Here is a 70,743-nt window from a genome sequence, read left to right as displayed (position 1 = left end):
CTGTGTCCTCAGGGTCCTCCCCTCCCAACATACCAAGCTCTCCAGCAGTCTTAGGAAGCCCTTCTCCCCAGGCAAAAGGCAGAGGCATGGCTTTGTGGGACTCTCATTATCATTCTCTCCTTAGAAATGTTCTGCCCAGAGGCACCTGTGTGGCTCAGTTGGCTAAGCATCCAGCTTCAGTTCAGGTCATGATCTCACTTTTCGTGAATTCAAGCCCCTCGACAGGCTCTCTGCTGTCAGGGAGGAGCTGGCTTTGGATCCTCTGGCTTGGCTTCCTTGTTCTCTGCCTCTCTCCCGGCCTCTCAAAATCAAATAAACATTAAAAAGAAAGAAAGAAAGAAAAGAAAAAGATAAATGTTCTGCCCAGTTAGCAAGCCAGAGTGGGGGGTGGGCGCAAATTTCAGGACCGGTTTGGAGCCTCCTCCTTTGCCAGTCCTTTGTTTTGGGGTGTGTGCCCAGTGGGCACAACCCCTCCCTCTTCTCAGAGCCCCAAGGGGTGCTAATGGGTCTCCCTGGGAGCTAACCTCAGGTGATTGGAGGCAGGAGGACCCAGACCCCCCTCAATGACCTCACTTTACCTCTCTGACTTCTTTTTCTCTCAGCTTGTTGGATCTTTATCTACACTTGGATGACAGGTGGGGGAGAGGGAAGAGGGGAGAAAAAAACCTCATTGGGTTTACTTACTGCTCAGGCCTTGCAGGTTCCCCTGTGGGCATCCCAGGCAGCTGGTTCTCTAGCTGAGGAAGGTGCTAGAACAATGGGTCTAACTTGAGGCCCACTCTTTGCACCCCCTGGCTGGGCTGGGAGTTCAGGGAGCATGTGAGGAGGAATGTTCTGGTGCTCCAGGCTCCTGGGAAAGGAGGGCACCAAGCTGCATCCGGGACACAAAAGGAAGTCTGCACAGCCTCACTTCAGGGAGGATGGTCAGAGCTCCGGATGCCGCCGTGCGTGTCCGTGGTGGCAATGCAGCCCGGGGGGATGGCCGCAAGAGAGGGGACCCCGGGGTCCCAGACGTGGGTTTGGAGACCACAGCCGCTATTTATTGGCCGTGTGATTGCTCTGGTTATCTGTTGGCTGCGTAATAAACACTGCAAAACCCGTGGCTGAAAATAGCAAGCATTTGCTCAAGGTTTTACAGTCTGGGCAGGGTTCAGTGGGGACGGCTTGGTTTTGCCCTGTCATCAGCTGAGTTGTCTTTGTGGAGGCAGGAAGACCTACCGCTAGGAGAGCCTCACATCAGTTCAGAGTTCAGCCGGGCTGGTCAGCCGGGAGCCTCAATTTTTTTCCAGATGGGCCTCTCCGCTTGACTGCTTGGGGTTCCCCACATCGCTGGGGCTGGGTTCCAAGAGGGAGGAAGCAGCAGCGGCCAGGCCTTCTAACTGCCTGGGCCTGGAGGCCCCGGCACACCACTTCTGGTATGTTCTATTGGTCAAAGCAGTTCTGGGCCCAACCCAGATCAGAAAGGGGTGACGTGAAGCCCCTCCCCACCGGTTCCCACTACCCGGGGGTGATTTATTGTAAAACTATAGCTAACCTCCTGGGGGCTTCCAGAGTCTTCCCTTGGTGGTAAAATTAGCTCTGTCGGGAAAGGGTGAAGCGGGAGAAGAGAAAGAAGTAGTCAAACCTGGCTTTGAAGAGAAGACACCAGCCCCTACCTCCCCCTCTGCCTGGGCAGCTGTGCGAAGGCCACAGGCCCCGCCACAGGCCCGGGGTTCCAGGGTGCAGGGCCCCAGGCTGTGGGCTTTCTGTGGGAAGCAGGGGACGCGGTGACCCAACCCCGGGGGATCCTCAGGCCTCTGTGGATTGAGGGCTTTGGAAGCAGTGGGCGGCAAGGTGACAGAAATTAGGAAATTGCAGTTTGGGAAGGGGGGCAGCCCTAACCAGTCTGGGGAGCAAAAGTCCCTTCTTCCCAATTCACGAGAGATAGAGAAACCTGATTCTCAGAGCGTTCAGAAATGTCCAGTCTGTAGCGGGGGCAGGGCGGGCCTGGGCCGTGGAGGCTGGGGGTCTTGTGGTGCGGGGTTTCAGGAGTGCCCCCTTCTCTCAGGCATCGAAGGGCATCCTAGCCCCTGGCCACCCAGGTGCACCCTCCTTCCAGGCCTGCGATGTGGATGGAGTCCCAGCGCCCACCCAGGTCGTTTCTGCCGCTTGTGAATCCCCCCGCAGCAGAGCTGGCTCCAGAGACCCCCCCCCAGCAGGGCCTGAGCTCCCCATTCTGGCCCGCTGTTACCCAGGAGACCGCTGTCACCGAGGATCCCCCGGCCAGGCTTTGCTGAGCAGAGACTGTGCCTCCGAGACCAGGAAAGTTTCCAGCTGGATGTTCTCCGACCCTGTCTTTGTGCTGTGGCCTGCTGTTGCTGCTGGTAATAAAACTTGCATTTACCAGAACTGGGGCAAACACGAGGTGGAAAGAACAGTATTTTGGTGACTTGTACCGAGTCCCGGGGCTTCAGCGGCCACCCTCGGGCGGCTTGGAGCCCAGGGAACTAGATGCTGGCTTAGGAGTGCCGTCTTCCACCGGTTTTGTAGGGCAGCCACGTGGCCCAGCCCTCCTCGGGGGAGGCGAGTGCACCTCGGGGTGAAAACTCTCCGCGCTGGCTGTGCTCCCATCCTTGGGAGGCTGGAGCCGTGAGGAAACCCACTCCTATCTCTGCATGGAGGGGGGCGTCACAGTTTTCCTAGTTAAGAGAAGTTTCTTCGCACATCATCCAGCTGGCCCTGGCCACAGACTGAGGTGGAACCAAGAAGGAAATGTGTGAGGAGGCGATGTCAGTCGTTCATTCCACGAATGGTTTGGAGTCCTACTGTGTGCTGGGCCCTGTCCAGGGAATGGGGACAGACGAGCAGGACACCAGCCCTGCCCTCCAGGAGCTCCCAGACCTGACAGCCAGACTCCGGGCAGGGGGCACACCCGGTACCTGGGCTGAGATACAGACACGGGCCCCTGAGCTCACCTGGGAGCCCGCAGCGGGGCGGGTCCTGGGCGTGGAGGGGTGAACAAGAAACGGGCCTGGCCCTCCCAGAGCTCACATCTAGTGGCACAGAACAAACGGGACGTGATGGGACACTGTGCCGTGTTGTGAGGGGCAAGCCCAGGATACCGTGGGGGAGCTGTGTGTTGGGTTCATGTTAAATCTCATCCTGCGCCATCAAGGCTCAATGTCTCACCGTGTTATGACTCCCCCGTGCCACTCTTGTCACCTCTCTTTGACCTGGGCCAACTTCCCAGCAGACCACAGAAGCCCTGACCATCCCGCACAGGCAGATGGTGACCGCACCCCGCCACCAGCCACCAAGGGCCACTCTCTCCTCACCCGACCTTGAGGCCAAGGGGTGGGACCCCCAGCTTCTTGAGCTCCGTGACCTCCTGGCTCCTACCCTGGAGAAAGGCTGGGGTCTGAGCATGATACAGTGAGATGAGCAAACGCACGGTGAGAACAACTCCCCCCGTCCTCCCTTCAGCGGTGGGCCAGGCCTGGGCAGATCCCAGTTCCTTCCAGATCTACCACCCATCTGCTTTCCAACCCTCCACATCCTTTGGCAAGATTTCGAACCTAGCCGTTTATCTTTGGATTCCCACCGCCACACCCAAGTGCTCTGTTTTAGAATTTCTCTACTACAGGCAAGAAAGCGTTCGGGAGTTTATGCGTTCTTTCAGCTTCATTTCACATTTGCGGAGCAGCATTAAGACCACTCTGGCTTCCACAGGGAGAAGCTCACTCTGCCTTTTCTTTTGGGGGTGGGCTAAGGACTTGGTCCTCACTAGAGACAGAGAACCTTCCCTCAACCCGCTGACTACTCCAGCCCCGGTTATCTCTTTGTGCAAAAGGCGGTCAGCTTCAGTTAGAGGCGGAGCCCAGCTGGTCTGGAGAAGGACACGGATGCTCTAGCTGTATCCCAGCCCGCCCTCTCAAGTTCCTCTGTATCAGACGCCTCTGTGTGCTACTTTGGGCCCCTCTCACTTGTCTTTGGGCCATTGGCCACGAGCCCCAGCCACTACTGAGACCACCCCCCGTGTGTGGACTCGGACCAGTTTCACCCACGCACAACGCAGCAGCCTCTCGTCCCGGAGGTGCCCCTCTTGCCTTTGGGGTTTCCCTGGAGATCGGGGAATGAGACTCTGCGTCCACCCAAGCTCGGCCAGGAAGTCCAGACAATTAACATGCTAGGAGTGAACCTGCGACAGAGCCGGTGGACACATTCTTCTCCTTTTCTCTTCTGAAGGACCGTGCCGAGAAACAGTCCCTTGCACAGCCTCTCAGAGGACGGCCCCCACGACTGAGCAACCGGTTTGTGGCCAAGCTCCATAACACCCTTTGGAACTGGCCTGTACTTCTTCCCAGCAGCGTGCTCCTTTCCCTCCCTCCTGCTCCGGGGGGTCACCCCCGCCCCAACAAAGGAGTGTCGCTGGACCCTTCGCTTCCTGCTCTGCTTTCCAAGGAACCCAAACCAAGTCATCTTCGTTTCCTTTCCAGAGTCCCTCTTCTAGCCCACAGGATGCTCTTGGTGCCACAGTCGGTGCCCCACCTGCCCCCTCCGAGATGGGCGCGTGCCCTAGGCTGGCTGGCCACACCCCATCCCGCTGGTCACAGAAATTGGCTCAGGACCTGGTATTGACACTGGGACACTAGGGGCCTCCTATACCAATAAGGTCACTGCCTTCCTTCTTCTCTGCCAGCGATGGACTCCTCCTCTTTCGGTCAAGACCAGCTGGACGCCAGCTCCCGGGAAGTCTTTCTTCATCCTCTGTGCCTGAATAGACCCCAGCTGCTTCATTCAGTGACATCCAGAGTCTCTACCGCAACGGCCTCTCCAGCCCCCGGGCTACCGTCATCGGGCACTGCCTCGCTCTTTTGCCCGGTTGTTTGAATCCATTGCCGTTATGTAGGCGCTTATGTGTGTGACTGTTTCTGTCAGGCAGGCAGTTCTAGACAGCAACCCGTAGTGGATTGATTGGCCAAATGCAGCGGGCGGTGCTTCTGCTTAGAAAAAGGCCAGGCTGCTCAACATAAGGTGAACAAATCGTTCAGCTTTGCCCAAGGCTTTCCCAGCTTTTGCACCGATTGTCCCATGTCCTGGGAACCCCACCGTCCTGGGCAAAGTGACGCAGTCGCTCACCCTGTCCAATGGGCGGGAGAGTGAAAACGTTGCTCATTCTAAAGTGAGGGGTGCGGAGGGTTCAGAGCCAGCCCAGAGCCATTCATTCATTCATTTACCACCATTTATCGAGTTCCTACTCCATGCCGGCACTCTGCTAAGTTTGGGGAGTCCAGGCATGAACGAGACTAAGCTTCTGCTCTCAAGAGCTTACAGTTCCGAGTAGAGGTCAGGAAATGTTTTCTGCGGGGAGCCCTATTGGAAATATCTGTGGCTTTGCAGACCCTACGGCCTCTGTCGTAACTACCTGACTCTGCGGTTGTAGCTCGAGAGCAGACACAGAAGGTACAAACGGGAGCGACCGTGTTCCAGTGAGACAGCAGGGAGTGGCCCCAGGCTTAGGGGCAGGGACCGACACGTGGAGCCTCAGAACGCCTGTCTGGCGGCACCTCCAAAGGTGGACATGTCACGCCCTGCGTGGCCCCGTGGCACCCCTGCCGCGGTTGACTGGACCGACAGTGAGTGCCTGACCCACAAGCAGCCCATCTTCAGGATGCCAGCGATCAACGTAGGCAGGCTGGCCGGCGAAGATGGTGGCCGTTAGGAGGGGCAGCGGAGGCAGGAGACAGAGCTGAAAGGCTAGAAGGGGAGATCAGCATCAGCAAACTTTCTGGAAACTTCTAGTCCTTCCGAGCACTGAGCCACGTTCCAGGCCCCGTGAGGCCCACCCAGGGAGGTCTTGTGGTGGTCTGGCCAGGGCTCTAGGTGGCCTTGCAGTGGAGCTAAGCGTCCTGTTGGCTCTATTTCCATATACGTCCTGGCCATGAAGCAGCTGGCTTTCCCTCCCTCCCACCCTCCACCCTCCTTCCTTGTTCGACAACGCGATAAGTTTTAGTAAATTTATAAAATCGTGTAGTCAGCATCATCATCTGCTTTTCTTGAAGGAATCTGAGGGAGTTTCCTGCAACCAAAAGACCCTCACACACCTCAGCTCCATGTGAGAAGCCGGAATACGATGGGGACGCATAGGAAGGGCTTCACTGGGGCTTGGGGGTCAGGGACGGCTTCCCGGAGAGATGTGTGTCTGAGACCAGAGGACAGTGAGAACCCCCCGGAGATGTGGGGCAGGTGAGTTTACTGTCGCCTCTTTGACCTTCAGGCCGCAGCTGCCAGGTGCTAAAATCCAGACCAGGTACCCAGACTGTAGACACAACTCTCCATCCAGTGCTGCTCACAGCACCCAGAGAACTCAGAGCAGCTTCCTGTTCCTACACATCCTCCTGTGGAGACCACCCTGGTCTCCGTGGACATGGCTTTTGGAGGTCATGTCAGGCCTCTGCCCCCTTGGCCCCAGGAAAGGGAAGAATCCGTGCCTCTCCCCCCAGGGGCCATCTATGACCACCGTCCTGCCTCCACCACCCCAGAATGCTTTCATCCAAGAAAAGGCCCTCATTTAGTGTTTCCCAAAGGATGAAGGTGAGATTATCCAAAAGGGCTTACTTGTAGCTCAGAGGCTTATGGGAAGGGTCTGTCCATATGACACCCCCTTGTCAGCCCCCATCGAAGAGGGAATCTTCTAGTCCCGCTTGCACCCTGGAGCCCCTGATCCCCTCTCCCCACAGCCAGCCTTTCTCCTTCTGGAACGGGAAGCATCATTTCCCTAACAGGAGGGTTCTTGCTTGCCTGCAGGAGAAACCAGTTTGAGTTACCCCAAGTAACCAGGAGAAGCACCAGGTAAAGATGAGTTGCTGAGGGCACCCCAGCAGGTGAATGCAACCTCCTGGGGCCTCCCAGGGCTTCCCTCCAGGAGAGAGAGCTGATGTCGGTGTGATGCTGGGGTCCCCAGCCCCGGGCCCTTGGGTCACCCAGGTGTGGCAGGGAAGCAGACAAGAGCCCAGACACTGCCTCTGGGGCGATGCCACCCCTCTCTCCTTCCATGTCCCAGAAGAATCCGGATTGGCTCCACCTACACAGACCTGCGTTCCTCCAGGAACCATGGGCACACGCCATCTCTGCCCAGACCTAAGGCAACCTTGAATATGAGGCATCTTCCACCTGGCCACAAAGAAGACGCACACACAAAAGAAATCATCTTTCCAAATGAGAAGATTCAACTCGAACGTACAGACCATGAGGCTGAGCCTGCAATTGTTTAAATGTCTCTCACGGTAGTAGTTCCCAGGCGCCCATTTTCAAACACCTATTTGAATTCCACAGCAGGTAAATAATACATTAATTTGGAAACGTTGCTTGTTTCTACTTTCATGTGTCACGGAACATTTTTATCTCAACTTTTCACCAGGGGCTTGGGTGTCTGTGTCCTCATCGTCCCCTGGGCCTCAGGGTAAGCCACCAGGGACTTCCAGAGCGTGTGACCTCCCCTCAAGTCTCAGTTACTTCAATTCAGCGCTGTTCGAATCCCTGTGTGACACTATCACCGGAGACGTTATCCCAAGCCACAGGTGGCCTTTCCCATCACACTGAGTTGTTGCGTGAACTTTAAGACAAATGTGGCCTTACTTGTAAGTGGTGACGGGAGACACCCCAGTTATTCCTGCATTACCGTCACCTCTACCAGGATGGCCGAGGCTCCCTCACCCAGCTGGGGATGACGGGCTCGGGGGCAGGACTCCTGCTCTCTGTTATCTCCAGCAGGTGCTAGGGGACCCTGGCTCCAGGGGGAGCCAAGCCTCCAATTGCCCCCTTGTTCGAAGAGAGGTGTGGGGCAAGGGTGAGGCCTGCAGTTGTCGATCACCAGGCATTTACGGGCTCTGCTGTGCGCCCAGCCTGCGCCAGGCACACGGGAGTGGAAAGAAGATGTGAGCCCTCGCTGAGAGCGACGGTTAGGAGGGATCGTTTCTAGTTAGAACTCCTCGCCCGGTGCAGGGCGCCTGGAGGGCCAAATGAGGCAGAACAGGCAAGCAGAGAATATGTCTGTTCTCCGCCAGGTGCTGATCGGGTGGAGGCTGGCACTCGGGCTTGCGCTAACCTCTGCTGGGGAGCAGGTGGGTCACCCTGTGATGGCACAGGGTCTGTGAAGAGCCCGAGAGGGTCTTGGAGTGGGGAGGGAGGACACAGAGACCCAGAGTGCTGTCGCGGAAAGAGCACTCACCTGCGAATCAAAATATTGGTGCCATTCCTACCTCGGGTCCATATGTTTCCGCATCTGTAAAGCAGTTCCCTTCATTTTGGGTTTTTTTTTTTTTTCAACTTTTTTAATGTTTATTTACTTTTGAGAGACAGAGCGTGAGCAGGGAAGGGGCAGAGAGAGAGGGAGAGAAACGCAGAATCCGAAGCAGGCTCCAGGCTCCGAGCTGTCAGCACAGAGCCCGACGCGGGGCTCGAACTCACCAACTGTGTGAGGTCATGACCTGAGCTGAAGTTGGATGCTTAACGGACTGAGCCACCCAGGCAGCCCTTGTTTTTAGTTTTTCAAGTAGGTTCCAACGTGGGGTTTGAACTCACGACCCAGAGACCAAGAGTCACATACTCCACTGACTGAGCCAGCCAGACGCCCTGGTAAAGCAGTTCCCTTTGAAGGCAGGTCCTGGCCACACCCATCAGTAGCCCCAGGGCCTCAGCTTTATGGGCTCACCCTCCCTTTCCTCTTCAAACGGAAGAGCTTGTGATTTCACCCGCCGGGACCTGGCTGCCCCCACAACAGTCCTGGAAGTCTCGGGAGAAACTGCGCCCTTCTCCATCTTAGCCACGAGTCTGTGGGTCTGACCCCACCTGGGAAATGTTCCCACCTCCTTTCTCCCATAAAGGGCAACTGACCCAAGGCGACTGAGTGTGGGGGCTTTGTGGAAAGCCAGGGGTAATGGAGACGGATTATGATGCACAGAAATTTAACACGCACCCGAGCCCCGTCCTCTGCCCAGGTGCCTCGCTTGCTTCGTGCGGGCCCCCCCCTTCCAGGTTTGCTGGTTCCAGATGCTCCTCGGGGGGCGGGGTGTGGGGTGGGGGGTGGGGGTGGATATTTCTAAAAGTGTCTCCCTTTTGCTCTCTTGATTCTTTGTTTGAATGACAGTTTCTCCCGGTTCCATTGTAAATATCCCAAGACGGAAAAACCATATGGCCGAGCACTCATACCAGGAGTAATGACTCCTAAGAGCAGATGATGAAGAGCAGAGAAAGGACACGGCCTGGGTGGGGTGGGGAGCAGTGAGCGGGGGAAGGGGGTACTGGAGGAGGGGGCGGAGGGTAGGGGAACAAGTCACAATCGTGCCAAAGACCGGATCTGCTGGCGTGATTGGCCCTTGGAGATGCTTTACGGCATGACGGTGATGTCCCCCCAGGACCTTTACATAAGGTTAGGCGAGGTCATCCTCTGAGGGTGGAACTCATTACATCAACACATTGGAGGAACAGTACTGATAATAAAATATCACATACGATATGATGACGATGATGTTACTGGCACAATCCACTTTACCGAAATATGTTCACATTTCTTTTCTTGTTCTAATTCATTGGACAGGGGGCGGCAGGGGAGGGAGGGTAGTTGCCTCAGTTTCCCCAAATGCAAGGGTCCTCCTTAGAGCAAAGAAGAGGTCAGCTTGGCTTCCTAACCCCAGGAGGAGAAGCAGGGTCCCCACAGCCCACGGCTACTGTTGCTCCCTGCTGTCACAAGGTGTCACTGTTGAAGCTTGCTTGCACAGAGGATGCTGCTGCCCCAAGGCTGGGATGCCCTTGTCCAGGTTCAGGTTTATGGCTCCTTGTAGTCCACTTTTCCACACGCAGGTGTCATTTCCCAAAGCACTGCCCCTGGGGCAGGGTGGCTGGGTGGGAAGGGACATCAAGCGCCAGCCACCTTCCACGCGGGCCTCAGCCCTCCAGCTTTGAAATGAGAACAGCATGTCAGCCTCCCGCCTTTACTCAAGGTCATTTACTTTGAGGGCCTCGCTGTTTTTCTCTGCCGTTGCTCCTTGGACCACCCGTAGCACTCCTGCTCAGGCACGCCTGACCCTGCATCTCAGAGATCAGGGGTGGGGACATGGGTGTCTTTGCTTTCCGAACGCCCCAGAGAGCCTCCCCCTATATATCAACGGACCAGCATCTGCTAAGCCCCACTGCCCACAACCCCACGAGGAAAAGGGCACACTGGTGCCCACATTTGCATAACCAAGAGGGCGCACACACGATCCTTCCTCAGAGGAAGAGCATCTATTTCTAGGTGCCCTTACGTCTGCCTAAACCAGAGGTTCGTAACCTGGAGGTCAGGCGTGAAATTCAGGGCAGTCATGAACTGGCTGGGGAAAAAAACATTACACGCTTGTTTTCATGAATCGCTAATTGAAACTAGCATTTCCTTCCACGGTGTGAGCGGGCCTCGCACCAGAGGAGAGCAGATGGTCCCTGGGACCCGGCCTCCAGTAGAAGCCCAGCTATTTTCGCATCACACCATAGTCGCTGCAGAAATTTCAAAGCATTGGTTCAGCTCAGCTCATCGCTAATTCAAAAGTATGATAATTATTAACCATGGTCCCAGACCTTCTTATGCCAGGCCTGAGTAATGAAGCATGTACGTGGCTCTATCACAATTTTTAAATTTTGGTAACTGCATTTTAATATATCAGCTTTCCTTTGTAATCCTATGCATTTTACTGTATGCACTTAAAACCGCTGTCCTGGGGGCGCCTGGGTAACTCAGTCAGTTGAGCATCTGACTCTTGATTTTGGCTCAGCTTGTGATCCCAGAGTCACGGGATCGAGCCCTGCTTGGGGCTCGGTGCTGAGCATGGAGCTTGCTTACGATTCCCTCTCTCTCTCTTCCTCTGCCTCTCCCACCTCGCTCTCTCTCTAAAAAAATTAAAAAAAAATAAATAAATAAGACTGCTATCCTGGGGAAAGCCCACAAGGGTCTCCAGACTGCAGGAGGAATCCATGCACAAAACTGATTTGAGACCCATGACCTACCCAGAGAGCAATAGGCCACTACTTCGTCTTCTTTTTTGTTTGTTAGTTTTATTTTGTTTTATTATTTTCTTAAATTTTTTAATGTTTATCTACTATTGAGAGAGACAGAATGCGAGTGGGTTAGGGGCAGAGAGAGAGGGAGACACAGAATCCAAAACAGGCTCCGGGCTCCCAGCCATCAGCACAGAGCCCGACACGGGGCTCGAACTCACAGACTGCGAGATCATGACCTGAGCCGAAGTCGGACGCTTAACCGACTGAGCCACCGGGCGCCCCCTTTTTTTGTTTGTTTTAAAAAGGAACTCACCACAATCCTAACTCAATTATTCTACGTGATTGCAATTCTAGTTCTGAATAAATTATCGAGTGCTTGCCGCGTGCCAGACATCTTCTATGTGTTGCTGCATCGTGGGCAGAGCTGAAGTAAGGACACCGCATGGGGTACCTTGGCCGTGAGCACACATGGTCAGGGGTGGAGACAGGAGTCAGCCTTGACCTTCTGACCCAGCGCCCGAGCTTTCCCCATTTGCCTCCAAGGCCTCGGGAGCCCACCTTGAATGTAGCTCAGGACCATGGCCAACTCTGGCCACAGGAGGGAGGTAGTCTTGGGGAGTCCAGCATTCAGCCCACGGGAGTGGCCGTGGCCTGCTCTGGTCCCACAGTTACCAAGCAACCTTCAGTCCCCCAGGGTCACCCTGGCTTCCTGCCTGGAAGGCTTGGATAAGCCTCACTGAGACCCCAGTGTCACAGCCTTGAGGGGGAACAGAGCCCGGCCCGTGACAGCCACACATCCCATGGGTGACGCCCTTCGGCATCTCTTTCCCTGATGCTGCCTCAAGCTGCCGGCTGCCAAGCCTCCCTTCCCTGTTTCCACATCCGCCCGTGCTGGGCACTGCACAACTTTCCATCATTTACTAGAGATTTCCCAGATCACACTTGCCCTCTGCCATCCTTTTCGTCCTTTCCAGCTCCCTGACTCTCTCTGGTCTCCCCTCCTTCTCCTCCCAATGTATTTCGGGGCCTCCTGCCCCAGGACATGCTGCCAGGTTCCCCACGTGCCTCCCAGCTTTGCCTTCGTGCCCCGCTCCGCTCTGAGCCACACGCTGGATTCCCGTCAGTGAGAGCTGAGCCCCAGCTGCCGCTTTAAGGTCACACCTGAGACTTAGGAAAACCTGCAGAAAAGCACAGCAGGGAGGCTTGTATCTGCCACTGGAGGTGGCCACACCCAGAGCCCAGAGCCCAGCACACCTTGGGGAGGGAGACATCTCCCCACCCATCTGGTGCCAGTCCGTAAGGCCTCTCTGCCCTTCGGGGAAACCCCCACCCCTCCACGGCCAGAGCTGTGGTTGGCCCTGGACCTCACCCGCGACCGCTGGCTTACTGGACACAGTATGTGCCCCAAGTCAGAGCCATTCCGTCTTAAACGCACCATCCATGAGAATCAGCTTTGGACCCTTGGATCTCTGATTCTTTGGACCCTTGGGCCACCTGCATCTGGCCCCGTCAAGTCCGATTCCTGCGGATCTCTCCTCAGTTCTGTGCGCCCCCCACCCCCCACCCCCGGCAGTCCTCTGCGAGTCCTGGCTTCACCGAGAAGCACACACACACACACAGCTGCATGCCCTCACCTGCACGGAGGTACCCCCCGAGCTGTCCTTAGAGACGAGGGCTCTCTCAGGGGGACACACTCTGCAGAGACGCTTGTGTGACTGTGGGCGTCCCCCGGAACCCCGTCCCAACAGCCTCCCCTCACAGGGAGTATCTTGGTTACACCTGCTCCACGATGGCCCCCAGAACGAAGGTGAACTCGGGGCCCCTCCACCGAGCAGAACTGACCTCGGGCTTTGATGTGACAGCGCTTCGAATCTTCCCTCCCAGACTTCAAGGTGCAGAGGGCCATAAGTAGGTTGTAGCTCACGATCAAGGCGCCATGCTGTCCTTCCTGTAGTGGCTTTGTGAGGAGGACACGTTCTGCGGGCCCTTGGCTGGGGTGGGGAGGGGGGCGGGCAGAGGAGGCTCAGGCCCGAATTGGGCAGAGGGGCATCTGCTTGGCCTTCGGCTTCAAGCTCGGGGCGTCCACCCTGCCCAGCCACCACCCTCCCTTCAAAGCCCGTTCACGGCTCTCTGTCCTGGGCTCCCTAGCGAAGCCGGCTGTGGGTGGACAAAAGCAGGAGGGGGCCGTGACGGTAGCTGCAGGGGGTGCTGCTTCCACAAAGCGCTCTTCTTACGGATCCTGAGCCCCCTGCCCCCTCGGCAGCGGGGTTCTCGCGGTGACCCCAGCTGCCTCCTTTCCTTGGCCCTGGGAGGTCACTGTCCACGGCACCGGGATCGGCGGAGGGCGGGTCGGTGTGGGAATCTCCACCACCATTTCCACGCGGTTCCTGAGAGCGGATGCCGGTGTCTCCACCCCGAGACAGCTCCGCGATACCGGGCTCTCCTCGTGATCTCTTAACAAAATCCCTTTTACCTCTGCCGGTCTCCACAGTCACCTGCCAGGCCTCAGCCCTTTCAAGCATCTTTGCAATTAGCGTCTACTTGTGGCAACTTGCCATAAGGCGGGGATCTTTCTAGTGCAAAGGTCATCAGGATCCCGTAGCAGCTAGGTAGCATAAATATCATGACTTTCGGCTTCACAGGGTCCCCGGAGAGAGAGTCAAGAGGACTGTGCAGCCCATGGACCAGCACTGTGCCTGCCAAATGCTCCACGGGGGCCGATATCCCCAAGGAAGGTCAGCCCTTGTCCCCCGAAGGGACGTGGCCCAGATGTGAGGTGGCCGCTGGGTCAGCAGGAAATGGCTGTTGTATCGGTCTTCCTGGGCTGCCTTAACATCACACCATCGACTCTGACAACAGGAATTTATTTCTCACTGTTCTGGAGCCGGGAAGTCCAGGGTCGAGGTGCCAGCGGGGTTGATGTCTGCTGAGGGCTCTCTGCTTGGGTTGCAAATGGCTGCCTTCTTTCTCCCTGTGTCCTCACATGGCCTTTCCTCGGGGCATGCAGGTGGAGCGGGAGAAAGCACTCTGGAGGCTCTTCACGTCAGGGCACTAATCCCATTATGAGGGCGCCAACCTCAGGAAGCCATCTAAAACTAAGTATCTCCCAGGGCACCCAGGTGGCTCAGTCAGTTGAGCGTCCGACTTGGGCTCAGGTCATGATCTCACAGTTCGTGAGTTCAAGCCCCACATCGGGCTCACTGCTGTCAGCACAGATCCTACTTCGGATCCTCTGTCACCCTCTTTCTCTCCGCCCCTCCCCCACTCACTCGCGCGCATGCTCTCGCTCTCTCAAAAACAAACATTTAAATAAATAAATACAACTGAGTATCTCCCAAAGGCCCCATCCAAATACCATCATACTGGGGGTTAGGGCTTCAACATATGGATTTGCAGCGGGGGGTGGGGGGCACATATAGCAATCGTCAAGGAGCAAGGATGTCCCCAGCTAGCCCTCGGTACCCAGGCCAGAACTGGGCTGTAGTTGAGACTGTGGGGAATTTAGGAGAAAGAGGTGGCCCCGGGGCCAGCACCCAGGAGTTCACATTCTCCAGGAGCTCTGGATAGGTGAGCAGGGTCCACATGTGAGGAGCCATAAAGGAAAACTCAGATTTAACCCGGGAGAGTTAGACTCACTCCGCAGGCAGTTCGTGAAGGGACGGGTCACAGCAAAGGACCTCTGGAGTACTGGCCCTGGGTCTTCGGCCCCTTGGTGGTCAGCAGGTCTCCTCTGCTGGGCCTCGCGATGTCTGTAAAAGGAGCCAGGGCCTTGGGAAGCAGCTCCAGTATCATGGTGGTGGTCGGACAAGATGGAGGGAGAGGGTGCAGCTGCTATCGCGGAGAACCGAGTCCCCGAGCAGATGCGGGGACCTGCACTGAGCCAGACCCTGCAGGGTCCGGCTCCTGGCCACTCGGGCAGGCCCCGGCTCCGCTCCTGTGTCTGCTCACACTCGGCGTCCATGTGGCTGCTTCCGCCTGGGGCCTTCTTGGTCCCTCCGGCCAAGATTGTTGGGTCACCAGGCAAGGGACCACCAGGGACCGGCTCTACACTGGAGCCGGTAAACGCCACCCAAGACCAGATCACACAGCATCCCAGGAATCGATTTATTTGGCAAATCCGATTAAACAAGTCATTTTCCACTTAATTGGGCTAGCTTCATACATGCACATATGACAAGTATGTCTCGGGTTTTTCCAGACCGGGAGGAAAAATAGGTCACATTTATGGCCAAATAACGTCCCCCAGCCTCCTTTGATGGCAGGAATTTCAGTGATTTCCACAACTAAGCTCAGCGTTCCCCAACTCGATACCGCTCGCTGCGGGCGTGGGCCCTCGAGTGCTTCAGCACCTGAACCCTGACCCTGACCCTGACCTCTGTCCCTCCTGTGCCTGCTGGGCCTGACTGGCCTCCAGTGTGGACCCTCCTGCAGAGCGGCCTGGTCTGAAGCGCTGGACCTGAGCCCACCCCTACAGGCCCTGCTGAGTCCTCTGTGACTCGTAGACCAGGATGGGTCCCCGTGGAGAGACAGGAGAGGCTCGTGGGCTCCTCCAGCCTGTTGGGATCAGTGGCGGGCGGGCGGGGGGGTCTCCAAGGCTCACCCACAAGTCCACGGTTGCCATATCAACCTGAGCTCACAGGTCTAGCTTCCCCTCTCGCCTTCTCCATCACCCGGCTCGGGCAGGGTCATGCTGCCCCCAGGACAACATTTTATGTTTATGAACATCCACAGGGGGTGATGGGTTGTCAGGGCCCTGCCATCAATCTTCTCTCAGGAAACCTGTCTGGCCCTATGTAAGTGGTCGATATAAGTGCCACATGTTGGACTCCCAGCTCCCAGTGCAAAGAGAGAAACTGAGGGAGAGGCGATGACTGCACGCCCATGGGCTCTGACCGCTCCCCCCCCCCGCCCCCTGCCCCGCCACCAACCCCCGGCACCAATGTCCTGCTGGATGTAACAGCCTGGCTTTCTTAGAGCCTCTGTCCAGGATGGCCGCGAAACGGTGCAGGGTGTAGGCACCTCAGGGCAGCTTGGACAGCAGAGCCCCTGCCCCAGGCTACCGGTTCCTGGATGCCCAGTGTGGGAGGGGCGGGAGCCTCTGGTCCTGGTCGCGATCATTCCTCCACAGCTATTTCCACCCTTTCGTTGACGCCGTGTTCTCACCCTTCCCTCCACCTGACTACTGGGTTGGCCGGGGCGGAAGCAGGAGGCAGAGGGGCTCCTGCCCTTGGATGCTCTCAGCCGAGCTGACGATTCTCAAGCAGGAAGCAGCTCTGCCCTCCACGCTTCCTCTCCACCACCCCCCACCGCTACCCCACCCCTTCACAGAGCCCTGTGGCTTCGGGCCTCACCTCGGTAATCACCCAGCCTCCGCCCCCGCCTCCTGGCAGGGTTATCGAAATCGCCCTCTTCTTCGGCCACAAGCCACCTACCTTCCATCCGCCCTTTGGCAGTGGAAGCCCCTTTCCCTCCAAGTGGAAAGTGGTTCTTTTCTTCCTAAAGACCTCCCCCTTTCTCACATTAGGTCTCATCCCTTACATCTCGTCCCACTCACTCCGTCTCGCAAAACCACCCCACAACCCATCCTTCTAGTCATTTTGCTCTCTGGAGCGGCGGCTATGTCCTCGCAAGGCTCACAGCCGCCACCGTTCCTCCTCCTCAGGGCCACTGGAGAGAGAAGCCCGGTCCAAACCGGGAGGCAGTTGTTTGGTCTTCGAGTAGGAACTGCCAGGGGGCTCCATGCCATCGAGATGATTCCTCCCATTCCTGGCTGGCTCATTTGCCTCCTCCCAGCCACTGGAGAGGGACAGTTCTGTGGACAGTGGCTCCGAGCCAGCTGTCCTGGCAGGATTCAGGTGGGCAAGACAAACACATGTTCCTTATTCTCCTCTGGCTGAACCAAATCAAGCCTGATTCTTTCTCATCCTTCCCATGAAATGGTCTAATTAACAATTAGACTGGTCTCGTCTGGTCAAGAGAGCCAGCTAGTCACGTTCAGGAATTTCCCCCTCTTCTAGGCTTGTCCCCACTGCCTCTCTTCCTGCTGCACCAGTGCTAACACTCCATGTAAAGGACATCATGATGGCAACGGGGGGTCCTTGGCCTGTCACCGTCCTTCCCCAGGTGTATCCAATTCCCTTGTGGCTCTCAGGTGTCACCAGTGCCCTTCCACTCTGTCCCCAATTCTTCCACAAAGCGTCCATAGCTTCACCATGGCCTGGTTCACACCGGCTCCCCTCATCCTTCTGCAGCCTTGGGGAGGACACTGGAAGCTTTGGCTGGCTTCCCAGGCCCTTCTTCCCCATAGGAAACTTGGGGCTCTCTGTAGGTTCTTTCTCTGCCCCTCTCACCCCCACTTGCTATCATCTCTGTGAGGTTATTGGCCAACAGAGCCCCAGAAAGGATGGGGAAGTACAAGTCTGTTCTACCCTGGGATCCCCAAACTAGAAAGGAGCTTGCTACATCCCTCCTGCTCCGTCTGTTCCCAGAGCATCTTCCACCATGACCAACCCTCTCGGGTCTCTCTCCTAACTCGTCTCTCTTCCTTTCTAGAACCTTCTAGTCTAACAGAAGGATGGGGAAGAGCTGGGAAACAGCCTGGCCCCGATGGTCTCCTTCTCTTTCTCAATTCTTCTGCCTCATGTTTTTGAGCTTAGAAATAAAGAATTCACCCGTTTCTCGGGTCCTTCAGAGATTCCCAAATACCGGGTGATTCATGTCCAGTTGTCTGCATACTGGGGAAAGCTCTTTGGAGCATAATGAGCAAAGACAGTGTTCAATGAGCATCACAAGGGAAAGCACACCAGCAAATGTGCCACATCCGTCCACCACATCAGAAACGTCGGACCGCGATATCTGCTACTGGGATTTGGGGCCGGGGGTTCCTTCTTCTGCGTAGGTCTTTCCCTCCTTAGATCCTGCTGGTCATGGTATCCTGGCGGACGAGCTGGACCCTGGAAGGCTGGTGGGCCATGATGTCCGTGCGGAATTCTTTGATGACAAAATAGTAGCAGAAGACATCTAGGCAGCAGTTGATGTTGGAGAAACACATGGACAATTGCAAGAACAAGCTGATGTTCTGCTTAGCTCTGCACTCCACAATAAAGCCATTCCGTACCAGGAACTGCAAGAAGAAGCCCAAATGGACCGGAAGAAAGGAGACCACGAAGACAGCCAGGCTGGCTGCAATTGTCCAGATGCAGGCCTTCTGCTGGACACAGTCCTCGGTGAGGCCCCGACGGCGGACCAGGATGTGAATGCTCCTGGAGGAACAGAAACCCATGACACCCAGGGGAAGAAGGAAGCCGAACACCTCAAGGGGGAAGAAGACCTGGGGACTCCAGGTGCCATCGGACATGTTGTGGAAGCACGTGTACTTTTCCACCTTCCCGTGGAAGCTGTAGATGGGAGTACTCCCCGCCCACACGAGGACCCAGATGGTGCAACAGATCCCAAAGATCTTCCTGGGGGACCGGAGGTGGCTGACCAGGAACGGGTACCGGATGACCAAGAATCTATCCAGACTAATGAAGCAGATAGTGAAGACACTCCCGTACATGCTAACGAAGTAGACGCACTCCACGAAGGTACAGACGGAAGGATGGGGAGCCCAAACGTTGGACATCGCCATCTTGAACGGAAGGGACAGCACCAGCAGCAGGTCAAAGACTGCCAGGTTGATCATGTAGATGGAAGTGGCAGCATAATTTGGCCACCTCTTCTTCAGGAAGGTGCTGAAGCCTCGGATGGCCAGCACGTTGAGGAGGAGGCCCAGGAGGAAGGTGGGGATGTGGACGGCCAGCTGCACCGTCCCCATCAGCTCATCCACATCGCTGAAGGAGCAGCTCCAGCTTCTGTTTAGCTGCTGACTCATGTTCTTTCCTACAACACCAACAGCAGATTAGACGAAGTTCCTCTCGCTCTCTCCAAGTGATGGACCCAAGTGACTCTGTCCCACCGCCATTCGTGCCCATTAAATAACAATTCGAAAATGCAAGAAAACATTGCCTCTAATCCAGCTGCCCAAGTATAACCACTATTACCTTTTTCTGTGTACCATTCCAGACTCTCTCACACTCGCACACACACGTGCACACGTGTGTGTCCCTTTTTTCTTTTACAAAAATGGAATTGTGTGTGAACATCTGTCCTTTTCTTCAGTCGGAACTCTTTCTGTTGAAAGTAGTAACAATCACCAGGATGCCTGGGTGGCCCAGTTGGATGAGTGTCCAACTTCAGCTCGGATCGTGATCTCACGGTTTGTGAGTTCAAGCCCCATGTCAGGCTCTCTGCTATCAGTGCGGAGCCGGCTTTGGATCCTCTGCACCCCACCCCTCCCCCGGCCCCGCTGTCTGCACCTCCCCTGCTCACTCTCTCTCTTTCAAAAATCAAGAAACATTTAAAAAGAAGAAGAAGAAAATAGTAACAATGACATAAACCTGACCCAAACTGGCTTAAGCAAAGCGAGAATTTCACACAGCTGAGAACATGAGAACTAGGGCAGGGCTGATGAGCTACAGCTTGACCAGGAACTCAAATGCTGTTTCGGGGACCCAGACCCTCTTTGCACGCTGTCTGTCTGCTCCCTGCCACCCGCATCCAAGAAGGCTAGACAGAGTTGACCCCACCCCTGCCCGAAGGGCTGGTCACAGACACGGTGACTAGTTGTTCATTGGTTCAGGGATAGACATTTGACCCACTCAGGACAAAAAGCAACAGTAACTCTTACTTGGGTTTCTAGGAAGGGGGTTGGGGCTCTCTCTCAGTGGACTTGACGTTGGAAAGACATAAAGTCTAGAGGTGCTGCAGCCCCTTGTACATCAAGGAGAAAACCAGACAGAAAATGGAGAGACATGGAAGAAAGGACATTCCCAGAGGGAATGTGATGGCTTGAGTTCTCCACAGGGCAAAGAAAGGCTTTTACACAGGTGGACAATTAGAGCTGGTCTCAAGGACAAGAGGACCAGGCTGCAGTGTGGCTGCACGGGGAAGCTGGTTGCCAACAGACAGAAGATCCCAAGTCAGGGCTTCCGATCAGGCCAAAGATGAGGGTCCAAGGCAGGACCTGGCCAGGTCTCACTTAAGAGCTGGCCAAATTGGGGAGAGGGGGGCGGGTGCACGCCCTTGTGGACTTCTGTATCGTGGTAGGCGACTGCCTTGGTTCAGTGGGCTGTGTAGCTTATAAACAGCAGAAATCTGTATCTCACAGCTCTGGGGGCTGGAAGTCCGAGATCAGGGTGCCAGCACAGTTGGGTGAGGGCCCTCTTCCAGGGTGCAGACTGCCAACTCCTCTCTGTGTCCTCACGTGGTGGAAAGAGGACAAGAGGGCTCTTCGGGGTCTCTTTTCTAAGACCACTGATCCCATCCACAAGGGCTCCGGCCTCAGGATTTAATCACCTCCCCCAAAGCCCCACCTCCTAATGCCACCACCTTGGGGGTTAGATTTCTGCATTTGAATTTGGGAAAGGGAGGTTGGGACACAAAGGTCCGTAACGGTGGTCCTGGAGCAGATCAAAGCCAGGGCGTGTGCAGCCCAGTGGACAGAGAATTCAAATATGAGCCTGATTCCACCCAAGCTCCTTTCTCCCGCCCCCAACAGATGAGCGGGTGTGGCTGGTCTGAGGCGCTGGGCGTGCCAGGTCCTAGAGCACACAAGGTCGCTGCATGTGGGAGGTCAGTCGCTCTGGGCCACAAACTACTCATTAGGACTCTCCTGCCCTCAGTGACTTCCTGGCAGCAGGGGCTGAGGTCCAAAATGTCGATGTGGCAGGGAGAAGGTGCCAACATAGTCTGTGACCAAGAACCCTGTACTAGCGACCAATGCAGCTATCAGCTGAGCTCGTGTTGTTCTACTAGGTTTTTTTAAGTATATGTATTTATTTTGAGAGCGAGAAAGTGTGCGCACATGCACACGAGCCAGTCAGGGAGGAGCAGAGGGAGGGAGAGACAGAGAATCCCAAGCAGGATCCCCACTGTCAGCACAGAGCCCAGAGCCCAATGCGGGGCTTGAACCCATGAACCGTGAGATCATGACCTGAGCCCAAGTCAAGAGTCAGACACTTAACTGACTGAGCCACCCAGGCGACCCTAGTTTTTTTTTTTAATTGAAAAAGTATTCCATGCATTCCATAAGATATTCAGACAATACAAAAAAGAAAGAAAAGAAAGGAAAAAGAAAGAAAGAAACAGAAGCCCCTATTGTACCCCAGGGCCTCAGTTGTCTTTTCCAGAGGCAACCACGGTTAACAGTTCTGTGCATACTTTTTTCAGAAATTTTCCAAAGATAGGCATACACACACACACACACACACACACGCATACACACACATATACATACATACATATATACATATGATGCTTCTTTAAATTTGGAAAATATTACACCCACAGCTCTTTGCTTTGTCACTTTGCAATGTTTCTTGGAAATTGTTCCACGTCAACATCGATGAATTGACTTTTTCTTCTTAATACGCACTGTTGTTTCTTGTTGTGAGGAGATACCACAACTCATTTAGCTAATAGCCTACTCACGAACATTTAGGTTTTCTAGGGGTTTTAGGGAACAAAAACTTCCACAAACAAACATCTGTGTGACTTATTTCTTTGCTCCACAGATATGGGTAAGAGAATTCCCATTCTGCTATTGTCTCTTAGTATAATTCCCTTGTAAGCCTTTGGGAAGGAAGGATTTGGGTATTTTTGAGACCCTATATAGAATGCCATTCCCAGGGCGCCTGGTGGCTCAGTCAGTTAAGCATCTGACTCTTGATTGAGGCCCAGGTCATGATCTCACGGTTCATGAATTCGAGCCCCATGTCAGACTCCACACTGACAGCAGGGAGCCTGCTTGGGATTCTCTCTCTCTCTCTCTCTCTCTCTCTCTCTCTGCCCCTCCCCCAATCTCTCTCTGTCTCTCTCAAAATAAATTAACATTAAAAAATATATAAAAGAATGCCATTCCCAAACCCTCTCTAACCGCTAGCAAAAAAGAATATATTTTTGTATCATCCATGGAGAACTATGTGTTAAACATTTAACATACATTGCTTGATTTGGCGGTTTCCTATGTGTTAACTATGCTTAGGGGTTTATATCACAAAGGATGTAGGAAAATGTATTTCCTCACATTTAAAGCTTCGTGCTCCCGAGGTGTCTGCGAAGAGCGCCTCCTGGAGTTGTGCAGTGGGGAGCCCCAGGCGCACCTGCTCCCACTGGAGGACACCTGTCAGAAACACAAGCTGGCAGGCTGCTTCCTCCCGGCTAAAAATGCCAAAATATCCCCAGGCCTATCTCAGAAAATAGCTAGAATAACTTAGAACCAGCAAGAGAAATTTCAAAAATGATGACAAAGGCAGGCCAGAAAAAAAAAACAAAAACAAAAAACAAAAAACAAATCCCGGTCTCACCGGAAAGTGTTGCAACACCAAACAGGAAGACTCGATTGGCTCAGAGAAGTCACCTTCAATAGCAGAAGCAGCAGTAAGCCAAGAGCCACAAGAATAAGAGCAAATATAGGTTTGTTTTTAAAGAAATTCAACGAGGCTGCAAAAAAGAGGAACTCAGGCGTCCGTTTTTTAGCTGGGTCATGCTCAGGCGTCCTCCATGGAAGAATCTACTGCATCACCAGTGGTTCAATGACTACAACTAAAGCGGCCAAGAAAAAAAGTCAGTGATGCTCAAAGGTAAAACCCAACCCAGCCCCAGCATGGGGCTGAGTCAAACAAACCAAAGAAAAACAAAGGGAGAAAAATGGTCTGACGGAGGCTGGGGCTTGTCTGACTCGATGGCACCGGGTGTATGTGTGGGAAAGAGACACAATTCAGCTATCAGTGTTCTCCGGGAGGACCATCCTAAAGGGCACATTTGAATTACTGACAGACTTCAAATGGCAACTTTTCAAATGGACATCTTTGAAGTCAGAGAAAGCACTCTATGGACTGTCAAAAAGAAATTAGGTTGAAAAAAAAAAAAAAAACCTTCCAGCTAACGGCAGAGTAAGCAGAGCATCTGAAAAATTAATCCTCTGAATTCCCTCGGAAAGTTCAAGGAAACCATCTTTCTAAAACAAACCTTCTTTAAAAAAAAGATCAGGAACATCTCTGGAAGAAGATAAAAAGGCTCCAGCCTGCAGCAAGAGATAAAGCAGTCATTTTTCTCGAAGATCAGCTGCCAACAACGGCCAGTCCACTTGTGCTAGGAGCCAGCAAGCTCCCCACACTTGACCTGTTGCCAGGGGCCCTCGATAGTTCCTGTTCCCGCCAACCCGGGGATCCGCACCAACCCACCTGTCCACCTGTTGCATTGAGGTGGGGGGTGGCGGGGTTGGGACGCTGAGAAGCAGACGCTGAGACAGGAGTAGACATTTGAGAGATTTCTTGGGACAAATGTCGGTGCGGGATAAAGAGGAGAGGCAGGTCGGACACCTGTGGAAGGAGAGAGGGAAGGAAGCCTTCTGTGGGAGGAGAGTCAGCGCACGGCGAGGCTCTGAAAACCTGCTGGCCGGACCACTGGGGAGCCCCTAAGCTTGGGTGGCCTGGTGGAGGGGTCCCAGGTCAAGCGGGAGTCACCCAGGACTAGTGCCTCTGCCGGGCTCGGTGATTGGCTGGAAGCAGCACAAGGACAGTGTGGCCCCAGGACCACCATCACTGTGGAGCTGAAGGGGCAGAGCTGGGCTGTAAGTCACCAGTGCTCCCACGGGGCAGCGGGGTCTCCTGAAGGGGGACGCTGGAGCAGCCACCTGATGGCCACCCCTGAGGCTGTCGTAATGCTTCTATTTACGTCACAAGCTGGGTAGCGTGTGACGTGCAGTAGTGGGGACGTTCCCGATTCCCATTCCCATCAGGACCATCCAAATGTGTTCTCTTTCTTCAGCAGGGATGGTGGGTCTGATCGCCTCACAAGAAGCATTTGAACGGGCCCTGGTTCCAGCCTCGGACCAGGAAGGAAATAGAATTGAGTGGGAAGAGGTCGCGGGTCAAGCAAATCAGGTGTGTGAAGAGACCTGAAGGGCCCAGGATGACCTTGGTTAGTCACCGACAGGCAGCGGGGGGCCTGAGAGATGGGGCTGAATCGGAAACAAAGAAGATGAGAACTTGGATCAGAGAAGCCATGTTTCGTGCCAAATTTATGGAAAGAGAGCCCCTCCCACATGTTCCGCTCCCATCTTTAGATGGCATTAATATCGAGGCCTACAAACGTCTGTGAATAAACAAAGCAAATTCCTTGGAAACTTCTCTGAAAAAGTAATTCACGACGGAAGAGGTCGGAGGGAGAAAATGTGGGCACGAGTCTTTCCTACCCATCGGGGTTGCTGTGACGGTGTGAAGAGCACAGAAAACTACCCTCAGAAATGTGTGGCTTCCAGAAAGAAATGGACTCCAAGACGCAAAAATTTAGACCTCCGTGAGGTAATGCCAACGAAGAATGAAAATATCAAGGTGGAAAGCTTAGGGCAGAGCATCAAAAGCAGGGAACCACGAAGAGACGTCAGTTATGATGACTATGGTTACAAATGTAAACTTAAAAGAAAAGTGCTGTAAAAGAGGTCACTTAAAAAAGACAAGAGGTAGGGGCGTCTGGGTGGCTCCGTCGGTTAAGCATCCGACTCTTCATTTCGGCTCAGGTCATGATCTCGCGGTTTGTGAGTTCGAGCCCCACCCTGGGCACAGAGACTGCTTGGGATTCTCTCTTTCTTTTTGTCCCTCCCTCAAAATAAATAAATTAACTTAAAAAAAAATAGTAACAGGGGCGCCTAGGTGGTGCAGTCGGTTAAGTGACCGACTTCGGCTCAGGTCATGATCTCGCGGTCCGTGAGTTCGAGCCCCGCGTCGGGCTCTGTGCTGACAGCTCGGAGCCTGGAACCTGCTTCGGATTCTGTGTCTCCCTCTCTCTCTGCCTGTCCCCAACTTGTGCTCTCGCTCTCTCTCTCAATAATAAATAAACATTAATCGCTTCTCGGCCTTTTGGCTAAGATCAAGTGTAATAATAAATAAACATTAAAAATTTTTTTTTAATTAAGGTAAAAAAAATAATAACAAATTTTTTTAAAAGACAAGTGGTAATCCCTTAGATCAATTAATGAAGAAGGAAGAATGCCCTTGGAGTGGTGGGGGCAGGGATGGTGGTGAGTAATAGGACACGGGCAAAGCAGATATTCCATAAAAGGAAATTAAAGTTATTGTTCCGGGGTTTTTTTCACTTTGATAATTACAGAGAATGTAAGAGGTTTTTTTTTAAACCTTGAAGTAACTAACCACGGACTATTAAAAACAGGATGCATATCTTCAAATCACCAAAGAAGATAGAAACAAACAAACAAATCAGACCATATAGCAAAGGAGTAAATAAACTGGAAAAAGAAACTGAGCAGAGAAATTACAATAAACATAAAAAAGTCATGCTTTCCTTATTAACTAACGCTTTTAGGTCAGCTATGAAATACAACTCTTTGTTGCTTATAAAGGACACACTTAATGACAGAGAAATGTTCAACGTAAAAGTCCTATGATGGTATAGCAGACAAATCTGGATAAAAAGAAAGTCAGTGGTAATATTCATATCAAGCATTATAGAGTTTAATAAAGCCACGCATCAGAACCAAGGTTATTTAACATTAACAAAAGAAAAATTATGAAGGCCGATAGAGTTATCTTATGCACTGAATAATAGTCTATAAAAGTACAAGAAGTCTAATCGCTAGAATCTGAAGGGCCATTGGCAAAGACACGGTATAGCATCAGACTCCAATGTACTATAAACTTGAACAGATCAAGTAAGCAAGATATAAGTTGGGATGTAGAGTTATATAAACAATAGAATGAATATAATTTGATTAAAAGCTCTTGAATTTGGTTTGAAACAGAAATGTAATCTACTCTTTTCTCAAGTATCCAAAAAAAAAAAAAAAAAAAAAATTGCCAGAATGAATTATCTGCCTACCAAGAACAAAATCTTCTATTAAAAAAAAAAAGCAGAAATTATGTTGGCTATATTCTGACCACAATATATAGAAACCTAGGAGATTTTCTTTCTGTTAAAAAAGGTTAACATCAAGAAATATACTAGGGAAGGAAAATACACAAATAATGTCAGACAAATGATGTTCTTTCTTTATGAAGAGTATAAAAAACATATACATTATCAAGACCCTCAACAGACAAACAGGCAGAGGACACAAACAGTTCCCAGAGGAGGATTTACAAAGACATAAATTTTTGCTCATCATCTCAATAAAGAAGCTGGTAAGGGTTCTGTGAAACAGTCATTGACATGCTGGTAAGTACACACAGCTTCTTGACTTGATCATTCACAGTACAAGTCAAAGAAATGTTATTAATCTCTCATCCGGTGATTAGAAATTTACCTCAAGTCAATTATGAAAAAGAAAGAAAAGTTGTGTACAGAAACGTGTTTACTTTAGCATTTTTTTCTGATGGCAAAAAACGCACAAACTTTTAAATAGAAACAGGAGCTTAATTTCAGGATGGTAAATCTACTCAATGGAAATTTTTTCTGTCTGATTATGTTATGTTTATGCTGACTATGCTAAGTAAAAAACCCACAAACTACAGAACTATACATTCAGAATGACTTCAACTATGATTTTAAAAGCCCACACACAGGGAAAAAAAACCTAGAAAAAACTTTCCATATGCCAAACATTGGTCGCGTTCTAACAGGTAGTGGGTGCATAGTCAATCTTTTATCTCCTTCTCTTTTTCTCTCTGTATATATTTTTCCAAGTAATTAGCGGTGACACAAAAACAATTTTAATTTTTGTAAGGTGTAGCAAATGCTAGGAGAAAAGTAAGAAGAGGCTTTGACTTTCCCTTAAAAGAAGAAAAGTCTGGGTGTGTGTTTGAGGCACGGCAGGGGTGGGAGTGAGGCTCATACAAAATTTAAAGAAATGTGGGGCGCCTGGGTGGCGCAGTCGGTTAAGCGTCCGACTTCAGCCAGGTCACGATCTCGCGGTCCGTGAGTTCGAGCCCCGCGTCAGGCTCTGGGCTGATGGCTCGGAGCCTGGAGCCTGTTTCCGATTCTGTGTCTCCCTCTCTCTCTGCCCCTCCCCCGTTCATGCTATGTCTCTCTCTGTCCCAAAAATAAATAAAAAAAAAAAAAAAAAAAAAAAAAAATTTAAAGAAATGCTTTGAACTAACCAGTGCTCAGCTGATGAAGCATAGATCTTGCCAGGTCAAAGATGAACATCTCAACACGCAACGTCTGAGAAACTTGGGAACAAAGCACGAAGTGACAGAGAGGATTGGAAGTCACAGGTGAGAGAGCAGATGCCACCTAAGAGAGGAGAAATGGCCACAGAAACCTGATGTGTGATTTAAAAAGGAAAAGTTTCGGGGCGCCTGGGTGGCTCAGTCAGTTGGGAGTCTGACTTCGGCTCGGGTCATGATCTCACAGTCCGTGGGTTTGAGCCCCTGCTGACAGCTCAGAGCCTAGAGCCCCTTTCGGATTCTGTGTCTCCCTCTCTCCCTCTCTCCCTGCCCCTCCCCTGCTCATGCTCTGTCTCTCTCTCTCTCTCCTTCAAAAATAAATAAACATTAAAAAAAAAACAGTTTCCTCTGTCCACAGGTCAGCCATTAGGAGTAAAGAGCGATACAAAAAAACATTCAAAATGCTGATCAGCAATGGAGAGAGGGGCAAGGGAAGGGAAGATATTTAAATAAATCCTCCCAAAGTCTGGACAGCTGTTAATAGAAACAAATGTGGGAATTCAAACTTAAATAGTTTCTAAATTCGATATTCAGGTTAAATTATCTTGTCTATCGTAAAGAAACACAAGGAAGAGAAAATTCACAATAGAAACTAAACATGAAAAAACTGCCATGTCTCTACGTAGACAGTAACCCCGTGGAGGTTTACAGAAATGTAACATTTATAATAAAATTATAATACTCCTTAAAAATGATAATACTCATATAAAAAGGAGCACTCATTAAAAAAAAAAAAAAAAAAGCCCAAACCCAATCCTCTTTTGCCAGTAAGAAACACAGAGAAAACAAAGAGACACAGACAGAGTAAAACGATGGGGTAATCTCTGGTTTATCAGGCACACAGAACTCTAGAAAAAAAGGGAGTATGACAAAGTCATTTTTTTTTTTTTAGTAAAAATAGAGAGAGTAACATATAGACTTTCCAAAGGTCAAAGTTACAATAAATAATTAAAACATAAAACAATTTATGTTCCAACGTGCACAGTAAAGAAACACGTAATGGGAACGCACCAGAAATGCACAAAACAGTAGAAACGGAAATATAATTGTAGGTAGAGACCTTAATGCTCCCCTCTCAGAGTATCATCGATCAAGTGGACAGAGAACTTTCAAGCTCTGAATAGCCCAATTAAAAAGGCAGATCGGTGAGGACTGCATCATAAATCAGGGGAATAGACTTTTCTTGCAAGAAGACAAGGATCTTTTGCCACATTTATCCCAGGAATGGGCCCCGCCGAGTATGCCCCGGCGGTGCCACCCTTTCTGTTCTCAGACCACAAAGAAGACAGCACTGTTTGCTGAGCACCATGATATTAATAATATATAATAGGTACTTCTATGCATTCTCTTAAGTAGTCTCTTAAATAACGTGTGAGTCAGAGATAAAATCAGAACTATGTCACTGAAATATTGGGAAAGAACCAATGTTTATACACAAAACACAGAGGCGGCCACAGCGTAAGGGGAACAGGGGACTCGTAAGTATTCTTGCAAACACGAAAGCCAGAGAGGAATGATGGCAACCAGGCCTACATTTAGAGAATCTGGAAGAGGAACACGGGGAGACAGAGGTCTTTGTGCTGTTTTGGTAACCTGGGCACTCGCGGCTGGGGCTGCACGTGGACAGGCAAGGAAGCCACAACCCAGGGAGATCATGGAAAGGACTGGAGTTGCCCATGGTCTATATAAGAATAGCCATTTTAGCACCCTCAACGCTCAAGGCACGCTCCCCTGTATGACTCTGCAGAATGGGCTCCAGGTGCCGTAGAAAGAGACCTGGCTCGTTACTGGAGCACCTGACAGCAGACAGAGTGGCCTTGCTCTGTACTGAGCTCTCCGTCACCAGGCGTATGTAAGGACAGGCAGGAGATCCATTTATCCAGAATGTTGTCAAGGGAATTCACGCTTAATAAAGGTTTTTGGGGTTTTTTGTTTTTGTTTTTGTTTTTTTTAACCCTGAACTGGAATCTTCTGTCAATATATTAATGTTTCCTAATGTTTAGTAAAGAGGAGAGAAAATTGTGTGTGAAGAGGGACTGGCCTAGGAGTCCAAAGGCTCCTAGCTGCTCTGGCTGTGTGGCCTCCGTCTGGGTTCTCTCATCCGAACGGCACCTCCTAGCTCTGCGAGCCAGGAGCCCGTGGCCTCACCTTGCCGGCTCTCTTACTAAAGCAGGCTGGCTCTGGGCTGTGATTCCTGTGGCCGCCTAGGCCGGAGTCGCACTTGGGGCAGACCCCAGGCCTAGTATGCACAGCTGTGGCATCCAGACCGAGCTGTGTGGCTCAGACCAAGCCAGCCCTCCTCCCACCAACAGAAGAACTTTCCAGAAACACCAGCAACAGTGAGAATGGAACTTTGGGAGGTTTGCGGGCTGAGACGGTCCACCCTCCCCCCTTTTGCTGCCAAACTCCTCATCCTCACGGAGCACTGTGGTGTGAGCCACCTACAAGATGGGAGGGCCAGCCATGGCTGAGAAGAGTTGGTACAGCCTGAGAAATGTCGTTTGAGGAGGAACACGCCCCTGGACCAGTGTCATCAGGTTCCTCGCCTGAAATTCCTGTCTCCTCTGGGAGTGCAGTGTTGAATCCCACAGGCAGAATATAAATATTTATTTGGATGCCATTATCTGCCACTAACACCATAGCATAAATAAATTCATCTGTCTACACCTGAGCTGGGCTTCTGGGGGACACGATGTGAAAAGGAACAGGACACAGGCGGGACAGAGCACATAGAATCTCCCTGGCTCCAAAGTTTTGCCGAAGCTGCACCCCGAGCCTGGCAGGTTGGAGTGGGGTTCAGGGAGTCAGAGAGGGGTCAGTTCAGGGACTTGAGATGTGGCTGTTCCTGTGCTAAGTGCTCTCTGGTGGGAACTCGGTACATTCCTGGACCGTTGTTATAATGATGCCCATTTGACAGGTGAGGACAGTGAGGCTCACAGAAGCTAGAGTCTACCCGAGGTCAAACAGATGGTGAGGGGCCTCACTGGCCCTCACGTTGAGTCTCTCCTTTATCTTCCCTCCCTCAACAGCATCACCAGTATCACCGGCAAGAGCCTCCAATATATCCAGGAGCCCCCAGCTCCCCCTTCCTCACTTTTTGGGGTGCCTGATTCCACTTACCGCCTCCTATTTCCCCTCAGACTCTCGCCTCCCTTCTTAAAAACCTCATCCCTTCCTTCAAGTGTCCACCGTCCTGATCCACCTGTATCACCTGACGTGATTTCCCTGCTGTGGCCAAGTGGGGCCAATCATCCGCGTGCACCGTAGGGGTACATATAGGGACTAATCCAGTTATGATATATAACAGCAGGCACAGCTTCCCAGTTGCTGACTGCATGGCCGAGCTCTTCCATCACTTACTGCTCTTAAGAGCCCCAGGAAGAAAAAACCATTATTGTTTCCATTCTCCAGAGGGGTCCACTGAGGCTGGGGAAGTTACTCACGGCCCTGGCCTGCCTGGAGCACCTTGCCCAGGGGCTAGAGGGTGATTCCTGACAGCGTGTGGTCTTGGGCTCTTGGTGCTTTCCAGGCCCAGGTTCCGGGAGGCAGGCAGTAGGGTCGGCAGGAGGTAGTGACACGCAAGCCAAGCCCCCCTGGGGAAGGCTCCCGGGCTGCCTACGGTGAGGTTTCCCCACCCCAGCAAGATGCTACAACCCTGAGTCAAATCAGGAGGAAGTTGAGGGTTCGTAGGAAATGTCACCGATAGTCAAGAACAAACCAGCCCTCCGCCTGCTACTGCTATTGTCGTGGAGGCTGCTGGGGGCTGCGGCCACCCCTTCCAACTGGGACGCCGAGTCTGGGCAGGTGTGGACGGAGCCCAGACCACAAAGCACCAGCAGGCCTCAGGAAGTCACCCGGCATCCAGGAAAACGAGGTCAGTCCGTGGCCTCTGTGTCTCGATTTTTCTAAGTGGCCCGGGGGGCTGTTACCTGTTGGGGGTCCGGTGCAGCTGAGTGAGCCGTGAGATGTCACTTGTCGTCCCAGCTCGGTCACCAGCCTGCCCTGGAGAGAACCACTTTCCTCTCTGGGGTTCGGCTTCCTTATCAGTGAAATGAGGGGGTGGGACCAAGATGCTTTTCAAATGGCTCTAGCCCCAGCCTTGTCTGGCGGGGGGGGGGGGGGGGGGGGAGTTAAGGGTGGGCTCTTTCCCTTGGCTCTGGAGAGGGGCTGCGTGGGCGTCCCTCCCCACCAAGCGAACGAGAATGGGGCATGAGAAACATGTTTCTAGGGGGACGGTCTCACTCTTAGGCCCTCTGATGTTCACTCAGCTTCCGAAAAAAAACAGGGAGAAGTGGGGGGGCAAGAACCACGGCACGCGCAGAGGTGAGACACAACTGCAGAAAGGCTGGGGGTCACACAGGGACAGCCAGCGTCTGAAGAAGGCTGTCCCGACTTCCAGCCCTTCTGGGGTTCAGGATTCAGAACTGCCGTCCACACAAGGAGTGCGATGGTGCACGCCTTCAAGTTGAGGGGACTGGCGGGCCAGGAAGGCCCCAGCCCGGGGGACGCGTCAGCCCCTGTACATGCATCTTCAAGGGCCGGGCAGCAGGGCGGGTGTGGGTAGCCGTGCCGGGCCCTGGCTTCCCACGCCAGGGCCTCCACCGCAACATGGTTCGGCCTTGGGCCACACAGTCCCCGAGGGCCCTTCAGGCAGAGATTTTCCCCGCGCCTCCCACATGCAGGGCTGGGAGAGCTGAGACTCACTCATGGACCCTGGGTGGCTCTCAGCAGGGACCCCCTCAGAGATGGCAGCTGCTCAAGAGAGTCTGGGCCGAAACACCCTGACGGATTCAGCTTCGGTGCTGGGGAGGGACCAGGAGATCCCGTTAGAGACCAAAGCACGGGCTATTTTTATAGGCCGGGCACGCTGTGACTTTCGGGTGTCTACAGGAATAGAAACTCCCCATTCTGGGTAATTCATCCCAGCATAGGGCCATCTCTGTAGAAACAACAGCTGTGTGTGACCGTGGGGAGGTCGCCTGGCCCTCCAGAGCATGGGGTCCCCATCCCTGGGAGAAGAGGTTCACAGAGCCATATGACTCTGATCCTGCCCGTGCTTGTGCTATGGGCAGAACCAAGTTCACTCCCTGACCCGGGCCGCAAGCTGGCCTGGGAGTGAAGACAGCAAGGCCCCCGTAGGCCCCTGGCCCGATGTAAGCCCCCATGAGTCGGCCAGGCCTGGGCGTCGTGGGCGCAGCTTTGGATGCTGGAAGCGTCCGGAAGGACAGGGAGGAGCCATGCAGGTGTCCAGGGCCTGTGGCGTCGGGAGCCCTGGGAAGGGGTCAGCACGCAGGGGCCCACGGCCGGTGACTCTCCACTCAGCCCCTCCTCAAAGGGAGCCTCGCCCCCTGGCTATCCTCTCTTTTGTAATTACTATTTCTGTTTTATTGCTGTTGCTTTTGATTTAGAATTTTGAGTACGTGCACATGATCCAAATACACACGTAAACACATACGGTAAGATGTCTCTGCCCAACCACTGGGCCCCCAAATCCAGTGCTCGCCCACCCTTCAGGGCACCCCTGTTGACAGCTTCTTCCAGAGCTTCTATACCAACATATGTACATATATGTTCTCGTTTTCTCCCTCTTTTAACACAAAAAACTGTGTATGACGTAAGCTGTGCTGCATACAAATCATCTCCCACCCTTACTTTTCTTTTTAATTTTTTAATGTGTGTTTATTTTTGTAAATTTTTTTAATGTTTTATTTATTCTTGAGAGAGAGAGAGAGAGAGAGAGAGACAGAGCAAGGGAGGGGCAGAGAGAGAGGAAGACCCAGAATCCGAAGCAGGCTTCAGGCTCCGAGCTGTCAGCACAGAGCATGACACGGGGCTCGAACTCACAAGCGGTGAGATCATGACCTGAGCCAAAGTCCGACGCTCAGCTGACTGAGCCACCCAGGCACCCCAATGTGTGTTTATTTTTGAGAGAGGGAGAGAGAACGAGAGGGGTAGGGGCAGAGAGAGAGGGAAACACAGAATCTGAAGGAGGCTCCAGGCTCTGAGCTGTCAGCACAGAGCCCGACGCGGGGCTCGTGGGGCTCGAGGGGCTTGAACTCACGAACCCTGAGATCACAAGCTGAGCTGAAGTCATCATGAGCCAAAGATGGACGCTTAACTGACTGAGCCACCGAGGCGCCCCGTCTCCCACCCTTTTTTGAAGAGTTTTGCTAATGACCTTCATCAGGAGCGTGATGGGGGACCCCGCCCGAGGCAGGAGCCTGTTTGGGCCAGAGAGACTCTCCTCAGGGGGAAGCCAGGCAGGGACTTGCCCAAGGCCCCACCCATGACTCTGGTCCCTCCATCTAGGTCCTCTCCTCCCCCTGCCCCCACCCCAGGCCTGGGTAGTCACAAATATGAAGACTTTTTTCTCAGAAGATTCCTTAAACCTCCCAGAAGCAGCCACCCTGCCCACCCTCTCACCTTCCCGAACAAATCAGAAGCTTTGGGAGCCTGGTGTGGGGGCAGAGGTGGGAGGTCCTGACTGCCCACCAGCTGGGAAGCCCAGAGTAGGGGGCTCAGACCTCCAACCTTTCCAGTGTCCTGCGGTAGCATCTGAGCTCCAGAGTCACTTGCTTGTAGGGTGAGGAAAGAGCCACTCTGGGTTTGGCAAAGGGCGGCTCCTCAGCACCTAGGGACTCACCACACCCTCTCCTGATGCTGCTTAAATTTCCTCCTTCAGCGACTGAAGTTCTCCCTGTACTCATGGAGCATCTCTTCCAGAGACGAAGACTTGCCCACTGGGGGCATCACAGGGTGTAAGAGCTGGGCCAGAACCATCAGGATGCCCCCCAATCCCGCCTGGGGGAGTTGCTCAGGGACCAGGGACAGGGGACAAAGTAGGGACAGAAGATGCCAGAAGCACAGAGAATAGCCTAAGTGCAGACAAAAGGAGGAAGGAAATTGACATCTTGGGTGAGGCCAGGAGTCTCTGTGCAGCTGAAGCCTGGGGACATGGGGGGCTAGCCAGAGCCGAGACTGGGGGGGTGCTGGCCAGACAGGATAAAGGCAGGGGTGCTCAGAGGAACCGGGGAACAAATTCGGTGGACAGGAAACCATCCCATCAGGCTTTATAGTATAGTGCCTTTCTTCCAACAGCCACCCAAATCCAGCTACGGTGCGATGGGCAGTTCAGGGACTGGACACAGGACAGACCCACTCGGGTGGCAGGGCCAGGGTGGGGTGAGGGCAACAGCAGTAACAGGAAAGGAGTCGGGAGGGGAAGGGGGTCGCCGTCATCTGAGGCAGCCTGGTTCCAGTGAGAGCCTCAGGCAGCCCCAGGTTCAAGTAGCCACAACCTCACGTAGCTACTACGTCAGCTTGGCTCTTGGCCTAACTTCTGGAAATTGCACTCATACATTCATCTAGCCAACAAGGATCCGTTGATCACGACTCTGCACCGGGCACTGGTGATCAAGACAGACAGTAGCACCTCTCTCAAAAACTGTTTTCAGGAGCTGGCGTGACAAGAGGGGTGCGGGGCTTGAGGCTGCTGAGACCCACCCCCAGCCCCCACTGCCATTGTGTCAGCCTCAATGGTCTCCGGGGAAAAGAACAACATAAAACACTGAAGGTGGGCGGGGTGGGGGGAGGGGTCCCAGAAATGAGGGTGCCTCAGCAAAGAAGGGAGGGCAGGAGAAACTGAGGACCAAAAGGCAGGAAGAGGGAGATGGGTCCAGCCCCTCTGTGCCCTCCCACTCTCTGATCCAAAATTTCAGGCTCTGCCACAGTTCTGTCCCCAAGCTCGTCCTATGCATTTAGCCTGTACGACTCCACTGGAGCAGAAATGAGGCCCTTTCCTGGGGTCTGAACCGAGTCCCCAAGGGCCGCCCCCACGCTGCCCCACCCCCCTAGTTGCTTGAAAAGACAGCTGGACCGTCATAGCCACCCATACAGACGGAAAATGTTCGGCCTCCTTGGAAGTGGGCACCGGGTGGCTGGCAGCTTCAAGGTCACAACTCACAATGTCGAGGCAGGGTGGAGTAAAACACACAAGGGGGCAGCAACCCTTTAGAACTCACCCCTTCCCCTCCCACACGCCCCCTCCGGTTCTCACTGGAAATGTAGCATTGAGGTTGCAGGCCTGAAGTTCTGGACAACTGGGTGTGGGCTTTCCTTCCGTTTCTGCCACGGCTCTCGTAATTCTTTCAGAGCTCCCTGCTCCCTGCATCGTCCTGCCTGTAGCCATTTATGGCCCGAATTGGGGGGGCCCCAAGTCCCCCTGACCAAAGGCTGTCTTCAAACCAGAGGCCGAAATTCCACATCAGGCAGAGAGGGCCCTTCACTGGGAAGGTTGTAAAGACCATGGAAAGACGGACACCCAAAGCCTCCCCTCTGGTTGCACTCAGGGGAGGAGAGGTTCTGTGGTTTATACACGAGAGGCCAGCACTTCTAGGGAGCCTCGGAACATCTCAGGACTCGAAGTGGATGCCCCCAGGTTAACACAAGAGCTTCTAGTTCAGGCTCCCCGATGCCCTGTGGGGGTGCAGGACTTTCCAGGCCTTTCCTCTGCTCCCACCTGGCAATCGGGGCGCCCTGCCACTCCTGCCTGGGCCCTGGGGGCTTCTGGCCTATAGCCTCCCCCCGGCTTCTCTGTACCTGTCACCTGCCAGAAGCCGCAGCTATTGGGTTGCATTTGTATGTTTCCTAGGGACACGTGGGGGGTTGGAAAGGGTGGATCCTTTTGAAATCATTTTCTTTTCATGTTTCCTTTTTTTTTTTTAATTTTTAAAAATGTTTTATTATTTATTTTTGAGAGAGAGAGAGTGCACGCAGAGGAGGGGCAGAGAGAGACAGACAGACAATCCAAAGCAGGTTCCAGGCTCTGAGCTGTCAGCCCAGAGCTCCATGCAGGGCACTGACTCACGGACTGCGGGATCATGACCCGAGTCGAAGTCGGACGCTCAACCGACTGAGCCACCCAGGTGCCCCTCTTCATGTTTCCTTTTGCATAAAGTATACTTAAGTCCTTAGCCCACGTGTCAATCGGAGTTTAATATTTCCTTTCACACTTCAGCTATTAAATGTCTGTCTTATTTTTTGTGACGTGTTTTCTCCCCACACCACCCCTCCCGACCCCTCCCTATGGGCACACATTTTTATATTTGTTTTGCTGCATGGAAATTGTCGATTTGGGTGTTAACAGTACTTTCTTTTGTTCCCGTAAACTGTCTTGGGCACTTCGATAATGTGTGTATCTTCACTCCTCCACAGTTAGAGTAAGTATGGTATTCATTTCCTTCCTGGAAGTCTCTGAATTTTTTTTTTTTTTTTTTTTTTTAGCGTAGGTTGGAGGATTAAAAACTTCTCCATTACCTAATGCCCGGCAGGTCAGAGTTACGGGGGTCCCAGCACTCCCCACCTCCCTGGGGTGAAGGAAACACTCTCACTCTCAGGCGAAAGCCCTTTGTCCCGAGCGCCTCTTGCCCCCCACATGGAGTCTTCCACTTCTGCTTACTCATTGTCATCAAATACCTGCCCGTCCCACCACCGCTATCACCCCAGCCCTGCAAGGAGACTTCATTAATGACAGAGACACAACCCTCCACCATTTATATCGGGAGTCCCAAGGGTCAGTGAGCGATGCACTTTATAAATAAACTCAGTACGTTCTCCAAACCACCCATGAGGTATAGACTATCACTAGCCTCATTTACAGGTGGGGAAACTGAGGTGCAGCAAGGCCGAGTCACGAGTCTACACGTGCCCCAAGAGCACAGAGCAGAGCTGAGGCTGGAAATGGCGGTCTTAGGGCTCCAGCAACCCTTCTTGGCCGAAGGTCAGCCCTTGTGCCAAGCTCCCCCAGCTCCCCACATCCACGACACCTTTGCCTCCAGCTTCACAGAGAAAATCTGGCGAGTCAGGCATGAACCTCAGGCTCTTTGTCCTCAAACCAGTGCTGTCTGCACCCAACCAACAACCTCAAGGTGCTTCTGCAGCTGAGAGGAACTCACCCCCACCTGCAGCCCATCCCACCTGTCTCCTCAGGGGACTCTACTCCCTCAAGCTGTCACTGCGGTTTCTGAGAGGTGGCCGCAGGGCACAGAAAAGGTCAGCAGATGTCACAAGAACAAAAATTCATCCTCTCCTTGTTGATTTTGAAGGTAGAAAATTCTCCATGAACTGGGTGGATCCTCATTCTAAGGTGACCAGAAGTCTTAATTTATGCATTAAATAATTTTAAAACCATGGAGAATTCTGTGAAAGCACGTTAAACTCCATCATAGAAGCCATGTAATGTTACATGAAGAGAAAGCTATTATGGAAGAGGAAAGTTTTCAGGATTCGTTACAATAATTGGACCCACACGTCTTCTACGAGAAGAGGACGTGATGAATGAGTGTGAATGAACACGAGTATGATGAGGTCCCGAGGCCTCACCTAAACCACTCCCTCAGAGCCCAACTTAAGAAGATGGTAAGACGAGGACAGTCTCCCCGGGCGGCCGAAGGTCTAGCATCTTCCAGCTGCCCGGATGTGTCTGCAGCCTGGCTCTCTTACTGAGTCCGGCCCTCCAGCCTGATCCAGGATTGTTCACTCCATTCCCAGACCCCACCTCTTTCTGGGTCCTTGACAAAAACACACCTATTTCCAGCCCAAGCGCTGCCTCTGAAGGCCTCCGTCAGGGCCTCGGTTTCCTCATCTCTGCAATGGGCACAGCTGTGCTGCAGGCAATTCTCTCTCAAGAATTGTCCGCCTCTGAGGTCACAAGGACAAATCCTAAAGCAACACAGGCCGATGGACCTTAGATTCCAGAACCCTGGGGTCAGGTTCTCACCTGCTCCCTGGCAGCAATGAAGAAAAAGCAGCCCTACTATTACCCTACCCCCCGGCACTCCCCCTTCCCCTGCCCCTTCCCTTGCCCCTTCCCCCCTACCTGCTGCCCTCCAGCCCTGCCTCCTGCAGGCCCCCACTCTGAGCCCTTGGCCCCACCCTCCTCCTGCTGGCCCACCTTGCCTGGCCAAGCTCCTGCCTCTCACCAGCCGACCCCCTCCTCACCTGGATGCCCACAAGGCCCACTGTCTCCACATGCTCCCTGGAGTCCCCTGCTGCCCCTGCTGCCCCTGCCCTGCCAGCCCCCCTTCCCCACCCTACCACCCCTTTTTCTGCCTGGCCTCCCTCTCTGCTCTTCACTCTTCCTTTGCCCTGGACCCCCCTTCTGGCCCTTGTCTGGCCTCCAGCCACCTGGGCAGACTGCTCAGCCGCCCCTACTCCCCTCCCACCCAGTCACCTCCTCCCACCATCTCCCCACCCTCGGGCCACCCTGCAAACCTTCCCAGGGACCTGGCCCTCCTGCCAGTGGGCACCTGGACCTCTTGGCTCCGTGAGTGGGGCACCTGCTGGGCACAGGGAGCAGCACAGGCCTGGCAGGTGTGGGGCAGCCTCGAGGGCCCTCCGGAGCTCTAGGAAGCCCCCATCTCCAGAGTGAGCTCTCAGCCACGTGGGGGTCTGGCCTGGGTCACCGGGTAGGTGCCCCTCCTCGGGATCGGTCCGCAGGCCAAGGAAGAGGTGACAAACAGCTTCGTGTCCACACTCGAGCCCCTCCAGGCTCTCAGAGTTACCACTGGGAGGGGGTGGCTGGGCTCAGAGGACTCAGGGGATCTTTCCCTGCAGGGCCATTCCCTGCCCTGGGGCCAAGCGGGCTGGCCTCCCTCATTCAGAAGGGGCAACGGTGCCCTGTGCCTGGTACACACCCCGTTCTCCAAGCCAGCCTCCCCAGGAGACAGCGACCAGGGCTCCCTATGGCAGAGGGAGGCTGTGGCAGCGAGGGGAGGGGGGAGGCCTTGCTGCATGACATTAGGGCATGGATGCTTACAGGGAGGAGTCAGGAAGGGATGTCTGGGTACTTCGACCAAGGATTGCCAGGCCTTCCCTAGCCAAGCTTGGCCTCAGAAGTCCCTGGCTTTCGTTTCTGAGGTCATGTCTACAGCCACCTTAAAGCCTCCCGCCATACCAGAGGGGACTCTGGTCACCCCATCCTGCCCCCACCCCCTTGCCTGACCAGATTGCCACCTGGGGTCAGACGCTTTCCTCACCCACCTGATAAACTCCCTTTCACCGCTAACAGCTCATTTGCCTTCACGGGGCACAGGCCTGGGCACTTGTGCTGTCTGTCTGGGGGGACCCTTCACTGCCCTGGCTGTTTCTCCTCTGAACCTTTTTACCCAAAAGGCTGATTGATGGCCTTCCTCCTCAGATGACAGAACTTGGTGGCTTCTACCCCAGCCCTGGCTCTAGAATCACAAAACCTCAGTCTGCAAAAGGGGCAGGACCTCTCACACTTCTCTCACCAAAGGAAGTGCAACAATGTCAAAATCAATGCTTGGGTTCCGAACCCCTCTCTCAGCAGCAACCCCCTCCCCGCCCCAGCTCCATTGACTTTTTCTGCCCCAGGACCTTGGGGAGGTAGGTGTGGAAACGAAACTGAGGCGACTGACAGCTGTTACCAGCCTGAATCTCCCACTGAAAGCCCCAACCCCAAGTTCCTGGTGCCAGGGAAGCTGGACACAGGCCAGAAGCAGCAGGGAAACCCAGACTTGACCAATCTGAGCATGGTGAGCAAAATCCCCAGACGTGCCCCAACCCTTGGGCCCCACACAATGCACTCAGTGAGGATACTTCCTGGGCAAGAGGCAGCTTCCTCTCGGGAGACCCCAGTGCTACCTGGGATGGGGTTGGCGTGACCAACTATCCCGGGTGCCCGAGGCTGTGGGGACCCCTGGGATACTGGATCTCCAGGACAGCCCCTGACAAACACGGATGAGCTGGCCACCACGGGTCAGCGAGGAAGCTTTGGGGACCGGCCCTCTTTTCATTCTGTGAGTTTCTCGCCCTACCTCACCCCCAGGGAAGGACATTGTCCTGTTGGGGTTTTGGCCCCGGGGTCTCTGCTTCTAGCTGACTGTGCCCAGCATGCCCTGACCCTCTTTGGCTTCCAGAATGCACACGGGCCCCTCCTTTTCTCCACGCAGACAAGTGAGCACACACAGCAGCCTTCACTGCAGCGTCTCCGGGGTCTGAGAGCACACACTTGGGGGTGGAGCGAGTACTTTTCCCCTTGCCCTCGCAGAGGGCTGGCAGGCACCCCGGCTTCAACACCGCAGTGAAACACATTTCCAAGAAAAGTCTCCCCGCACCACAGCGAGACAAAGGGGCTGTGAGTCACCTGGGCTGCATTTGGCTGTCAGCATGTGGGAAGGTCTGGAACCTATCAGAGAAGGGGCTTCAGGTTACACGAGGCAGCCCTGTGGAAAGGAGGGTGTGTGGTCCCCGGGCGGCGGCCTCCCGCAGCCCCAGCCGGGCCTCCTGTGCGGATGAGGGGCCCGGGCAGCAAAGGATGATGGGACTCCATGTGTCTGCTCACTATTTTCTCCGTCAGGAAGTCTTTCCTTCTTCATGGCTCTTAGGGAGCCTCAAACGGGCAGCATCCCACCTTGCCATCAAGGGGGCTTTGCCCAGTTAGTTCAGTCCCCGAGTCCAGAATCACTGCGCTACGTGTGGTGGTCTTCCCTCAGATCTTCACGGGCTTACAGCCAGAATCATGCACGCCCACCCCTAGACACACACGCACAGGGGCACGTACCCTCCCACACACGTATACACCCAGAGATACACCCAAACCTAGAAACGCGCACAGACTCACCCGAACATACATGTACAGAGGCACAGGGACCACCCCCACCTCACACACACACCTCCAAGGACGCGCATGCACACACACACACACACACACACACACACGTGCGCGCTCATTCTCCCACAGACACACTCGTATTCAAATACAGTGAGACCCTGGTTCGCGAGCATCCTTCGTGCCGGAAACACGCTTGTGATCCAAAGCACCTGTACATCAAAGCGAATTTCCCCAGAAGAAATCATGGAAACGCAGATGATTCGTATGATTCGTTCCACACCCCAAAAATATTCATAGAAAAGTGATCGCAATGCTGTAATATAATACAAAATAATAAAGAAGATACAAAGAAAAATAAACAAACTAACCTGCCCTTAGCTGCGAAAGCCTCTGTGGCTGGTTGTGAGGGAGATGAGAGGAGAGTTGCTGTGTAGGACGACTTTCGCTATCACTAACACAAGCATCGTTATCGGCTCGATGGAATCTTTTTCTGCATGGGGGCCATCGTATCAACGGATGTTGACTACGGTACAGTATTAATAAACTCTTGTCATGTATTTAATGTAACTGGCAATCAGGTAGCGGAGGAAAGGGTCTCTCTCTGCAGGCAGCCTGACCTAGAATGAAGCAAAGTATTCCTAAGCTCACTCTTGTCTGGAAAAGCAAAGGACTGTCCAGAGGTGCTTTGAAGTGACAAAAAATACACTAGTCCCAGTTGTGGGCACCTTCCAACATTCTGAAAATCACTGATTTCTGCCAAACACCACAGCCTGAGATAGAGCATCCTAGTATGGGAGATGATCACCCACAATCCCTCAGAGAGAGAGAGAGAGAGAGAACCGTTGGCTCGGTCGTGATCATGCAACATTTGGCACCCCATACTACTTGTATCACAAGATGTGGCTTGTTCATCAAGTTAAGATGTATTATAAATGTTTGCTCGTCTTGTGGAACACTCGCAGAACAAGTTATTCGCAATCCAATGCTTTACTGTACATGTATTTATCACATCGCACCAAATCACCCTCACACACATCACACAAATGTGTAAGGAGATCTGAAGTCAGAAAAAGTACGCATATGCACACACGCACAGACCTAGCACTCCCAGGGAAGCACACCCTGAAACCCCCTTAGATCCTATGCAGCTCCATCATTGCACAGCTGACTCGTGGCCACCTGTCGGTCCCCCATCGGCAGTCCCGGCATCCCAAGCACCCCATGCCCAGGGCCCTTAGCGGGAGAAAAGGTGACACAGATCGTTCAGCAGACCCCCAGAGAGGACAGAGCCAGGGGACTTGCAAATCTGGCCTGAGCCAGTGACACTGACATAGTCACTTTTCCACCGTGTGGCATAATCCAATTACTCATGGCAGGGTCAAGCAAGGAGAAGTCCCCAGACCTCCCAGCTACCTCAGGACGCAGTTGAAAAATTTGAAAATATTCCTTCAGCCTTCATTCCAAAAGTCATTTGGTTTTCAAAGAGTCCCAAACCCAATAAAAACAAACAAGTGAAGAATGAATCCTATGGAGAATTACATATGAGAAATGAAAATCACAGTGCTTACAATAGTGAACATTTGGTTAATTATGGTGTACCTTGCATGAAATGAAATGTGTTCGATTTGTAGCTAAATGGAATAATACATAAGCTATACCATAACTTGAAGGAAATACACTTGGATGGAATTTTTTACTATGATGACAACTATGCAAATAAACAAGCAGTTGACAATTTAATGGGAAACACACAGGAGAGAAAATGCAAGCGAGAAGAGGAAATAGTCTTTCCCTACACTTCTGTAAAATGGGCAAATAAACATTAAATCCAGCCACCCACAGAGAATAAAGTCACCATCCCAAGTGTTTAAAGATATCTTCTTTGTAGAAGCAGAATGAGTCCTGTTTCTTGAGTTTGACGCTGGGGGACACACTTCTGCCAATTTGCCATTTCAGAAACATCCAACTTTAAGTATGATGTTTCCGGTTCACTGATAAAGCATTAAAGCATTTATGCGTGGCACTGGAGATACACAGATGAATAAAACTTGCTTTATACTCTAAGTCTTCTTGGAGGAGATGGTCCCTGAACTGAGGGTGAAGGACAGGTGGAAGGAAATGTGGATTCCAGTAGTGGTTAGGAGACCAGGGGACCAAAATGAACTAGGTGAGAGCAAGGAGGTTGTTTGTGGAGTCCACGGTGACTCTGAGGTTTCTGACGCTGGGACTGGATGGGTCACAGGGGAATTCAAAAGGAGAGGCAGCATTGGGTTCCAGGATTAGACTGGGGAGAAAGTGGTTCCATTTTGGACCCAAGGATTTGGGGTATCCAAAGATGCCACCCACTCTCCATGGAGATATAGAAGAAGGAGTCATCAGGGTGAGGACAGTGGAGAAAGCTTGCAGGGTTGTAGAAAAGAATTCAGAGTGTAAGAAAATAATCTAGGAGCTAACTCTGGGGAAGAGAACTAGTAAAAGGATTGGCGGACAGATTGGACCCGGGAAGACAGAAAGGAGCTGGTCAGAGGTAGAAGGCAAGTCACAAAAGGCAAAGGAAGGTCAAGGCGAAGGGCTAGTCAACCCATGAAGGAGGCTTGAAGTGAGGAGGGGCCAGTACTAAATCTCGGGAGGGGAAATCAAGAACATCTTACTGACAGCGATGCCTTTCGTGGTCCTACTCGGAGCAGCAAGGAAAGCATCAAGAAGTGGGTTTCAGCTTATAGAAATCAATTGTCTATAAAAACTTTGAGTCCAGCATGATCCCTAAAGATAAATTGGTCAAAGCTTGTCATAACACAAAAATGAATTACCGGAATCTTCTTTAGCACCCAAGTTACCATAGGCTGATTAGGTGGTTTGCCTGGAGACTAAGTGGTAAGTAATATTTATGGTGATTCTTCCTATATAACTCTTTGGTCTAAACTTGAGCCAGATCTCAGGTCTCCTAAGCTTATTAAGAAATTGTAAAACAGGGGCGTCTGGGTGGCTCAGTTAAGTGTTCGACTTCAGCTCAGGTCATGATCTCACAGTTTGTGGTTTCAAGCCCCATGTCGGGCTCTGTGCTAACAGCTCGGAGCCTGGAGCCTGCTTCGGATTCTGTGTCTCCCTCTCTCTCTCTGCCCCTCCCCAGCTCGCACTCTGTCTCTCTCTAAAATAAATAAACATTTTTAAAAACTTTAAATATAAAAAAATAAATTGTAAAACACATGTTAACAAATTAAACACAAACTTAACAAGTTTTCAGTTGGTTTCCTTGGATAAGGTGACCCAGATTCTAGGTTGATATATATTGAAAAATATGACATATATTGGAAACACTAAATAAAAACATAGTATGTAACAATTTGTAATTGTTTGTGTGCGGATTCTGGGTAAAACTGTAACCCACTGAAAAGTCTTGCCCTGGCTTGTTAAAAAAAAAAAAAAAATCACGTGGCAAGAGTCCTCATCCAGGAGAATATGAATGCTAATCTCTCAAAATCTATAAACTACACAGTGTAGCTGCTGATGAAATCACCAAATAAAACAGAGAATTTATCCAGGAGAGCAAGATGTCTGAATCCTTTAAAATTTGGTTAGTTGTTCTCATATTAGGAATGGGGGTGGGGGGGCTCAGGTAAAACCTCACATAAAAAGCTAGCCAGGCAAGGACTGTCCGAGCTTCCTCTCGAAGGGCAGCTGTCAGGCTGGGCTTCAGACAGGATCGGTTTTCTTTACAAAAGACCATGTAATGCTGTTTACTACTCCTAAAATACATAAGAAGTACGATCAGAGTCCTCCTTCTCTAACCAGATGACCGAAAAATGGTTGAGCCAGCCCTGCATACCTTGGCCTTTGGCCCCGTTTCTCGAGGAAATGGTCTTAACAAATATTTCATATCGCATTGAAAAACATTTGCTCGTTCCTGAGGGCGTCTCATCTGAAGGAAAGAAAGGCTGGGGTACTTTAACTGGTTGGTGCTGGGGATACTGGAATCAGGAGGAGAGTAAGTGAAGATTGCAGGTACTCTTTTGACTTGGTCCTCCCAGTTCCGGAAACTATGAAACTCTATAGAATCCCTAGCAGGAGGAGGATTTGGGCCCTTGTACCCAGGCACCATCAAGGCACTGGGGCAGCCATAAGCTCTCCATGAAGTCTCATGACCTTGTTTCTTTTTGCTCCTCTTGAGCCGTGAAGGACATCATTTTGGGTGAGAGGCAATAAGGCCTCAACGTCCAACCGTTTGTTCATAAGAACTTTGATTCCAGCTGCCTTTCTTCCAGCTCTCCGTAAACAACTCCCAGTTAAAGCAGGAGAGCCTGGTCTTTCTTAAGAGCTCATTAAACGTTACCTCCAAATAGCCCTTGGGAAGGAAAGTGGGCTACGTGATTCCCATCTCCCCACCTGGGCTAGGAAGCAGCGTGCACCTCGGAAGCTTGTCCTAAGAGAACAAGCTTGCAAGATGGACAGCGATGGACCAGCTAACAATGAGCCCTTTTTAGCCCTGGGGCCCGGCTGAGCCTCTGAGAACCCAGCGCTTACATTGTCGCCGGCAGGAGGCTGGGGTGCTCTAGGTGACGGGAGTCCTTCCCCGTGGCTCCAAGGAGCTGGGTCATTGGTTTTCTTACAGGAGAGGACATTGCACAGTTCCTGTTGCACAGTTCAGGCTGTGTGGCCCAGCGGGGCAGACAGGAGAGTACAAACACGGATGCCCCCATTTCTGGCTGGTCTAGCCTGTTCTTGCTTCTGTCCTGGGTGGAAAACAGGAATGGCTCTGGCTGTACTGGGGTCTGCAGGGAAGGGAGTTGAGCAAAGCATGGAGGCCAGGAGGCCCGGGAGGCTCAGAGAAGCCCCTGAAGACAGCCTTCACCTCCAGCTGGGATTCTCTCCCACAACACCCAGGAGCCTACAGCCGGCCCAGGGAGGCTGCAGGAGCACAGTCCTGACACAGCAGGACACTGATGGCCGGTTACAACCACAAAGCTAAGCAGCTGCCCTCTGAGGTGCCAGGACCCTCAGTGAGCAGGGTGCTTTGCTCAGTGAAGCGTCCCAACCCAGCACTCAGCACCATACACCCCTCCCCCCATTGCCACAGCCTCCCTCTGCCATAGGGAGCCCTGGTCGCTGTCTCCTGGGGAGGCTGGCTTGGAGAACGGGGTGTGTACCAGGCACAGGGCACCGTTGCCCCTTCTGAATGAGGGAGGCCAGCCCGCTTGGCCCCAGGGCAGGGAATGGCCCTGCAGGGAAAGATCCCCTGAGTCCTCTGAGCCCAGCCACCCGCTCCCAGTGGTAACTCTGAGAGCCTGGAGGGGCTCGAGTGTGGACACGAAGCTGTTTGTCACCTCTTCCTTGGCCTGCGGACCGATCCCGAGGAGGGGCACCTACCCGGTGACCCAGGCCAGACCCCCACGTGGCTGAGAGCTCACTCTGGAGATGGGGGCTTCCTGGAGCTCCGGAGGGCCCTCGAGGCTGCCCCACACCTGCCAGGCCTGTGCTGCTCCCTGTGCCCAGCAGGTGCCCCACTCACGGAGCCCCGAGAGGTCCAGGTGCCCACTGGCAGGAGGGCCAGGTCCCTGGGAAGGTTTGCAGGGTGGCCCGAGGGTGGGGAGATGGTGGGAGGAGGTGACTGGGTGGGAGGGGAGTAGGGGCGGCTGAGCAGTCTGCCCAGGTGGCTGGAGGCCAGACAAGGGCCAGAAGGGGGGTCCAGGGCAAAGGAAGAGTGAAGAGCAGAGAGGGAGGCCAGGCAGAAAAAGGGGTGGTAGGGTGGGGAAGGGGGGCTGGCAGGGCAGGGGCAGCAGGGGCAGCAGGGGACTCCAGGGAGCATGTGGAGACAGTGGGCCTTGTGGGCATCCAGGTGAGGAGGGGGTCGGCTGGTGAGAGGCAGGAGCTTGGCCAGGCAAGGTGGGCCAGCAGGAGGAGGGTGGGGCCAAGGGCTCAGAGTGGGGGCCTGCAGGAGGCAGGGCTGGAGGGCAGCAGGTAGGGGGGAAGGGGCAAGGGAAGGGGCAGGGGAAGGGGGAGTGCCGGGGGGTAGGGTAATAGTAGGGCTGCTTTTTCTTCATTGCTGCCAGGGAGCAGGTGAAAGCCTGACCCCAGGGTTCTGGAATCTAAGGTCCATCGGCCTGTGTTGCTTTAGGATTTGTCCTTGTGACCTCAGAGGCGGACAATTCTTGAGAGAGAATTGTCTGCAGCACAGCTGTGCCCATTGCAGAGATGAGGAAACCGAGGCCCTGACAGAGGCCTTCAGAGGCAGCGCTTGGGCTGGAAATAGGTGTGTTTGTCCCAGGGCAAAGCCTTTCTACAACCTAAGCCAGCCCAGGTTAGGCCCCATCCAGGGGCCTGGGGGGCACAGCATCCTGGCTGGTTCCCTCCAGGGACATTGCTGAGACCTGCCTAGCTGGTGCTCTGGCATGGCCCCACCTTCCTGTGCACATTCTCCCTCCCCCAGGAGTCCCTCCACGGGGGAATCAAGAGGCTCAGCCAGTCTCTGAGCTTGGGTGGACTCAGGAACTGAGATGTCTGAACTCAGGAATTTTCTGGAATGGACAGGGGTCCCATGTTTGTCTCTGGGCATCCCCAGCCCAGGGAGCTGGGGGTCAAGACAACAGAGGTAATGATGGAGTCAAGAAGCAAGAGCCTGGAGAGCTGAGTCCTCCTCGGGCTCTGGGCTGGGACGTGGTGAGCCGGGCATGGGGTGCCCCAGGCCAGCCCTGTTCTGCCTGCCTTCCTCCCCCAGGCCCAGTAGTAAGGACAAGTGAGAAGAGTCAGGCAAGAGACCTCTCCGCTATGACACCTTCATAATTTGTCACTCACATAGCAACATCCCTGGGCTACTGTGGTTCCAGGAATGACCTGGATAAGGCTGCCCAGGGCAGTGATGAAAGTTACCTAAGATTGGACACCGGACGGGGCAAACCTCATGTGGAAAGGGGTGAATCAACATCCGTCCCACATGTGACTTTATGGTTTTTCCTAGAACTTCTGTGAGCTTAACAACCAGGACTAGGAAACCTTGTTTGGGGGTTGGGGGGGGGGGGACGGCTAGTGGACTCACCTCCCAAGAGCAGCTGACCCTCAAGTCTCTCCTCTAGATCCTTCATTGTCCCCTAGCAAATGCCCGAGGAATCCTGAACCCCATCGGGCCACCCCTGGGTCATGGCCACTCTGGCCCCACAGGGCACAGAGCTTCTGTCCAACAGCTGTCAAGGCCCCGAGGCCACTGTCGGTCTTTTGCCTGCTCTTTGCTGACCTCCACGCCCCTCCTGGCCTCACTTGCCTCACGGTAATGGCTCCCTTGCAAACACCCCGAGATGCTGGCAGGTCGTTGAAAGGGAGCCCCGTGCCTGCCTCTTCTGTGCCCACAAAGGGAGCAGAGCCCCGGGGGGTTGGTTTGACCGAGCCCCAAGTAGAGTGTGGGGATCCGAAAGCGAGGACGGTGGGGATGCTCCCCCTGCCCAGGTAGAGACCGGGGCGGCGTGTCAAGCCTCCCAGGGACCCCAGCGGCCCAGCCCGGCATGGGAGCACCTGTCTGACCTCTGTGCACCCAAAGATGGGTGGAAAACCATGAGGTGCCTCATCCAGTCAGCTCTGGGGTTCTTCGTCAGGGGCCATAGCTGAACCCTGAGCTTGTGAAGGGGCAGGAAGCCGCTGAGCATCCAAGCTGGGAGGAATGGGGATGGGTTAACACAGCCTGTGGTTGCTGATGGCCCAGGCCACCTCTGTGGATGTCACTCAGCATGGATCCGAGAAGTCTCAAGGACTGGAGTCTGACCGGCCCCGCACTCCCTACACAGCCTCACCCCCGCGCTCATGCAATCCTGGGGAAAGAGGAGAAATCCTGACTTAACCAAGCCCGGGGTCCTCAGAACAGAAGTTAGATCCTGGAAAAACTGAAGGCGCCTGTGGTCCCATCACACCTGAGTCTGGGGACTGGGAGGTGTGCCGGCCTCATGAGCGTGACTCGAATCCCCAGGGAAACCCCCCAAGTTTAGAGATGAAGGGAAGAAAACTCGCGGAGGGGACTGGAGGGGACTGGAGGGGACATGGTTCCAGTAACCACTGCGGTTAGTTCAGAGGGAAACATCCACAGCCCACAGCCGAGATGACTGTGCCACAGCACGAGGGCTCCTCCTCAGGGCGAGAGCGAGGATGCCGGCGTGAGTGGGAGCCCCGAGAATGACTCAGCACCGAATGATGTCAGCCAGGAGGTGCAGACACTTTCTCGGGAGCGGGAAGAATATAACCGAATGCTCTGTCACAAATCTACATCGGGCTCACTCATCACGACCCCTCAGGCACAGGCCACTGGCCCAGCGTCGCCACAGAGGGCCCCCCGGCCCACGCTCACGCCAGAAATCCTTCTAGAGGCCCTGCGGGCAACAGGTGCCCCACTAGGCCCTGCCGACGCAGTGCGGTGCTGAATTAAGGCTCCGTCCCAACCGCAGGCACTGCCTGGTGAAGAAGGCAGATACCTGAACAGATAAGATGCCCCCATATCCTCCTCTGCCAAACGGGGCCTACGTTCTCACCATGCTGCGGGAGCCCGCACCGCTTCCTTCCTCCCCCGGCCTCCAAGGGAAGGACGGACGGTGCCTGCTGCCCCGGCCCCGGGCTCTTCTCCGTGCTAGCCCATCCTGGTCACCAACAAAGCACAGAGAACACTGAAGAGCCGGGGGCTCAGGGGATCTGTGCAGAAACACGGTGGAGGGCGGGGGGTCAGGAAAGCCCCGCGTTAGGGGGAGGTGGGGTTGCGTGGCTGGGATTTGAGAGACACAGAGCGGGAGCGAGCATCAGGGAGGTCAGGGAGGCAGCTTCCTGAGGACGCAGCAGGTTTCCAGGAGGCTGGGGGCGGGAGGGGGGGTGGATATCTGAGTATGGATTGAGTGGTAGATGATATTAAAGTGACTTTCAACTTTGTTTCCTATGATGCTGGCACATGATGGTTGCATTAAAAAGGGTCCTTGGGGCGCCTGGGTGGCTCGGTCGGTTAAGCGTCTGACTTCAGCTCAGGTCATGATCTCATGGTTTGTGGGTTCGAGCCCCACAGCGGGCTCGGCTGCTGGCAGCATGGAACCTGCTTGCGATTCTCTGTCTCCCTCTCTCTCTGGCCCTCCTCCACGCATTCTCTCCCCCCTCCCTCTCTCTCAATAAATAAACTTTAATAAACTAAAAAAGTGTCCTTCACAGAAGAGAGGCATCCTAAAGTACTGGGCTGAGATGTCACGAGGTCAGTGGGAGCAGGCAAAGAGAAGAAATCCATGAAAGAAGGTTCATAGGAGTTGACTGTGGTGGCAGCTGGGCACAGGGTCCTGCGGAGGCAGGGTGAGGTCCTGCAGCAAACCACACCCGGGCCCGGCTATAGCCCGGGCAGAGTTTCTGCTCTGGCAGAGACACAAGCAAACAGGACTGGCCCGTTAGACCCTCGGGGACGTCCTGGGCCAGTCAGCACCACGCCAGGTGGGAGCTCAGTGTGGTCCTTTTAGGACTCTACCAGGGTTGAGACGTGCTTCCAAACTAAACCCCTCCGTCACATACGTGAATGAGCCCCAGAAAGTAAATGAGAATCATCGTAGGTTAATGATGCTTAACCGTGGTTGACCTAATCTGCTTTCAACTTCACCATGTTTGATTTTGGTAGACTCAACTTTTCAACACCCCTATCACCCTTGTCCGCAACACAGACCCACGCCCTCCACCCCTTTCCAACACCCAATCCAGAGACAAATCTGGGTTTTGGACGACGGCCTGGAGCACCTGCGTGGCGTCCAACAGCTGGTAGTGCACCTGCCCCTCTTGGTCTGTACCACCGTGGTTTTGCCCGTCACGGGACTATTTCACGGAGGCGTGTCTTTACGGTTTTATGACTGTGAATGGAAAATGGCAAAGTGAAAGCATTGACACCGGCAGTGGGAAACAACCACGCAGGGAGATGGAAATTGTGAGGTGTGCAGAAGCAGCCAACCTTGAACCTGAGTCGGCTGTACCTGGGACGTAAGCCAGCCAGCCGTGCTCCAGTGTGAAGGATAAGAGCACAGTCACAGAGCTCGTGCTGGACTTGACGTCTCCAGGGCTTCTTTCTTCTTTCTTTCTTTCTTTTTTTTTTCTTTTAGCTCATTGCACTGCTTACAATTTATTTGAAGAAGCCCATGGAAAGAGCAATTTGTACAGTTTTTTTCCTGCTCTTCCTTTTCTGTACTCCATTTAAAAAGAGAAAACCTTTTTTTTTGTCAATTCTGAGGTTTTGCCTTTTTACCTCTTCTTTCCCACTTTTTTTTCTTCTGCTCTTCTCATTCCTCTTCCTTGCTTTCCTCTTGTTTTTCTCCTTTCCCTCCCCCAGCCCAAACTCTCAAAACAAAAGTTGTACAGATAACAGCACCTTCCCTTCTTCATATGAATTGAAATTTTGTCTCATATCTAAATAGAGACTTAATGACATTTGAAATAGGCTTTTCATTATTACTCATCCCATTCAAAAGAGATAGTGTGTATATTTCTTCGCATGTAAGCAAAGGACTGAAAATGAAAATGAGATTTTTTTTTTCATATCAAATTGGCAGAGATTTGTTCAATGGCAGTCCTTAGTGCCGGCAGAACTGTAGGGAGGACATTCTCAGGTGATTTCTGAAGGCAATTTGGCAACATGTATCAAGAGCCTTAAAAATAGCCTACCTACTCTTTGACCCCAAGGAACACAAACATCTGTCAGTTCCATTTTGTACTAGATGTAGTTTGGAGTGGCCTGGAATCTAAGAAGGGAGAGTTAGAAAGAACGTTTCTCCCTTTTGTTGGGCCCTGAGATTACACTGGGGACAGAGGGGGTTACTGGACTTCAGATAGAGACCACATGGTCAAAGGTGAGTTCTCTAGGGGACTGTTAGGCTACAGAGAGGGGGAAGCCTGATGTAGGGTAGCTTGGGCACAGGGAGCCTGAAAACCTGGTGACCACCTTGAGAGTTCTTCACACTGGAATGCCCTCCTGTTATCCCCATACCTTCAGAAATGTATGGCTGAAGGGTACAGCCTGGCTTCAGCTATGAGATCTCAAAGTCAACTGGATTCTAGCCATCCCTTGAGCTCTAGGTGAGATTGGCTCTTCTGGACCTCAAGGGTCTGGGGAAGGAAAGCCCTACGTGGGATGTTCTGTTCCATGGACTACAGATGGCCAAAGCCTTCCCAGATTTTCTGCAAGTTCCCAGGGCAGGGGTGGCTGACACCTCCATGAACCCTCCTGGCCACCATGCTTGTTAGCCTCTCCCCAAAGTTCCGCCAAGACTCCCCGCCCACAGGCAGTCATCAGTGTTCTGGGCATTTCTGAAGTTTGGGGGCTACAGAGAGATGGGGAGGATTCATGTCCCAGAAACACAAACTTTGGCTTCTCAGTCCAGCATTTCCCCAGCTAAAATGGCCACGGCCACTCTGTCCCTAGGGGACAGCCTCAGGCCGGTTTCCACATGGGCCCCAGCCTCTTTCTGGCAGGCTTCTCTCACCCCACTGCTTTCCTGACCCTCCTCTCTCTCTCTCTCTCTCTCTCTCTCTCTCTCTCTCTCTATCTATCTCTATCTCTCCCTCCCTCCATCTCGAGCCCCTGAGCTGAGACCCAGGGTCACGCTGACACCTCCACCCTCAGGTCCCACCTTCTGCCCTCACAGTTGTCAAGATGCTTCCCTGGCTAAGAGGACACGGTGCCAGTTGTTATGGTGATCTTTTCATCCTGTTTTAACTGAGTCTTGGGGAATCGGGGTGATGCCTGCACCCACCCTTGGGTTCTCAAGGAGAATGGACACCCCAGAGAAGCTAGTTCTGAGGTGGCCAGAGGTGAGGAAGGAGAGACGCCAGCTGAAGTGACCAGCAGCAACCAGGAAGATTTTGTGGACCATGGGGCATTCCTCAGGGTTTCTGAGGTGGGCAGGATAACACCCTCCCCACAAAGATATCCGCATACCAATTCCCAGAACCTGTGAATGTGTTATGTTTCACAGCAGGGGGAATCAAGGACACTGATGAAATTAAGGTTGCTAATCAGCGGGCCCTAAAAATAGGGAGAGTAGCCTGTATTATCCAGGTGGACCAAATATAACCACAAGAGTCCTTAAAAGTGGAAGAGAGAGAAGAGAAAGTCAGAGGGGTACAATGTGAGAAGGACCCAACCCTTTGTTGCTGGCTTTGAAGATGGATGGAGGGGCCAAGAGCCAAGGACCACGAACAGAGCATTCTCTGGAAATTCTCAGGAAATTCAGAGCATTTCCTGGCCTCAAGAGCCAGGAAAATAGGTTCTCCCCTGGAGAAAGCTCCAGAAGGAATGCAGTTCTGCCAACCTCTTGATTTTCACCCAGTGTGACCTATGTCGGACTCTTAACCTACAGAGCTGTAAGAAGATGAATTTGTGGTGTTTTAAGCCACTGAATATGTGGTCATTTGTTACAGCAGCCAAAGAAAACTGATACAACTTCCCAGACGCTATCAGGGAAGAGAACCTGGTAAAAGTCTGTGTATCTTGGGTCCCTGGGACTGTAATGAGAGCATTGAAGGCAAGATGGATCACCCGGGACGCTGTAGAGGTAAGAAACGTCCAGGCCACGTACGCCCCGTGTAGACCTCATCAAAGACCATGAGGTGAGTAAGTTTGAATCTACACATGACCAGGCCTCCCAGGTCTCCTGGAGCCACCTGCCCTGGGGGGATTCCCAAGGGAGGTCCTGTAGGCCTGGAGGCTCAGAGATCTGATGGGTGGGCCTCCTGGAGCTCACATTAGCCAAGCTCATTCGGAGAACCACAGCTCCCAAGGCTGCAGGACCTTCTGATGAGAAGGCCTTGTTCCACTTGAGCCGAGATCCCCAGGAAGTGAAATCATAACCTGAAGGCGTCTGAGCAAGTTCTGTGATTTGACTATTTCCAACCATGGCTACACAGCCTGACAATCGCATCCACAAGAGCCTCCCCTGGCATCAGATGGGCTACGCATACCCATGGGCCTGGTCTCCCCCAGCCCACCCCCGACAGAGGGTAGATGGGACTGCCAGTGGCCCATCCGTGACAGTTGTCCTTTTTCAGTGTTCTCACAATAACAGCCAAGCCCTTGTTCTGGCCCAGGAGCCATTCTGTCTCCTGAAGGCAACTTAGCTTAGGGCTCTTAGACGCCATTATCTGTTGATTTTAACCCCTAGCTTTCGGACAACAGTCTTATTTCCCTTCTTTCCACGTCATTGGCAGAAGCCTCCTAGTAGCTTCTGTGCACTGTCAACATCTCCCAATTTATTTGTTCTTGAGACAAAAAACAAAATCCTCGGAGAGAGGGGTGTGAGTGTGAACAGCCTGGGCACCCACATGGCCCCAGGTGTCCCCACCCAGGAAGCCTCCTTTGTCTCCATCCCAGCAGGCTGCAATTTCCAGCCTCACCTCTCTTCAGTGGAAGCCCCCCCAGTGTGGACAACCTAGCGCCTCATACCCAAGATGCTCCTGCTCTGTCAGTCCGGAAGCCTCTTTGGCTGGAAGACCAGCCCCTTCCTCTCCAATTTCCTCTCAAAATCTGTAAACCTCATATTCTCTGTGGTCTCTGGGGCTCTTTGCCATATTTGGTATTCTTTTCAACTGCCCAACAGAAAGCCAACCATGAGATTCTCCCCTGCCCCCTCACCTGTCACACTAAGTGGCTGTATGACCTTCGGGATAAGGTATTTAACTACTCTAAGCTTCATTCTTTAATTCCACAATGATTTATTGAGCACCTATAAAGTGCCAGGCAGTGACTTAGAAAAGGTGCCAGAGGGGCACCTGGGTGGCTCAGTCAGTTAAGCGTCCAACTTTTGGCTTTGGCTCAGGTCATGATTTCACAGGACGTGAGTAAGAGCCCCGCATCGGGTTCTGTGCTGGCAGGGTGGAGCCTGCTTGAGATTCTCTCTGTCTCTCTCTCTCTCTCTCTCTCTCTCTCCCTCCCTCCCTCTCTCTCTCTCTCTTTCCCCCTTTCTCTCTGCCCCTCCCCTACTCACACTGCCTCTGTTTCTCTCTAAATAAATGAATAAACTTAAAACAAATATTTTTAAAGGAAGAAATTTTGCTAGAAATATAGCAGTAGGCAAACCCAACCAAATCATCCAACCAACAAAAATCCCAGCCCTCCAGGAGCTTACATTCCAAGGAGAGAAGACAGACAATAACTAACATATATACAAGGTCAGGAAGGTGGCAGGTGCCAAGGAGACAACTAAAGCAGAGAAGAGTGATGGGGGTTGAAATGTGAAATACAATAACCAGAAAAAGCTTACTGACAAGGTGAGCAAAGACCTGAGGAAGCCGGCTTCAGTTCCTTGGTTGCAACACGAGCATCAGAATGGCGTTTACCTCATCAATCGTGGTGAGGATCGATTAAGTTAATCCATGCACAACATTTAGGTTACTGCCCGGCCCACTGCAAATGCTTCACAAATATTAGATATTGTTATGATCCATGACTTTAATAAATGCTTTTTTGAAGTCTTCAGTGTTTCAAAAGCATTCAATGTAGTCTGTGTTGGGAACTCAAAGATGGCCAGCGTGACACGCAAACCAAGGTAGTCTTTCAAAAATCATACACAGGGGCACCCGCGTGGCTCAGTCAGTTAAGTGTCCGACTCTTGATCAGCTCGGGTCTCGATCTCATGGTTGTGGAATTGAGCCCCGAGCCGGGCTCCGCGTTGAGTGTGGAGCCTACTTGGGATTCCCTCTCTCTCTCTCTCTCTCTCTCTGCCCCTCCCCTGCTCAAGCTCCCTCTCCCATGCCCCCTTCTCTGTGTCTCAAAATAAATAAATAAATAAATATATATTTTTTAATCATAACACAAACATCACTAGTCAGCTGCCGCACTCTGCCTGCCTGAGCCAGGAGTCCTTCTTAACCTAGTCCTCCAGGACCAGTCGTCAGCAAATAATTGGAATTGGCAAGCAAAAAGAACCTAATACGCCAGTCCCTGATGCAGCTGCAGTTAGGGACAGATTCATCTTTTGAACTCCCTCCACTATCCTTCTCCATGTACTACGTGACAGTAATTTCCTCTGTCACCAAGAGCTGACATTCCATCTCAGTCATGCTTCCTGTGACATGATCATCTCCATCTGCTTTGAGGGGCAAAGAAAAGAATAATTCGGAATCCACCACTGACATCGTGTAAGACAATACAAACCAGCCTACGTGGCTAGTCGTCTAGCTGTTATGTGTTATTTCTTCAGGCATCACCCAGTAAAAAGATCTTAACTTCCTACTTGCTGCGTTTCCTTGATGTGACAACAGGTCTGAGTCATTGTTAGGGGCATGTATGACAGGGGATCCGATGTTCTTGGGAAGGAAAGCGGCTGTCACACAGACGCCTTGTTCTTCCCACATAATTGTGAAATTTCCACAATATAAACACAGGCTTCTTCTCACTGCACCCTCTCCTGAGCCTGTTTGAGACAGTCCCAGTGTCCAAATATAGCGACACATTAGTAGTATCACTACTTGGGGGCCTATGAAACATTTGCTCAATGGAAATCTTCTTGGAACTGTAAAGCAAGACCAAACACAATTCAAGTGTAGAGAATGATTACACTTCACCTTTTATGGACCAGATGTTCATAAAGAAGACACACAGGAAAAGAACACCAGGCTCGGTCAGTTGAACGTCCGACTTTGGCTCAGGTCATGATCTCACGGTTCATGAGTTCAAGCCCCGCGTCGGGCTCTGTGCCGACAGCTCAGAGCCTGGAGCCTGCTTCGGACTCTGTGTCTCCCTCTCTCTCTGTCCCTCCCCCGCTCGTGCTCTATCTCTCAAAAATGAAATAAACATTTTAAAAAGAAGAAGGAGAAGGAGACACACAGGAAAATGCAACCAGAAAAAATTATGCGTCAGCGTTTACACCAAACGCTCTCTAATTTTCCTTAGGAGGGACGCCCGATGCCTAGGCCAGTGGGAAGTCTTGTCCTAGCATTCACCTGGAAGCTAGGTTTTATTATGAACTTTTAGTTTTTGTAAATATCAAACTTGGAAAAAACTTGAAAGACACAAATACTTGGTTACGTGTCACCAATTTTATATATATACACATATATGTGTATACCCACACCTTTTTTTGCTGAACACTTTGGAAGTAAATTGCAGACACAAGATCGCTTTCACCCTTAAATACTTGACTTGCTTCTACAAAAAGAAGGACCTTCTGTTATACAACCAAAATACCATCACCACACCCGATAATAGCAGGAACACAATAATATTATTTAATAGTCAGTCCTTATTCAAATTTCCCCAATCATCTCCTAAATGTCATTTATATCCTTTTTGGAAAAAAAATACCACGTGGCATCCAGTCAAGGTTCCCACACTGTTTAACGGGTTTTCACGGAGAGCTGTCCCTCCACCTCTTTTGGTCTTTCACGACATTGACATTCTTTAAGCGTCTCGTGGACTATCCCTCAATCTCGGTTTACCCAGTGGCTTCCTCATGATATAATTCATATTAACTCTTTGGGGCAAGATGCTACCGAGGTGAGGTTGTGCCCTTTCCTAATAGATCACATCAGGAGGCACATAATGTTAGTCTGTCCCGTTATTTATGAAGCTCATTTTGCACGTCTAGTTAAGGCGAGGTCTGACAGAACTCTCCACTGTTACCAAAACGTAACCTGCCAAAAGATGCTTTCATGCCATGTGAACATCCCGTACCCGACGGTGCTTTGCTCAATGGCTTTGGCAAAGGTTGATGCTGTTGACTGAATCTGTCGTTATGGGAGTCTTTGCAGAATGGTGATGACCCAATTCTATTATTCCTCCTTTATTTATTAGCTGGCATTCCTCTGTGAAGATGCGCTGGAACCTGGAAACCTGGGTCTCTAATTGCCATACATCCCATTTAAAACGGCAGGAAATCGTCGGCTGGCAGTACGATCAGGCACCATGTCGGTACACGGCTGCCAGGTCCTTCTCCTCATGCTTCTTTCCCTCCAATAGATTCACTTATTGAGTACTTTGCTCCCAGCACTGGACAAAGCACTTTAGGTACCCGAGATCATTTAATGAACTCCAACCCCCCGGGGGCTAGCTGGTGTTAGTCTCGTTTTGCGGATGAAGACTGCAAAGCTGTCTGTCTAAGCTGGTGCTAGTCTCGTTTTGCAGAAGAGGACACTGAAACACCGAGAGGCAGCTTGCCCAAGGTCATCCACTAAGTGACAGACCTGAGATCTGGAACCCGGACGCAACTGACCAAAAAGGCTGTGTTCCTGCCCAGCCACTTTCCTAAACCACTGTGTTATCCTTTTTTGTATATAGATACAACAATTCAGGTAGTAGCTGTCCTTGATTTTTTTTGCTGATTCCTAGAGAACTCCTCATCCTTTCCCCCTGAGTATCAGCCATGCATAGTAAAAAGGCCAAAGGACTAAAAATAGTGACTGTGGGATCATGGATCATTTTTATGTTCCCCTTTATACTTGTCTGTATTTCCCAAGCTTTCTACAATGAACACGCATCGATGGTTTGGGCAAATTTCTAGTTGACAGATTCAGAAAAACTCTTCTTCAGAGCCATCTGTCCCTGTTAGAGCCAGGCCCAGAGGATCAACACGTGGACACATGTCTGGGCTTATCTGCTGGTAAGTGGCCTTTTAGTGACATACGTGATTCGTTCTACACCAAACCAACTGGGGGAAAGAATGCAGTTCAACCGACGGTCCATTTTCCCAGAGTCCGAATCACAGCCTGGCTTTGTGCAAGACTGCAAATGGCTCTCAAGGACAGAGACTGAGCCTGGGGCCTCAAACTTTACAAGGTAACAGCGAGACAAGGAAACACACAAGAAACACTTTTTGAGAAAGCCAAGCTAAGAGATGACCTGTCAGCAGAGCAAGAGAAGTGGCCAACCTTCCCTAAGGCCAGATACACAAGAAGTTACTGAGGCTTCGACAAATTTCCAGAGGGGAAGTCAGAATCACAGACCACAAAGTCCTTACTCTGAGACAGTTTATAAGATTCTGGGCCTTTATAACTTTCTCATGCTTCTTACGCTCGGTACTCCATGTCTGTTTCCCTATAGTCTTCAGCAGAAGGGGGGAAATGCCTTTAAAAAGGAAACAAAGAAGAATTAGTAGGAAGATGGATCTGCAGGGCAAAACTGTATAATTCGGAATAACAAAAAGCCACCTCAAGACAACTCTTACACGTGGAGCGCTTGGAGGCCAACTACTTCCAACCTCAAGAGGAAAAAAAACCGTGAACAGGCTGCAAATCAACAGCTTTTCTTAGATGCATTGGAGAAATGAGGTCACAGGGTGAAGCACCAGCCCGAAATCCGGAGAGAGGGGGGGGAATACAGAGAAGCGAGACTCACCGGAAACAGAAGTCACCATGGGAGCCGGCAATCCGTAGGAACCCTCAAGCAGTCTGATGAATTGCTAGAGGCTGGGTGCAGACTAGCCTGAAGGTTACAAGGCCCTGGAATACTTTCCCGGGGTTTATTTACTTCCAGGAGCCCCACCAGGCTCTCACTGTGAAAGTAGGGAAACGTCTCCAGTTGTCAAGCACAGGGAGGGAAAAGTAACCATTTTCAAACACACTCGGGGAGAATGTAACGGTTTTGAAAGAGCAGAGCATCTTGTTCTCCTTAACAAAGGCCTGAATCCAGGCGAACTGCTTTACCAGAGCCTTATCTGCCCTGGGAGAGGGGCAAGGAGACATTCCAACGCCTCCAGGCTTTCAATCCGCTTTCTTTCGGGCTGTCTCCCCCTCCCTTTAGAGCCCTTAACACATTAATCACAGTTATTTCAGATTCCCTACCTGGTAATTCCAAAACCATTGTAATTCTGAGTCTGGTTCTGATGCTTGCTTAACCGACTGAGCCACCCAGGCGCCCCAGTCATAATCTACTTTTATTATACTGGAGCTTATTGATGTGGTAAATGCAGTGGGTTGAATAAAGTCCCCTCCAAATTCATGCTCCCCTGGAACTTCAGAATGGGACCTTATCTGGAAATAAGATTTTTTGTAGATGTAATTAGCTGTACTAATATGAGGTCATACAGGGTTAGGGTGGACCCTAAATCCAATGATTGATGTCTTCATAAGAAGAGAACACACAGGGATACACACAGACACACGGAAAGAAAAATAATAAAGCTATCGTTGAACTGAACAGCTAAATAATAAAGCTATCGTTGAACTGAACAGCACCATCAATCAATTGAATCTAATTAGCATTTACAGAATACTTCACCCAACAACAGCATAATATACATTCTCACCAAGCTCACATGGACCATTCACCAAGATAGACCACATTCTGAGCCATAAAGCAGATCTAAATGAGTTGAAAAGAATAGAAATCATGTAAGTTATGTTATCAGGCCACAGTGAAATTAAACTAGAAACCGATAACAAAAAGATAGCTGCAAAATCCCAAAATATTTGGAGATGAAACAACACATTTTTCTTTTTTTAAATTTTTTTTAAATTCGTTTTTGACAGAGAGAGAGAGACCGAGCACGGGCAGGGGAGGGACAGAGAGAGATGGAGACACAGAATCCGAAGCAAGCTCCAGGCTCTGAGCTGTCAGCACAGAGCCCAACACGGGGCTCGAACTCATCAATCGTGAGATCATGACCTGGGCCAAAGTCAGCAGCTTAAGCGACTGAGCCACCCAGGTGCCCCTAAACAACGCATTTTTAAACGATATATGGATCAAAAAAAGTCTCCAGAACTTATTTTGAAAATACTGTAAATGAAAATGGAACTAAAACTTATCAAAATTTGTGGGATGCAGTAAATGCAGTGCTTAGAGGAAAATTTATAGCATTGAATACACATATTAGAAAAGAAGAAATATCTAAAATTAATAATATAAGCTTCTACCTGGAGAAACTAGAAAAAGAAGAGTAATAGAAACCCAAAACCAGCAGAAGAAAAAAAAATGGCAAAAATTGGAGCAGAATTCAATAAAATTGAAAATAGGAAATTAATAGAGAAAATCACCAAAACCAAAAACTGGTTCTTTGAAAAAAAAAAATCAATAAAATTGATAAACCTCTAGCCAGACTTATCTTAAAATTGATAAGCCTCTGAATTACTAACATCAGAAAAGAAACAGGGGCAGTCAGTGCTGAACCCATGAACATCAAAAGGATAATATAGGAATATGATGAACAACTCTATGCCCACAAATTTGATCATTTAGATGAGATGAACCAATTCTTAAAAAGCACAATCTACCAAAACTCAAGTAAGGAGAAACAGATAATATGAATAAGTCTATTCAAAGAAATTGAATCAAAAGCCTTTCAAAAAAAAGAAAGCCCAGATGATTTCACTGGTGAATTCTACCGAACATTTAAGGAAAAAAATGATCTAACTAACAGACGAAACTCTGCAAGAATTAGTGATGACTGGGAGGCATTTATTTTATAAACCAAAACAGTTATCAAGAGCTTTCCAATGGATACATCAGAAAGCAGACTAATAGTTGAGAGAATGTGTTAGCTAGATAACTTCTGAAAAAAAAACTTATCTTTTATAGTGTGATACATAACGCAGATCTAAACGACAATATTAAGCAGAATAACAGATTAGATTTTATCACAATTTTAATCTTTATAAAATTGTTTGGTGTATTTGCATTTGTAACATTAAACTAAATAACCATTAAGATGGGCTGTCAAATTTTTAGTTATACAATTCAATTATACATTTAGACTATGAATCATTCAAGTAAAAAGCCTTGTTTGGGGATTCTTTATAGCTCAAAAGTTTGCAAGATTGAAAAGTTCCAAAATCATACAAAACAATATCCATGACGTGTTTGATAGGGGATTAATATTCAGAGTATATACAAACCTCCTAAAACTCAAAAAAAAAAAAAAAAAAAAGAAAAACAAACAACCTGATTCAAAAATGAGCAAACAACTTGAATAGACATTTCCTCAAGAAGGATATGGCCACTGAGCACATGGAAAGATGCTCCACATGACTAATCATCAAGGAAATGCAGTCAAAACCACAGTGAGTCCAGGGGTACCTGGCTGGTTCAGTAAGTAGAGCCTGTGACTCTTGATCTTGGGGTTGGGAGTTCAAGCCACAGGTTGGCTGTAGAAATTACTTAAAAATAAAATCTTAAAAAAAAAAACACCCGCACTGAGTTCACAGAAGGCATACAGAGGGCTAACAGACCATGAAAAGATGCTCCACATCACTTATCATCAGGGAAATGCAAATCAGAAACACAATGAGATATCACCTCACACCTGTCAGAATGGCTAAAATCAAAAACACAAGAAACAAGTGTTGGTGACAATGTGGGAAAAAAGCTACCTTCGTGCCCTGCTGGTGGGAATGCAAACTGGTACAGCTACTGTGGGAAACAGTATGGAGGTTCCTCAAAAAATTACAAATAGAACTACCCTACAATCCAGCAATGGCGCCACTGGGTATTTACCCAAAGAATACAAAAACACTAATTCGAAAGGCTAAATGCACCCCTATGCTTACTGCAGCATTATTTACCATAGCTAAATTATGGAAGCAGTCCAAGTGCCCATCAATGGATGAATGGATAAAGAAGATGTGGAATATATAATATACATATTATTAAATACATAAACATTTTTTAAAAAGAAACAAAACAAATGCGCAAAGGGAAAAAAAGAGAGACAGAGAGACAAACCAAGAAACAGACTCTTAACTATAGAGAACAATCAGATGGTTAGCAGAGGGGAGGGGGGAGGGGGGAGGAGTGAAGTAGGTGAGGGGAATTAAGAGCACATTTATCATGATGAGCACAGAATAATGTATAGAATTGTTGAATCGCTATATTGTACACCTGAAGCTAATATACCACTGCATGTTAACTATACTAGAATTACAATTTTAAAACTTTTTAAAAAGAGAAAAAAACCACAGTGAGAAAAATTAGAATGGCTACTATAAATTAATTAGCGGAAAAACACAAGTGTTGAAGAGGAGGTAGAGAAACGGGAACCCTCGTGTGCTACCGGTGGGAAGGAAAGTGGAACCACTCCTGTCGGAAACAGGATGGCAGTTCCTCAAAGAATCAAAACTAGAATTTCCATATGACCCAGCAATCCCATTTCTGGAAGTGGAAAGACTTGAGGGGGGCCGGGGTGGCTCAGTCCCAGCTGAGCATCAGACTCTTGATCTCAGCTCAGGTCACAACTCCAGGGTCGTGGGTTTGAGCCCCGCATCGGGCTCCACACTGAGCATGGGGTCTGCTTGGGATTCCCTCTCTGTCCCTAACCCCCACTCACGCTCTAAAAAAAGAAATAAAATAAAATAAATCTTTAATAAAACAAAAGGAAAGAATTGAAAGCAGAGACACAAGAGATATTTGCACACCCAAGTTTACAGCGGCATTATTCACAGTAGCCGAAAGGTAAAAGCAACCTGGTTGTCCATCTATAGACGAATGCTTAAAAACATCATGCTAAGTGAAATAAGGCAGTCACAAAAAGACAAATACGGCACGATTACAGTTATATGCAGTCCCTAGAGTAGTCAGATTCACAGACACAGGATGTAGAATGGTGGTTGCCAGGGCCTGGGCTTGGAGGAAGGAATGGGAATCAATGCGTAATAAGCACAGAGTTTGCAAGGTGAAAGTGGTTCTGGACATGGACGGTCGTGATGGTTCACAACAACGAAAATGTATTTAATGCCATCGAACTATACCCTTAAAAATGGTTCTGAGGGTAAATTTTTATGTTGTGTATATTCTACCACAATTTTTCAAAGAAATAATAATTCGTGATAAATCAGGCAACCATGTGAATTATTGTCCAAACTGAGACACTTTGGATTGTGGAAGTCGACGCTTTTAACAACTAGACCTGGCCCCCAAAGGGAAAGCTGACTGTCTTGGGTAGCCCAAGTGCCCCACAAATATCCTGCTCTGACCTCAGCTGAAAAATACCCACTTATCTCAGTTGAAAGTGAGTGTCTTTCTTCATTAGAGTAACTAGGGATCTCACAACTAACAATGCCAAGAAATAATTATTCCTGTTTTATAACCTCACGCTTTTAAAATTTGGCCATGAAACTTTTATTTTTTATTTCTATTTTAGAGACAGAGAACTTGCGAGTGGGGCGAGAGGGGCAGAGGAAGACAGAATCCCAAGCAGGCTTTGCACTCAGCGCAGACCCCGACGTGGGGCTCGATCCCAATACTCTGGTATGATGACCTGAGCTGAAATCAAGAGTCAGATGCTTTCCCGACTGAGCCACCCAAGTGCCCCATGGCCATGAAACTTTTAAAATAAAATTGCCATAATAATTTTTAGATGTATTTCAGATTTATGGTTTTATCCTAGAAATCCCTTGTACTTTGCGACTCTGACTTTGGTTTTCAGGTTCCACTGTCAGTATGTGCATGTGGGACACACCTTTCCTTCCTGCCTCTATCCTATCCTTCCTCTTCCCTTTTCCTTCTCAATCGCATCCGTCCTTCGAGGTAGGTCCCCCCCAAAAGTCCAGCCTTTCCGGACCCACTAGGCAGAGTTCCTCCACTTTCACACTTCACTGGTCCTTTATTTGGCATGAGGATTACATAAGACCTCGATTACTGAATGAATGTTATTAACATCTGCTTGGCTGCCAACGCTGAGAAATAACCATAATTAAAATCATTAATCGCCATAAGGAAAATTACCTGGGACCTCCTCTCTTTAAACCCTTTGGATTTTCAGGAGTTTGGGGGTGCTTGAGGCTGAGGCTTGGAGAAAGAATCTGATTTGGTTCTTGGCCGTGGTGGGAACTGACATTCCTCTTAGTGTTTTTCATGTACAGGAAGTGGTAATTCTCACCCTCCCTGGTCTCAGAGCTCTGACTCATCGGGGTCCCCCAGCCCCCAGGGCCTCGCCTCCGTGCCGCTAAGGCCCTAAACAGTAAGGTGCCTGGCTGAAAAATTCCCCTGGTGGGGAGGGGACGCTGGTCCTGAGAGGTGTTACTCGCCACATTCACGTGGTTTCGTCAGGATGCGTGGACCCCACAAGCCTGGGCCGGGTTACCCTGATCACACAGGTCATTGTAGGTTGAGAAACAGTCCGAGAGGTCGCCAGTCTCATGAAGCATTTCACAGCCCTCCCCCGAAGTTAATAATATCACCCTTGTGCTTCTGTACTCCCAGAGTACATTGTGAGTATGCCTTTGTGCAGTAAAAATTTGGTTTATTTGAGGTTTCTTGCAAACGTTCAGCTACCGTCACGCTCAGTATGTACCTGGATTCCTCTCGTATGGCCGTGGATCCCTAGGATCCCCAACTTAAAAGACAACAAGGACTAATCCCACAGGAAATGGAAGCCTCAGGTAGCCCCGCGAAACCAAAGGGCAGCATTATGAGAACATGTAATGTGCACCTCCAGCTCGCGAGCAAAGTGTGAAGTTAGACCACTTCACACCCACTAGGATGGCTGTAATCCAAAGCACAGAAAATAAAATGTGTTGGCAACGGTGCAGAGAAATGGGAACGCTTATACGTCGCTGGTGAGAATGTCCACTGGTGTGGCTGCCGTGGAAAACAGTTCGGTGGCTCCGCAGAGGGTTAAACATCTAGAGGCACCGTATGGCCCGGCAATTCCACTCCTCGGTACACACCCACACGAATAGAAAAAAGGTGCTCAAGTGGGTGTCAGATGTGTGTAAGAATGTTCATAGCAACACGAGCCATAGCGGCCGAAAGGTGGAAACAGCCCAGCCGTTCATCAGCTGATAGACGGGTAAACGGGCTGGAGCCCAGCCGTGCTATGGAACGTGTAGTCATGGGAGGGAATGGAACACTGATACATTTGCAACACGGACGAACCCTGAACACATTAAGCCAAGTGAAAGAAGCCAGACATAAAGGGCACATCGGTACGATTCCCCTTATACGTAATGTCAAGAACAGGCAAATGCATAAAGGCAGAAAGCAGCTTACGATTGTCAGGGGCTGGGGCGGGGCGGGGAGAGAAAATGGGAAGCAACCTGCTTAACGGGTGTGAGGTTTCCTTTGGGGGTGATGAAAATGTGGTCACACAACTTTGTGAATGTACCGAAAGCCACTAAATAGACCCTTCAGAATAGTGTTGAGTTCTATGTAATGTGAATTTTACCTCAATTTTTTTTTTTAAGTGTGTACTTTGACAGAGGCAAGAGTTTGTCGCAGGAACTGTTTCTCTCTTTGCAATATTTCTTAATCCTCCGGGGTCACCCGTCCTCTTCTCCAAAGCCACCCACATCCCAAGAGACGCCCGAGGACTGGAGGCGGGGAGAGGAGAGGTCAGCCTGCTGCGTGACCTTCACCCCAATTTGTGCCTGTTGCTTTCCCGCCACTCTCAGAATCTGGAGGTCATCCGAGCCCCAAGAGGACCTAGATATCCCCAATGCCCTGGCGTCAGACATCACAGGGGCCTCCCTAACACCCAGCATCAATTGACAAAAGTCAGCACTGAACAGGTTCCATGTGAAGTCAGAACATTCTAAAACATGAGGAAATGAAAGTGAGCCCCAGAGGTCTATTTAAGTGGGTAACAAAGTTCAGGGTAATGTGAAAAAGAGGAAATAGACCCTACTGTCTTTGTATAAGAAACCAGAGAAAATGAGAATACGTGTGTGTTATTTTCATGAAAAGAAACACAGGAAGTATAAGAGAAACTAATGAAAAGGGTTAACTGTGTTGGTGGGAGGGAACAATGTAGAAGGTACAGAGAGGGTGGTGAGACTTCTCTTATACACCTTTTTCTATCATTTTAACTTTGAACCATATAAATGTCTTATGTAGGCAAAAACTAAAATTAAAGTCTGCAAGGATGGGATAAGGCAAACCCTACCGCAGAGTGTGAACGGGAACAGAACAAAGTGATACTATGTCACACTGATAACCGCACAGAGCAAGGGCTGAATTCGAGTACTCGGTACATCCCTAATGGGATCTGTTCTAAGAACAAAATCAACTGAAAAAAAAAAAAAAAAAAAAAAAAAAAAAAAAAAAAAAAAAAATCTTATGCTTTACTTAGTAGGCGTTCTGTTAGTAATGACATTGGTCTTGTAATTCTGAAACTCTTTTATGCATAATATAGTATCAAGAAAATACACAGTTGACTGTAAGAGAAGAAAACACTAGTAATAAGTAAAAGAAGTTAAAGAAAAACCCTACAATGTCAAATTTGAGGTGGAAATATCAGTTTGAACTCATGATTGTTTTAAAAATGAATTTCCAGGTTCTGTTCCCTGACAGACACTGCTGCAGCAATGAACACATTATATATTCAATATAGCCCTGCGCTCTTGTGATCTAGCTAGTTGTCATTCACCACGAATGGAGCCAGGACTCCTTGAAGAAACAGTTAGCTCTAGGTCTAGGGCTAAACATGTACAGCGGGAGCCCAGAATATCCTGTGGTGCCAAAGATAAATGCGATCGTGTCAAAGGGATGACCTACGCGACTCCCCACTGCTCAGTGTGGGATTATGTTAATGCCAAAATGGATAACGATAGTCGCAGGTTATAACACATTTTTTTTAGTAGGCTCCATGCCCAACGTAGGGCTCGAACTCACGACCCTGAGATTAAAAGTCATGTGTGTGCTCTACCGACTGAGCCAGCCAACCGCCCCATACAACACATTTTTAAAAATCCATGAATCCACTGTGATTTTTAAGGGGGGGGGGCGTGGAGTAAATTCCAGCTACCAAATGTGGAAGGAATAAAAGAATGAAAACCCCCCACTTTGCAACCTCCGTTGTGGTACTTGCTTTGGGCAAGCCTCATCCGTGATTGCCAGGAACTATTAGGTGAACGGGATACTCCCTTGATGTCGGGACCATGTGAGGATCCCATGAATTACTGATTAATCGCAAAGGAGAGAACGGAGAACGTCACTCAGCGTCACCACGAAGGCACCACCTGACGTCACGTGATACAAGTGGCAATAATGACATCACCTAGGGAGTACTCTTGCCAAACACATTAAGCCTGAATCTAGCCATGAGAAAATAACCAGACGAATCCAGCAGGTGGGATGTCCTAACAAACCCAAGTGGCCGGGACTCTTCAGAAAAGCCTATGTCACCAAAAAAAACAAACAAACAGCAATAGCAACAACCAAAAGGTGACAGACTGTGTTAGATCCCAAGAGACTAAAGAGACATAACCAAGTCTCATGGGCGAACCTCGACTGGATTCCGGAGAGCAGGAAAAACCTCCAGCTTTAAGAGACAGGTGGGGGACAATTGGAGAGATTTGAATACAGATGGTGTCCTGGATGCTATTATGGTTGTGAAAATAGTGTTGTGGTTTTGTGGCAGAACATCCTTGGTAGGAGATGCTGAGATATTTAGAAGTGAAGCATCGAGCTGTCAGCAACTAATTGTTCAGCAAAATAAAAGTAACACAGAAAGGGGGAGAGAAAGAGAAAGCAAACATGACAAAACGTTAACAGTTGGAGAATCTAGGGGAAGGTGGATGGGTATTTGATGTACCCCTTTTTTCAACTTTTCTGTGGGTTTCACAATGTCAAACTAAAATGTTGGGGTGGGGGCAACTGCACGGTGAGCAGACCGTGGTAACAGGCCTGCTGCCAGGCCAAGGCCGGCTGCCACCCACGCAGGAAGCTCAGAACAGCTCCCTGAATTGCACTAGACTAACCTTCCTTTTTTTTTTTTTAATTTTTTTTAACGTTTATTTATTTTTGAGACAGAGAGAGACAGAGCATGAACGGGGGAGGATCAGAGAGAGAGGGAGACACAGAATCTGAAACAGGCTCCAGGCTCTGAGCCATCAGCACAGAGCCTGACGCGGGGCTTGAACTCACAAACGGTGAGATCGTGACCTGAGCCGAAGTCGGACGCTTAACCGACTGAGCCACCCAGGCGCCCCTAGACTAACCCTCCTTTTAAGTCTTCCTGAAGGCAGTGGGAAGGGTGTACATTTCACTTTCCTTGAACCCCCTTCCCGCGCTCAGCACCTGGTAAAACTCCCACCATTTGCAGATGCTCTGAACGCAACGCCCTTTGGGAGAGTTTAGTGAATGGCAAACGCACCTGGCAAACACATACAGGGGGAGAGAGGAGTCTTCCAGAGTCCCGGGATGAGGACTCCAGGTTCCAGGACCTGTGAGGCTTCTGGCTGGTAGCAGCCCTGTGCTCAGATGGGTGGAGGGGGTCTACCTGCCAAGTCTCCCCCCCTCTTATCTTCTAGGACACCTGGGGCTATTCCTAAGTGGACCTCGGACTCTGCTGGGGAAGCCTTTCTATTTCTTTCCAGCACCACCCTGGCTCAAATATAGCATTTGTCCACTTACTCGCTCATTTATTCAACCATTTGACAAGTATTTCTTGAGCATCAGGCACTGTTTGGGGCAGGAGGGATGCCCTGAAGAACAGGTAGCCATGGTTTCTGTTCTCAAAGCAAATCGCAACCGTGAAAAGAGCCACGAAGGGGAGGAACAAGGTGCCAACAGAGCTGGTAAGGGGAGAAACTGCTGAGGTGACATTTCAGTGACAAGCAGGAAATACAATCTGGGGCTCTGGGGCTGGGATGGATTTGGGTGACGATAAGGAGGAGGGTGTGGAGGGACACTCCCAGGGTTCTGACCTGTATAACTGCCTAAATGATGATGGTGGCCTCAAAAGGACATCCTGGAAAAGGCCTGCAGTGAAGGGGAGTGACAGACATCCACGCAGGCCACTGCACGGCAGAAAGGCACACGGAGAAGCATGGGCTGCGCTGGGGACCTGTGAGTCATTACAGGGGCTATGTGTGGCCAGAGCAGGGCAAGGCGGCTCTGGCTGGCTGGCTGGAAGGATGCCTTCCCTTCCGCCCCTGACAGCAAGGGTGGCCGGGAGGTGGAGGAGGGGAACCGCTTGGGGACATACGCGCAAACACCCTCTCTGTCACACACACACACACACACACACACACACACACACACACACACTTCTGTTTCTCAGGATTTGCTATCCCACACGTGTCTGATTAACTATGCAAAAGTTGGGCATCATTTTATTTGCCCAAATTCCGTTGAGGGAAAACTCAGTATCAGCACTGGAGAATGGAGCCCCTCTCTGCCACACTCCTGCCCCATGGTTTCCCAAGAACAAGAAACTCGGGGCGAGCACATCTCACACGCAACAAGCCCAGGGGACTGTCTCACTTCTGGGTGGACCTAGAGCAAAATGGGGCAAGATAGGGCACGTGTGAAAGAAGGAAGAGTCATAGGGGTGCAAACCCCCAGGGATGAGTAGAAAATGTGGGTTGGGATGTGCATTCATTTCCTGGGGCTCCTGCAACAAATTAGCATAAACTTGCTGGCTGGAAACAACAGAAACTTATTGTCTTGCCGCTCCGATGGCTGCGAGTCCAAAATCAAGGTGTCAGCGGGGCCACACTCCCTCCGGAAGCTCTAGGGAAGATTCTGTTCCTGCGTCTCCCAGTTTCTGGTGGCTCTGGGTGTTTCCTGGCTTGTGACTACATCACTCCAATCTCTGTTTCCATGCTCACATGGCGTTCTCTTCTTCTGTCTGCGTGTCTCTTCCCTGTGCGTCTCTTGTAAGGACACTTGTCATGGGCTACAGGGCCCATCCAGATAATGATCCCATAGATCTCTTCATTTCAAGATCCTCAACTATGTCTACAAAGACCCTTTTTCCAAATAAGGTCACGTTCACAGGTCCCATGAATTACAACGTGGACGTATATTTTGGGGGCCACCATTCAACCCACTACAGGATGAGGCTCTCACAGAACATGGGGGTTAGGAGGCAGCGGTTAAGATCTCTCTCTTTCTAGCGTGGTACTAGCAGCTTGTGGGCAGGGCCACTCATACTAGAACTGCACTGAGAAACCCATCACTCCCTTGGGCTCTCACCACTTCTCAAGAAGAAAACAGAAGGCATTCTGGGAAATGCTGATAGGCCCCAAAGC

General features: G+C 51.1%; 1 protein-coding gene, 2 long non-coding RNA genes and 1 pseudogene across 6 annotated transcripts; 2 read left to right on the top strand and 2 right to left on the bottom strand.

Annotated features, from left to right (window-relative positions):
* Positions 1-11,037: 11,037 nt before the first annotated feature.
* Positions 11,038-59,353, bottom strand: GPR55 (G protein-coupled receptor 55). Of its 3 annotated transcripts, none has more exons than XM_060624076.3 (2): positions 59,174-59,353; positions 11,038-18,891 (listed from the first exon to the last, which is right to left on the bottom strand). In XM_060624076.3, exons 1-2 carry the CDS (start codon positions 59,190-59,192, stop codon positions 17,921-17,923), a joined length of 990 nt encoding a protein of 329 aa, XP_060480059.1. In that variant the 5' UTR covers positions 59,193-59,353; the 3' UTR covers positions 11,038-17,920. The 3 variants fall into 3 exon arrangements, 2 of the variants coding, with proteins under 2 accessions (XP_060480059.1, XP_078306916.1); XM_078450790.2 differs by lacking the exon at positions 59,174-59,353 and adding an exon at positions 31,163-31,233; XR_013557163.2 differs by lacking the exons at positions 11,038-18,891; positions 59,174-59,353 and adding exons at positions 23,294-23,432; positions 31,163-31,230.
* Positions 24,956-25,031, top strand: LOC132673908 (U2 spliceosomal RNA; annotated as a pseudogene).
* LOC132676815 (uncharacterized) lies at positions 36,529-43,134 on the top strand. 2 transcript variants are annotated; one of them, XR_009609120.3, is made up of 3 exons: positions 36,529-38,698; positions 39,627-39,787; positions 41,018-43,134. It is a non-coding gene; the product is annotated as an uncharacterized LOC132676815 (long non-coding RNA). The 2 variants fall into 2 exon arrangements; XR_013557162.2 differs by having other exon boundaries at positions 40,996-43,134.
* On the bottom strand, positions 44,415-46,857 carry LOC132676816 (uncharacterized). The gene is made up of 4 exons (XR_009609121.3): positions 46,231-46,857; positions 45,388-45,596; positions 44,693-44,785; positions 44,415-44,612 (listed from the first exon to the last, which is right to left on the bottom strand). It is a non-coding gene; the product is annotated as an uncharacterized LOC132676816 (long non-coding RNA).
* Positions 59,354-70,743: the final 11,390 nt, after the last annotated feature.

The sequence above is a fragment of the Panthera onca genome, chromosome C1 (assembly GCF_046562875.1).
Source record: "Panthera onca isolate mPanOnc1 chromosome C1, mPanOnc1 haplotype 2, whole genome shotgun sequence".
In the NCBI taxonomy this organism is placed as follows: Eukaryota; Metazoa; Chordata; class Mammalia; order Carnivora; family Felidae; genus Panthera; species Panthera onca.
The sequence above is the reverse complement of the archived record's forward strand: the minus strand, read 5'-3'. Positions and strand labels throughout refer to the sequence as shown.